This window comes from Sesamum indicum, linkage group LG3 (assembly GCF_000512975.1).
Source record: "Sesamum indicum cultivar Zhongzhi No. 13 linkage group LG3, S_indicum_v1.0, whole genome shotgun sequence".
Taxonomy (NCBI): domain Eukaryota; kingdom Viridiplantae; phylum Streptophyta; class Magnoliopsida; order Lamiales; family Pedaliaceae; genus Sesamum; species Sesamum indicum.
In genome coordinates this window covers 19,356,316-19,426,691 of record NC_026147.1, presented here as the reverse complement: position 1 = coordinate 19,426,691, position 70,376 = coordinate 19,356,316, and the positions used below count along the sequence as shown (strand labels likewise).

The following is a 70,376-nucleotide window of genomic DNA, read 5'->3' as shown; positions in this document are numbered from 1 at the left end:
ATTCAGCTTCCCTAAACTCTAAGTTCCGAATGAATTTGTGGGTCAACAAATCGACGATATCTTGCTGAGTCGAAATAAATAGGATAACACTATAGACTACACAGACGGTGGTGCTAGAACCCAAAATCAGGACGAAAGATTGATAACTACGCCTTTGATTCACCAAGCTCAGCATCCTTGAGCACGGTTATTTCCATTCCCTCCTTCAATAATCTGAATTCCTCTTCTGTCAAGCTGTGCTTCGCGTGGGGTATTATCTTAGAATTACCCTGTTTTTCGGCTTCCACAGCCCAACTATAAATTATCATGCCAACAACTGCGACGACCATTCCCATGATGTTCTTAAATGTCAGCTCGGAATCAAATAGCAGCCATCCCAACGTAAGGACACACACTGTTTTCATGTGACCCAAAACTTGGAAGGAAACGGCTGAAAAACGTCCAATGCAGAGGTACTGACTCACATTGCAGAACACAGCAAGAGAGCACGATAGGAGAATAAATAACTGCAAAAATTGCTATCTCATGTTAGATATACAGTCTACAGAGAAGTATTTATACAGGTAAAATGACCACTATCATACACCGCTGTAAAATGTAAATATGGTTGAGGCAACTTAATGGATACTTACTATGGCTCCACTACCAAACTGGTAGTCTAAAATCAATTTTCCAGAAAGGTAATAATCGATTATAGGACCCAGCACAAGGAGAGATCCAGCTTGAATAGGAGCAGTTCTACTCAACAATTCGAACGATCCAATAGAGTACTTCTTCTGCAAGGACCCTATTGACTGCATCCAAAAGACAAATCACCAATCATCAACCACAAAATAAATGTAGGAGACAAAAATATTCACTTTGTTACAAGGGTGGGCATCCAATTTTAGATGTGAAAAGAGGACCTAATATTTTAGGATGCTACTAGCCTTATTTTCAAACCTTCTTCGCCTTAGGAAAACATACTACGCACTGAAGTGCTCAATAAGGTATTATTAACGCGATACTTGAGCTGAACAGTTATGAGGAAAAGACTAAAGGACTTGCTAAGTATAAAAGTTTGGGCATGAAGCAGTGGCAACATAAAAAACTATATATTTCCCAACTAGCAGGCCTCACCCTCATATAACTGGGCTGTTCTGATATGTCGAGTCCTGGATTTGCATTTTTGGGAACTTAATGTTCACATGTAACAAATGAAAATACACTATGAAAACCAACAAAGCCCACAGGTACTACTTCTTGGTATTTTCTTTAAAATCTATTCTTGAAAATTCGACCTTGACATCATCTTAGAAAGGGAGTTATCACAGACAAAGTACATAAGTTTATGTGCTACCCAGTGTATCAGCATAAGGCATAAAAAACAAACCAAAACTTCATATTTTGTTCTCTGCACGGGATATGGACAGAGAGCAAAACAAAAATGGCTGAAAGATATTTTGACCTATCACAAATCTTTACTGCATAACAAGACATAATCGGCCATTTTACTGCGATTTTCCAAATCACCTGTAAAATATAAAGAATCAATGTTCACACCTAGATCCCAGCACAACTGCCTTAACAAAATTTGGAAACTGTATCATCATCGGAACACATCATAAGCCACTGAGAAGTGATAGACAAAATCAACACTATGCAGTTTATTGTTATCTTGAAAAGTGGAACATTACTGTATGAAGGACAAATGCTGTTTACTCACAATTTGCTGAAAAGATGTTGAGAGAACTGCAATACAAGCACATATAAATCCTTTGGCATTCACTTTGACGTCCGTCACAGTGCAAACACCAACACCTATAACCACAACCACAACAGACATTTTGACTTCATTCGTGTACTTCTTACTGTGAAGGATCCATTCCATTACACAGACCACCGGAATCATGCTCAATTTTGAGATCTACACCAAAAATACAACAAACAGTTAGTTGAATCCAGAAAAAGATAAAATTTACATAGATCTAACTGAAAAAGAAATCAACCAAGCTGAAATGATAGGATATTCATTTCCTCTAAGCTCCCTGCCCATCTAAACTAAAACACTAACAAGAACAGAAAAACAAATATTAATGATTTACCATAAATAAAACTCATCAAAACCTGAGTTGGTGGACCTACATATTATCATGCACAGACGTTTAAGAGATTGAATTAATGATATTCCCTTCATGTTTGAAGTCTAATATTCCTAGTATAATCAGCATGCAATGTGAACTTCACTTCACTAAGCATATTTGTCGAGAACAAGAAGTGAGTTAAAATTGGGAAAGACAAGCTGGTTTATGGTGAAACTGCTGTCTTACATTTGATGAAAAAATCCTTCAGAAGAATTGTCCTCATATTACCCCTAATCAACCAACATTCTTACTCAAGACTTTAATAATGTCAACAACATCTCATCCAAGGTTGTACTATCAATAAATGATATGGAGCAACTCAAATGCCAAGATATAACATCTTGCTTTTCCTAGTTCAGAAGAGTTACAACTGGTTTGATACACAGCCGCGGACTGAGTTGAAGCATATTCCATCACTCTAAAACCATGAAAATATACCATTACTAGATTAATAGAATTTTGGGCAAGTAATACCTATAACTACCATTTTAAAAATCCGGATGCACCAAAGCATAAACATATATGTGGAGCATATCGAAACATACTTGGTAAAATCCAACTGAATTCAACATGAGGCTGAAATTCATCCCTGCGATAGACATATTTGCTACAATTGAGAACCAGAGAAGTTCCCAAAAAGGCACGTGCTTTGCTGCGGAAAGGCCCGTCGCATTTGATATCATGCCAACAAGGGCAGTGACAGCAAAATGGAAACCAGTCAATGTTGTGGCTGCAGACAGAAAAACATGAAACAAATATCAAAATTGTAAAACGATCGAGGACAAGCATTTAGTTAAATAGATCGGAGTTGGATAAAGTAACATTCTTGATGAAACATATTGAAACAATTGACATTTAAGAACAGATCAGTAATCTGCAACAAATAAAGTAAATTCTTAAACCAACTGAAACTCTAAAATAGTCTTTCTTAATTCGAAGTGGGAAAAGGATGCATTCTCTTGAGAACAAATTAAACTCCGAGAAGCAGCAAAGCTTTTGCATCCCACATATCAACTTCAAATCCACACAGAATTATGAATCAAAAAAATCGAAACCGCAAACTGAGGCCTGATTAAAACCCATAAGATTTTGTTGCTGAAGTAGAAACAAAGTGCACATTGGCAAAATGAGCCTAATGGTGAATCAATGACGGTGCTTATCCATACTAAGAAGCTAAAATACATGTTGAGATCCACGAGCAGAGATCCCAGAGAAGGGCGCAGCACAAGAACACGCCCAATTAGACGATTTTTTTCAAGTAATTTGAGACGGGAACTAACCAAAACTGAAAGCATATCCACCGGAGGACATGAGTTGCTTATTAGCCATGATGATGCCGACAGAACTGATGACATTCATAGCCCACGCACCGACATCCGAAACTGCCGACGATTTCTTCTCTCCCTCCATTCTAATACCCCACCTCAACTATCCGCTACTTCACTAAGCCCAGAAAAAACAGCAACAGCTTCTTGCTGATCAATCACCAACAACTTGAGCAAAAGAACCCACCGAACAGATCCGCCCGTCACAACAAAATTGGGGGAGAGCGGAAACTGAAAGAATGGAAGTGCCCGGATGGAGATCTCACATTGAAATGATACTCATGTATGCTGCGCCGACTAAGAAACACCGATCCACACTCAAAACAAGAAAATCCCCAGAAACCCAAAACCCAATTACAGCGATCCAAGAATCAGTAACAAGAAGCGAGCAGATCTGAAATCTTGTTGAAATTATATATGTATGAGTAGTGGATGAAAACAACAATGTCCGGGCCTCGATTTCACGCTTTTTTTACTTGGCTTTCTCTGCCCAAGTTTTTGGCTTTACATAAATTACGCAGTCCCTACTGGCGCCCGGCTGCCTTCCTATCGCGTCCACTAAACGGCACCTTCCATACCTTTTCTACATCTACCTTAATGGTAAATGCTGTGTTCTTTATTGCAAAATTACTACTTAGTAATAAGATTTATTTGAGGAAGGTTTGTGTACATTGCACTTTACCTTTTTAAATTTCACTTTTCTAGACATATTGACCCCAAGTAATAATTTAATATTACACTTGGATTCAAGAATTTGAACTTATGAAAAAAATAATTAGAGGTATGATTTTATACGAATACAAATCAAAAGAATTTGAAATATGTGGTTATTTTACAAAATAAGTTTAAAATGAAATAGTTTTGAAAATCTTTTTTATATTGAATTATTCAAATAAGTTCAAATGATTTCTTGCAATGGATTTGAAAATTTTAGAGGAAATTATTTAAAAATTGTAAAAAAAAAAAGTTACAAAAATGGGACTCTTTTTTAAAAATTTGGAAATTTAAAACAGAATCGCTATTCATGATAGTCTGCCATTTAATTAAAAAATAAAAAAGATAAGTATCGCCTGCATTTGTATGGAGTTGTGTCAAAACTGTTGACACAGTCATAGTTTGTCAACGATTATGAGGCAGACTTTTGTCTACCCTCTAGCTCCCTCCATCTCCATCGCGCTGGTGTACAAAAAAATTCTACACTTTCTGTGAGAGGGAAAAACTCCTTAGTTCCAACGAAAAATTTCCATCTCAATGTTTTTTTTCTGTTATTGGTGAAAACGAATTGAAAATTTACAAAACCAATTGAAGATTTTCATAGTTGAAACTAATATGATAAGTTGCTTTTACTAAAAATTTTCAAATTATTTATGTATTTAGTTGTTTTTCTTATGACATTATAATTAGCTCAAATTATATATAAGTATATATATATATTATACTTTGTTGTGAAGATAGAACAGAGCAAAATAACATAGATATTCGCAATTGAAACTAGTATAGTAAGTTTTGGTTGTAGTATAAGCAACTTACTATACTAGTTTCGATTGTAAAAAATTGTGATTGATATTATAAATTTTTAACCTGTTTTCACCTATAATAAGGAAAAAAATCAAGATGGAAATTTTTTTTCCCTAAAAATGAGGGATTTTTTTTTTCCGCTAGAACTGAGAAAATTCTTTTTCCACATGAAGTGAAGAAAATATTTTGCACACAAGCACAATGAGGATGGAGGAGCTAGATGGGCAAACAAAAGTTTGCCCCATAACCGCTAAAATAGTCATCGATTTTTTAGATAACTGATGTTTGTTTTTAACGGTTCTAACACAATCCCCTGTATTTGCTTGTGGTAGCTTTTTTTTTTTTTTAATTAAATGGCAAAACCGCTATCATCATCCTAAAATTTTCAAGTTTCTAAAAGAGCCTCATTTTTGTAATATTTCTTTTTTTTATATATATTTTTTAAATAATTATCCCAAAATCCTAACTCCAAGTTCGGTAATTTGATCCTTTAGATTTGTTTAGATGGTTCCAATTCAAATGATTGCAAATTCTTATGGGATCTTTCGCACCGACAAATAAGACTAGATGTGGGCTAAAATCTAGGTTTAACCCTCATTCACATTAATGAACCGCAACCCACTTTGAATTTTGAGTGTCCGATACAATCATAGATGACCCAATTAACTTGTCAGATCTAGAGAGTGGGATAAATTATCTTGCTCATCCCATTTTTCCGCCATTAATTTTACCATTTTATCTCTAATTTCATATCTGAAATAAAAAATCAGCCCACATCTAAAATTGAGAAAAATCAAATATGCTCTAACAAAGATCAAAGAGGAAGCTCGAAAAGAAGAAAACAACAAGAAGAAAAAAAAAAACAAAAGAGACTAAATTCATTTCTCCGCACACTTATTTTCTTAACTTTTGCTCAAAAATTGTAAAAGAAGAAGTTCCTCCATTGGGTTGGTTGAGGGCGGGTGGTGACAATGGGATCGGTGCTGCGGAATTAGGCAAGGGCGCAATGGACGTTTCGGGAGAATAGGGCGGCGATGTGGTGATATGCGGCAAGGGCACCGACAATTTTATATTTAACTAATTTATTATTTTTCAATAAGTAAAATTATTTTAAATTTAAGTACTTTAATATAAATTTTAATTCAAAATAAATTATATAATACAAATAATATATTCAATTAATTTTTTTATTTTTTCAATAAGAAAATATCATTTTAGTTGTAGATAATTTAATATAATTTTTTTATCTAAAATAAATAAAAACATACATCCATAATTAAACTAATTTTTTATTTTTTCGATAAGTAGTATCATTTTAGATGTAGATATTTAACATAATTTTCTATTTAAAATGAATTATATACAAATTATACATTCATCTAACTCTTTATTTTTTCTATTAGTAATATTATTTTAAATTTAAATACTTTAACATAGTTTAGATCTCAAATGGATTGTTTAATACAAACAATACATTCAACTCATTTTTATTTTTGCAAAAGGTACTAGTATCATTTTAAATTTAGGTACTTTAACATAGTTTTTTTATTTAAAATAAATTATATGATTCAAATAATACATTCAACTAATTTTTTATTTTTTGGATTTCTTATATAGAATTGGATATATGCAAAATTATTTAAGAAGTTATATTTAATAACACAATATTTTAATAACTAGCTTTATATGAGTATAAAAACAAAAAAATCTATTACAAAAAATAATGGAGCGGATTCGGGGCGGTTTAGAAAAAAAACCCGAGATCTATTTCAAACCCATTCTAGACCCAATTGGGTTTCAATTTATTGGGTCTGGATCGATCAAAAAATGTACCACCAACCTCAAATGGGGTGTCAAATGATGCAAGAGAATAAGATCAAAAGAATTTTCTTTACAAAGTAGAGAATATTTAAAGCGCTCAGGACAAAATCGAGTCCTTTGTCGAAGGTGCTCGACAAATTACAACGTTTAATGCGGGATTTTATGCGCTAAACCTTCGAATTAAAGGTAAAAATATCCAAATAAGTTCCAATAATCCAAGTGGCAAATCCGTTTCAAATTCTCGCATCCAAAGTCATAATTCTAGTGTTTAATTCGTGATTACAAGCGTGAGGTCTTGAAAAATATTATAGAAATTCAAATATAAATACAAAGTAGATCTACAAAAATATTTTGTCTTTAACGCAATCAAATTTACAAATATTACTTTTAAAGATAAGAATTCGGGGAATAGAGATTGTGCACCTTTTAATATTCTTTTTAGTCTATGTATTTTATTTGTAATGATTTTCTTGTATTTTAATTTACAACGACAAAAATTATGTTCACACACATCCCTAAATCAATGTTTACAATATTGGATAAAAGTTGTGCAAATATCTTGTCCAATCATTTTATCTAATTGAATCATATCAACTACCTTTTTCAACTACAAAAGTAAACGACTCCTAGCTATACACGACTTGGAATTAGTATACGTGGCGCAATTAAATTCGTTGATTAAATAAAAAAATTAAAAAAAAAAGTTATGATATATTATTGAAAAAATGTGAGATAAAAAAAAAGGAGATGTGAAAGTGGATAAGAGGAATATATATATATATATATGAAGATTAATAAAATATTTTAAAATATCATAAAAAAGAATTAAAGACACCAAAAGGATATTATTCAACTATATAAAATTCATCAATTTTAATACAATGTTTATATGATGGAATTTTAATTTGACGGATTGATTTTAAATTTATTTGAAATTATTGGCAATATAAGATTATCCAAGTAAAATTTTATGATACAAAGAATTTCAAATTATTCGTCTTTCATTTTGAATTATATTTTATAAAATATTGATGAATTTTAAATAATCTTAACATAGAGCAGCTTAAAATCATTATTATTTATTTATATTTAAAATACATGATTCAAATCTAAATCATTCAATCCAAATATACGTTGAGGCTATCTTTGGATTGATCGAAGTATTTGAGGTTGGGGATTTTCAATCCACAAAGACAGTTTTTTTAGGTTATATTTAGATTGGTTGATTTTAATTTAATGTGTGAATTTGGACAAATAATTACATAAAAAAAATACAAAACACAGTTTAAAATTTGAAATCCGTTGAATTTAGAGTAGTTCAAACAAATAAAAAGAATTTGTTATTAGGGATTTGATATCAATATACAGAAGATTTGGAATTCTTACCTTCAAATTCGTGAATCCAAACACAGTGTAAAAGTATCTTATTCTCTTTTTTTTTATTTTCTATAAATAATATATTTTCCTACGACATTTTAAGCTATTTTTAAAATTAAAATCTCGTCATTTTAACCTCGATAGCCAAGCATAAATTTGAAATATTTAATAGCTTCATAATATTTGGTATTTAAAAAATATATATATAATTTAAAAAAGAAAGAAATTCATAATTTATTCTTAAAAATTTATTAATTATAAATTTATCAGCATTAACTTCTTATAAACTCCGTAATATTATTTATTAAAATTCTTTAAAAACTTATTTTTAAAATAAAATATGACTTTCAGTAAACTTAGTCAAACACCCTCATTAATACCTCAAATTGGTACGGAACAATTATTTTTCCAAAAGTCATGGTAACTTCTCTTAAAAGCAAAAATAAAAATAAAAAAGTCAATGATTTAAATACCTTGCACATTATTCAAAAAGTAGTAGTATTAAAAGATAAAAAGAGAGAGAAACTCATAGGAATAAAGTAAATAATAATTACACTTTTATTTTCTGAAATTGGGTACAATTATAAATAATTTTTTTCGTGGTTTGGAAAATTATATCTAGTATCCTTAAAATTTATTTTTATTTAACAAATAAGTTCCTCCGTTAGTCAAAATTCATCGAATTTGCTAATTTTAACAAAAAAAACTGAATTAAAGTTGATATTTACCCTCGATGTGAAATTATCCGTAAAATAAAGGATAAAATGCGTTTTGACCCCTGAACTATTAATCATGTAACATTTACCCCCTATAGTAATAAATGTAACACTTCCCCCCTACAATTAAATTTTTAGACAATATTGCCCTTATATATAGTTCAAATGATTTTTTTTAGAATTTTTGCATTTTAAGTTTAATTAAAATATTCTTAGTTGAAAATTTTATAGTTTATTTATAATAAAGTAAAATATAACTAATGAGTTAAATAGTTCGAATTTTTTTTTATAGACACAAAATTAAGTAAGAATTAGTTCAATAAATACATAAAAAAATTCATGAAAAGATTTTATTAATTTGATAATAAAATTAAGTTATTAACTCTTTGTTCTTTTAGATAAAAATGAGTAATTACATATCGATTTTTTTAACATATTTTTTAAAAAAAAATGATAAAATATATTTATTCATTTTTTTTCTAAACATATTTAACTTGGTCAAGCATATATATTTGCCAATTTATTTTAAAAAGTGTATATGAGTTATTGGTTATATTATAATTATTGTATATTTACTATATTATATTAATTTATACTCTATTTTTAATTTAAAATTTATACTTATTAAAAAATAATTTGATGATGACTTAAAATATAAAATACTAAAATATATTGAGTATAATATAATTATTGGAGACGTGAAGGATATTTTTATCCAATTAAAGAGGTAAATATTACATTTATTAGTTTAAGAAGATAAATATTACGAGACCACTAGTTCAAAACAACAAACTATATTTTATCTTAAAATTAACCGAGTAAAAGTAAGAGAGAGAAAGGTGAATGGTGAAATGACGATGATTCAATCGCAGTAAATCTCCCTTTTTATTTTGATGACAAATTGACAATTTTATATTTGTTAATAAAATTTTGACTTCGATTTCTCCGCCCCCCCACCGTGGCCTTACGCTACGTCGTTAACCCTCAAAGTCCATGTGTGATGTGGGGATCACATCGTTGAATAACCGTAAACGTCCTCGTACTTGGTGAAAAAATAATTAGGGGCACGCGTTCGTATTTTGGGATGAGGTATTTGAATGATAGGATTGAGTTGGATTAATAGAATTATGGGTACATCATATTCACGCCCTTTGTGTATAGCTTTAATTACATGAATATTTTATATATATTTTTTAAAATTATAAGTATGTTATTTTAGATTATAATTATATTTTTTATTAATTACGAAATTTTACATAAATACCATTAGATATATTATAGTAACACCCCTTTGAAGAGTGTATTTATAATTCTATAAAAATTAATACGTATTTGTGAACGGGGGAGGGGAAGTGAAAAGACGATCGGGAGAGAAAAAATAATAATTTTTCTTCAAGTTGTTTGATTTTGATTGGAAGAAGAATAAATTTCAAATACTTCTCATAGACAATAATATCAAGCTTGAATCATTGAAAGTAAACTTGAAACTAGCATGAATCGTTAGTTCAGTTCAGGTTAGTCCAGCCAAGTAAACATGTACTAGGGGCCGTTTACTTATTGTGGTTGAAAAAAATGATTGATAGCTCCTAATTGGGTAAAAATATAGGATACGATAATTTAATAATTTTATACAATCTTTATTGTAATGGATAATTTGATGGACTGAAAAATCTATAAAGTGAATTGTTGTTGTTTACATGGTATGATAAATTTTAGAATAAAAATACGAATTTTCAAACTATCCTTAACAATTATATTTATCAAAAAAAAAATAAAATTGTGTCTATAGAGGATGTTTTGATCAATTTATAATTTTTTTTAAATATCTTATGATGTAGTTAGAATTTATAAGTATTATAGAATATTTAATATTTTTTAAAAATAAGATATTAATATATATAAACTCAACCAGAAAACGGGCTAAATATAAATTATCTCCTATAATATAGAAAATGAGCAAATTATTCTTATATGAAAAAAAAAAAAAAACAAATTACCCCACTGAATAGGAAGGGCCGACCAACTAAGGGGGGAAGGGGAGGCGATAGGTGTAGAGAGATAATGCACAGAGATACTGGAAATAGCTAGTTTCTCCTGATTGGTTGGGCAGGTAGTTGCAGATTCTGGGAACAACTTTCTATGGGCCTTCAACAGGTAAATCCATGTGGGCTTTTGAATGGGCCTAAGCTGACTGGACCAATTAGGGCCCTCTTCTCATATTTTTTCTTGGGTTGATGGGCCTTATTGGGCTTTCTAAAGGTATCATATTCAAATTTGCTCCAAGTTCACAATCTTGCCTTGATGGTTTTACAGCTTGTTCGTTTGGGACGAAAAATGAGTGTATAAAAATAAAAAAATAGTATTTATTAAAGAGAATATATAGAGTTGAAGTAAAACTGAATGTATATAAATTACCTTCAGAATTCAATTTTGTTGCCATTTAAAATTGAGCTAAAAAGTGAATGTAAGGCCTAAAAGACAGACGATTATATATTTTATTTTTATTTACCCTGTTACCTATACATATTATTTTCATCCATTAGATAATTTTTGAGGAAAAGATAACCATATAAAAAATATTATTGTTTTTTATTAATAGGTTTTTAAATTTATTTTTTAGTAATTTAAAATTACTTTTTGTATAATATTAAGTTTTTTATTTTCTAATACAAAAGTGAAGAGAATTGGCTAATCAATAAAATTTCAAAAATTACTTTCCTTTTCAATTTATTTTTTCGTACCGAATAAGATGAAGTATTTAAAATTTACTATCATTCCAATCATATCAACTAATTTATAAAAAAAATATTATTATTTCCTCCCCTCGTCACCTTTTCACTTCCCATTTCCTTTTATTGAACCAAATATAAGCTCGAGTCGACTATGAGAAACTTATTATGCAAAATGTTCAAAGCTTTAAGATTTAAATATAAAATTTTGAAAATATCTTATATGGTGTTTTATATCTTATAGCATGCTTTCTGGTACTTGGTATGTCTTTAGAAAAAAAAATAAATTTATAAGATCTAAAAATAAGATACTATGAATTTATAATTTCTTTTAAAAAAATAATAATAAGGGTTCCCAACATATTTTTAAAATTTTAATAAATTAGTATTTTTTAAAAATTAATTACAAAATTGCCATTAACGATATATTATAAGTCCTATAATTTTATTTTATCCCTCCACTGGAAGAACTTCCTTTTTAAAATAATAAGATCTAACATTTTATAAACTCAAAAAATATTATATAAGATGTATGAGTTTATAAGCTCCGTAATAGGGTTTTCATGTCTTTTGTATTTGACTCGTCGTATTTATTATAAAATTTATGGTTTTTGAAATAAAATTAAAAAAAAGTATAAATTTACAAGATGTTTTAAATAAATTCGGCCAAACAACCTCTTAGTATATGGTAAACTAGGCTTGTTAATGGTTAGGTATTACCCTACCCATACCCAAAAATAACTTTGAGATCCATACCCATAACCTACCAAATGGCTAAAAGACCCTATCCTACCCTACACCCATGAAATTAAATGAGTCGGTATTGGTAGGATTTGAATGCTAAAATATCCAGGGGTATGGATAATGGCTTAATACCCTAAAATACCTATAGGTACTGATATTGTCTAAGCCCAAAGATGTTCATTTATTCATTATTTAAAATTATTGCATTGATTAATTTTTAGTAAATCAATGGACTAAATGTATTTAATATTTAAAAAAATTAAATAGTATGCAATCATTTAATTACATATTTTATTTATATTGATTACGTATTTTGACCAAATATGTTAGAGTTTTTTATGTTGATTCCGTAATTGCTCAAATTATGATTAAATTAAGCAAAATTTAACTTGATATTTAGGAAATAAAAAAAATATGAATTAACTTAATTTAGTTACATTTGACTAATACATGGAATAAATAAAATTTATTTGAATTCAAATGATTAAAAATTCATCAAATCAAAGCTGAAAGTAAATACAAATTCAAATGATACAGAAGAGATCTGGATGAAAGTTAGATGTATTATACTTAATGTATTTATTTTTACCAACTCTTATGTCTTTATTTTTGTTTTGAACTAGTCTCGATTTCATAATAAATTAATTGGTCCATTATCTGGATAAGTTTAAAATTCTTATTTAAAATTTTATTAATATCGAGCCGTTATTTGGATAAAATCAAGTTTATTATTTAAATCTCTAAATTTGTACCTATTGAAATTTAAGTAATTAGTTTTAGTTTATTGACCGACGGGTCATGAAAATCCACTAATAAGTTAATTTAGTAACATATATTGTTTGACTTGAATGTAAATTTAAAATTTGAAAACTTATAATCTTTTAACCATATTGTAAAAAAAAAAAAGAAAAAAAAAAGAAGATGGGTCCCAAATGGGTAAGATCCAAGCTCTACCCTATTCTTTTGGGTATAAATTAGGTAAAATTGTATGGGTCTTTTATAGAGTAGGGTATGGGTAGAATATAAAAAATTATCATGAATATTTATTGAATTTGAATCCGAATAAAACAATACCTATCCATTAACACGCCTATGATAGACTTTACATCATTTATTATTATAAGTGTGGTTGGTTGGAACCAATCTAATTTGAAATGAAGCTTCCCATCTTCCAATTTTACCTAATCCTTGTTGCTATAAAGGCTAAATGTCATTGTCTTAACAAATATTAGCTCAGAGGAGTACTAAACATTTGGTCAAAGTAGGGTGAGCCAACGGATGTTCAACTTCCACTAACCAAATTGTCAAAATTACAAAATTCATCTTTTCTCTCTCTCTCTCCCCCCCCCCCCCCCCCCTCTCTCTCTCTCTCTCTCTCTATCTCTCTCTCTCTCTCTCACACACATCAAGCTCTCTCTCTCTCATTTTGACGTAAGATCCCATAAAGTAGTATTATTTTATTTTCTTGTAAGGTTTAATACATTTACGTGTATATTCAAGTTCGAATATAATATTTCAGGTAGAAAATTTTAAATTCAAATTATTGAATTGTTCCTACTATGTACTATATGTGAGATTTTTTTAATGATCATAGATACACCACTGTGTTGAAAAGTTATCTTTCGAGAACAAGTGTAGGTTTTCTGACCTTACAAGAAAAGAAAATTGGATTGCATAACTTATTTGGTAGAGCAGGGATCTTGGGTATGTTTGCGATAGTTTCTGTTTTTTTTTGTGAAATTATGTTGTAGAGGAAGCTATAAGTTTATCTACAGTAAAAATTGAGTATGTTTGGAAACAAAATTGAAAAGTGAAAAACAAATGAAGTTAAGAGTATTTGTAATCAAAGTTTGATGTCTATACTATATATTAAAGAAAAGTACCTTTTTTATATCTTCAATTTTTTGTCTTTTTTTTTTTTTATACCCACCAACTTTTATATTTCCCCCACTATTTACAAATAGTAAAAAAATATTTTTTAAAATAGTTATTTATACTAACCAAAATGTATATGTGGAGTATAAAGTATGATTTTACCTTTTAAAAAAATATTATAATTTTTTATGAATTAAGTGAGTATAGTTTTTATAATTTTTCAGATTTTTTCAATCCACATTATCTGATTTTTTACAATTTTTTTGATTATTTAAAAAAGATTAAAAAGAACAAAGTTGGCATTTTCGGATTTCTATTCAATTTTTACATAATATAAACATCAAATTATAGATAATTTTTGAAGTAAAAAGTATTTATAATTATACCAAGAAAAGATCGTTGTGATTTATTTAGAAAGATTAAGGTTGATTTGGTCATTTTATCTCAATCGGTTGGTTGGTAGGGATTAACTTTGTCATTTGTGGTGCTCAGATTGGCGGTGCTTACATATATATTGACAAGTGACCCCCTCAACTTGACAAGAATCACAGCATAGCCCTCTTACCTACTACTACTATAGCTGTTGCTGCGATCCCCATTCCTTTCTTCCTCTGCCCATGGATATAAGAACACCAATGCCCATAGCCCAGATCTGATCCAACTTCAACTTCCCACAATTGATCACACCCATTGCACAAAAGGGAGCTCAGGTAGAAAAACAACTGTATTCACGCCACCCCATGTTCTCATTTCCCTTAGTTTTTTCAGTTTATATCAGCTTCTGTTGTGTGGATGTTCTTGGACAGTTGGATTTGTTTGAATTTTGAGCTGAATACTTGGGTATTTGAATTTTCTTTTTGATAAAGGGAGATGAAGGTTATCGAGAAGATCCGGGAGGCGACGGCTGCCAATGACAACCGGGTCGTGTTCTCTTTCGAGTTCTTCCCGCCCAAGACGGAGGATGGTGTTGACAACCTCTTCGAGAGAATGGAGCGGATGGTGGCGCACAATCCTACGTTCTGCGACATCACGTGGGGGGCTGGGGGGTCCACCGCGGATCTGACGCTGGAGATCGCCAACCGCATGCAGAATATGGTGTGCGTCGAGACTATGATGCATCTCACCTGCACCAACATGCCCATCGAGAAGATCGACCACGCCCTTGTGACAATCAAGTCTAATGGCATCCAGAATGTGCTCGCTCTCCGCGGTGACCCCCCTCACGGCCAGGACAAGTTCGTCCAGGTCGAGGGTGGTTTCGCCTGCGCTCTTGACCTCGTACGTATAGATTCAATTACATTTGCAGTTACATAGATGATGAAAGAATGAATCAATAAGTTCACATTTCGTGATCTGTGATATTGTTGCTGCTGTTGGTTAACAGGTCAAGCATATCCGTTCCAAATATGGAGACTACTTTGGCATTACTGTTGCCGGTTATCCAGGTTCGAGTTCTTTGTCTCTGTCTGGCTACAGAAGTGTATATATTATTGTTAATTCATTCTCGGTGCATAAAGTTTTACGTTGCAGTTGTTTCACTGTTAAGACTTATGGGTTTCTTTGCTTATTGCTAGCTGAGTCCCTGTTGGGTTACAGTTTGCTAAAGTTTTCTCTTGTTCCGGTACTAATTGTACTTGTCTATGATGCTTTTTATATGTGTTTGCTTCACATTTATTCTTGCTGTCAGTTGCATTGAATATCTCTGTGTCCTTTGTGGAATTATTAACCGTCCTGCTAGGATTCGATATTAATGGATCTTTTTATCATTTGTTTTCAGAGGGACATCCTGATGTTATTCAGGACGGTGGTGTGGCGCCGCCAGAGGCATATGAAAATGACCTTGCTTATCTGAAGAGAAAGGTCGTCTACTTCATCGAATTTAGTTCATCTAGAATTTTTCCTGTAATGGAAATGATTTGTCACGATTGTGTAAGTTCCATATGAAATGACATCAATTTGGGGCTGTTTCCTTTGTAGGTTGATGCTGGAGCTGATTTAATTGTAACTCAACTCTTCTATGACACTGATATCTTCCTCAAATTTGTTAATGACTGTCGTCAAATTGGAATAACCTGTCCCATCGTTCCTGGTATTATGCCCATTAATAATTTCAAGGGCTTCCTCCGCATGACTGGTTTCTGTAAAACTAAGGTTTGAGCAACACTGTCTTACTGTTTGTGGTATTTTTATGATTGTTTCATTCTTTTTCCTGATAAATATGTAATAGTAGTGGTTGCTATGTCCCGTTCATTTCTGGTTATGTAAGTCAAAGCTCCATTCCATTGTTTATAAGTATCTAATGTTTTATTGCAGATTCCACCAGAGATTATGGCTGCCTTGGAGGCTATCAAGGACAACGAAGAGGCTGTCAGGGCCTATGGAATTCACCTAGGAACAGAAATGTGCAAGAAAATTATGGCCAGTGGGATCAGAACTTTACATCTCTATACATTAAACATGGAGAAATCTGCATTGGCAATATTGATGGTTGGTTTTCCTAACTTAAGTTTTTTGGCTTCAGCACTCCCAATCTTTATGTCATTAGTTGAAATGAGAACAAGTTACTTATGTGGACTTGCAAAACAGAATCTTGGTCTGATTGAGGAGTCCAAAATTTCAAGGCCCTTGCCATGGAGACGTCCGGCGAATGTTTTCCGTGTAAAAGAAAATGTCCGTCCGATATTCTGGTAAGCAAATTTATCTTCAGATTTAGAATTTCAATTATTTTGGTTTTGCCTAAATTCTACTAAATAGACACCTTACTTATTTTGGTGAATTATGTTAGGGCTAATCGCCCTAAAAGCTATATCTCACGTACTGTTGGTTGGGACCAATACCCACATGGTCGATGGGGAGATTCTCGAAATGCATCATATGGAGCACTCGGTGATTATCAGGCATGCCTTCTAATGAACCCTAGTATTTTCCTGGCTGTCAATTATTGCAAAAAAGAATCTACTTTTCTTTGATTTTGCCTTTCTTCTTCAGTGGTGCAATAGACCATATCCTCACATTGACATCTTCTTGTTGTTCAGTGTCAATTTTGACAAATAAGAAGTCTGACTTTCAAAAAAGAAACGTTCGTTGAGATAGAGAATTAAGATGAGAAAACACTGAATTTTTTAGTCAGGTTTAGGTCTTATTCATTTTTTGTTTAATCTTTGCATAACCCTTTAGTTCTGTTAGCTATGACAAAAGCTTCCACCATGTTTGAACTCTGAAGTACAATAGTTCATGTCTGACACCATATATGAATTCTTCTAATTTCCAAACACGCCAAATATCTTGTTGGATATGTGTCATTATAGTGGCCATGTCTATAATGTGTTCCATATTGGCAAGTGAGCCAATTAAAAGTGAAAGGCTTGTAGTATGAATAATGAACTCGAGGACCTTTTTCTTTAGAATATGTTGTTTCGATATATAAAAGTCTATCACTTTATTCATAGGAAAATCTATAATGAACTGTTATGTTCAAGAAACATGAATATCACAAGAGATCAAACCTCGGCACTTGTCCTTCTGTGTCTGCTGACTAGCATTTAGCTTTAGCACATATAATTTTGTTAATTCAAACATAGAGTACTCTAGCCATGTCATATCTGAAAAAAGTTCAACAGAGCCCTTTGTCTGTATCTTTCAGGTCATGAAAGTGACAGCTTGAAAGATTGATCAATGAATGGTAATAGTGTCAATTTATTAATATTACCTACACAATTCACCAAAATTTTGGGACATTTGCAATTGGGAAAAATATAATGCTGAACATTTAGAAAATGGCACTTTAGATAATGCATATATTTGATTTCTTGCCTGTCAAAGGATTAATAAACCCACAGAATCATACGCTGATTTACCTTTCTTATCCTGTTGTGTCATTTAATTTGTGATGTTGCTTCATGCCTCGACTTCTGAAAAAATATCATTTAATTCACCGTTTGTGTGAATGTATCCTTATTCCCTTAAAGGAAAGGTGCAAAACTAAATGATTTAAATCCTGTAACTTCCTGGCAGTTCTTGAGACCACGTTCACGTGACAAGAAACTTCATGAGGAATGGGCTGTTCCTTTGAAAAACGTTGAAGATATTTATGAGGTATGCTTTTCTCTTACAGTTTATGCTAAGTTGAAAGATTATTTATGATCACAAATTCCAGTCCTTATGGAGTTTCCAATGCATCAGAACTTTATGAAATTCTGCCTTGGGAAACTTAGAACCAGTCCTTGGACTGAACTAGATGGGCTTCAACCAGAGACCAAAATCATTAGTGAACAGCTTGGTAATATTAACTTGAAAGGTTTTCTCACCATCAACAGCCAACCTGCTGTTAATGGAGCGAAGTCCGACTCTCCATCTGTTGGTAAGTGGAGAATTTTTACTGTGATTGGATGCTTTTGCAATTTCCGAAATTAATGTTATTTAACACGTACCTGTGAAGCCATGCACCTTATAAACATATTATTCTTCTTTCGTGGATTGTCATGGTGTGTGCATATTACCCGCAATCATATGCCAGTACATGTTTCATGTGCTTTTATTCTCCTTTATAAAGCAAGGAGTTGGTTGCTTGTTTCTCAACAAAATTAAGATGTTTTAACATGACTATGTTTTTATTCTGTGATATATAGCTGCCCAATGTACTTTCCTTAAGCTAATTGTCCGGGGACGTTAGGTGTAAGCATTTCCCCACCATCTTTTTTTGTTTTGTCATTACACAAACACAAGCATCATCATTCATGTTCTTCATGCACTATAACATGAAAAAAGGAACAAAAAACATCCATCCTTGCATTAAAGTGAGAGGTCATATGTGGATGTGTGACATGTACGAAGAAACAGCTACTTATTTCTTTGCCTCTGAATCTACAGGATGGGGAGGGCCAGGTGGGTATGTTTACCAGAAGGCTTACCTAGAATTCTTCTGTTCTCCGGAGAAGTTGAATGCTCTAGTTGATAAATGCAAAATCTTCCCATCTCTTACCTACATGGCCGTCAATAAAGAAGGAATTTGGAAATCTAATGTTAGCAACACCGATGTAAATGCGGTCACATGGGGAGTTTTCCCTGCAAATGAGATAATTCAACCTACCGTTGTTGATCCCCAGAGCTTTATGGTATGGAAGGACGAAGCATTTGAAATATGGTCTAGGGGATGGGCTAAACTCTACCCAGAAGATGATCCATCTAGAAAATTAATTGACGAGGTAGAAACTTTATATATATTGATGTCCCATTTCTTGGAAACATTTCAAGTATCCGTAGTTATATAGTCTTACGGTGTGGTGTATGTGCAGGTGCAGGGCAAGTATTACCTGGTCAGTTTAGTCGATAACGACTACGTCCATGGAGATTTGTTTGCTGTTTTTAAGGACATATGAAATGCTTTCATTGTTGTCTTGCTTTTCGATTTTGCTATTCTTGTTGTAATTTATTCAGCCATAATTTACTGCCATTTGGGATTTTGGAATTCCCTACTTATTATGCTCTAGCGGAACAAGATAAGAGTTGTCATTGTATTTGAATTATACAAAGCATGGGCAAAAATTCTTCAACGAATGTATGAATCGTGCTTTGTTTGGGCAACATGCTTTCCATTTTTTCATAGCCAATAGGTGTGTGTCTGTCTGAAAAGAAAATCGCTTGTATAGTTGATATTCTGACACTTGAGGTTTTATGTGTCAGCTGAAGCATGCTTTGGCAGTTAACAGTTGAAAAGGAGAAAAGCTATGTGTATAGTACATGCGACATACCAATGGGTTGGTTTCTGTTTTTCCAATACCGGAAAAAAGTACCTAACTGAATTAAGTGGTAGTAATGGTTTATGAGTATTTATGTAGTTTATAATGATCAGAAAATATAGTAAGTTATTGATTTGTATTTGGATGTAAAATATTTAATTATTTTTTTAGAAAATATCCTAAAATAAATCCAAGTGGGTGGGGGTAGAAAAGCTCGCGTGGGTCGCGTGTACTCTCTCTCAATTTAATATGTGAGGGACTGATCCCCACGCCTGTGCTTGTGCCACTCTCTTCATTCATCCTCTAAAATCTAACTAAATCAATTATTATTATTATTATTATTTAATAAAGTATTATAACACTCAACAAACCCCGTAACTTTTAATTCTTATTTTTTAAAAGTCCATTTCACCCTTACAAAAATTATTTTATGAAAATAAATAAATATATTTTTTTTTAAATTTCAAAATCTTTCTTTATTCGAGTTTTATCTAATTCTAGTGTCACTTGTTCATCGAGCTTTTTTATTTTTATAATCTCCAAGCTCACAATTCTTTAGTTTCAGTTGTTGGTCAAATTAAATAAAAAGAATTTGATGAATAAGTAAAATTAGAATTAAAAAAAAAGTTTGGACAAATGATGAGTTGGTATTTTAACAATAAAGAATAAGATGGGAAAATGTAAACTTTGTTTTATTCCATAAGCTAAAAAAACATTCAAGACTCTTCACCAATTACAATATTATAGAATTTATTTGAATAATTTTAAATTTTAAATTATTCAATTCTAAAGCTATTTTTTTATTCAAATATAAATATATTTTAAATTTATAAAAATTAAAGTATTTTGATGTTACTGTTTTGTCTCATTTTATGTAAATTATTATAATTAATATATTATTTTAAATTGTATTAATATATGAGATATTATTAAGAAACAAATGCGAAACCCCGCACAAGATGAACACTTTGTATCGCCTACCGCCGAATCGCTTTCGCGTAGCAGTTAAATAGAGAAAAAAAACAAGGGACCATCAACGCATTTAATACAAAAGATGGAGGGGTCTTTTGGTCATTCCATATCATTTGGTTGGTTGGTGGGATTTGGTGGTGATTGGATTTGTGGTGGGGTTAAATATGAATAGACAATTTAGTCCCTGATCGTTCACAGGAATACCCCTCGTATCTTACCTACTACTTTCCAAGTTCCTTTTCTTCTTCAATGCAAAGCTGATGGATATAAAAGTGCAGCAATGCTACGCCATAGATCTGAATCTACCTTCAACTTGCCCTAATTTCTGAGGGGAGGTGAATTATTTTATTGTCGGCATCCCCAAATTCCATTTTCCCTTTGTTTTTTTACTTTTTATCGAGGTTTCTAGTATATATATACAGATTCTTGGGCGATTGGGTTTGTTTGAATTCGACTGAATTCAGGGGTGGTTTGGTTTGGTTTCTTGGAGTAAAGGGAGATGAAGGTGATAGAGAAGATCCGGGAGGCTACGGCTGCCAACGACAGCCGGGCTGTGTTCTCTTTCGAGTTCTTCCCGCCCAAGACGGAGGATGGTGTCGACAACCTGTTCGAGAGAATGGAGCGGATGGTGGCGCACAACCCTTCCTTCTGCGATATCACATGGGGGGCTGGCGGGTCCACTGCGGATCTGACGCTGGAGATCGCCAACCGCATGCAGAACATGGTGTGCGTCGAGACTATGATGCACCTCACCTGCACCAACATGCCCGTCGAGAAGATCGACCACGCCCTTGAGACGATTAAGTCTAACGGCATTCAGAATGTGCTCGCTCTCCGCGGTGACCCCCCTCACGGCCAGGACAAGTTCGTCCAGGTCGAGGGTGGCTTTGCCTGCGCTCTAGACCTTGTATGTTTACATTGCAATTCTTATTATGATTAAACAGATGGATGAAAGAATGAATCAGTATATCCCGTTTTCCGGATCTGTGATATTGCTGCTGCTGCTGATTGTGTTGTTTGCAGGTCAAGCATATCCGTTCCAAATATGGAGACTACTTTGGGATTACTGTTGCTGGTTATCCAGGTGCCAATTCTTTGTTTGTTTGGCTGAACAAATGTATATATCCTTCTTGTTGTTCATTTTTGGCAGTTATTCCGCTGTTGAAACTTATGGGTTCTTGCTTAGTGATAGCTGAGTTTGCTATATATACTCATGTTTCAGTATCAATTGTACTTGTCTATGGTGCTACACACGTCTGTTTGCACCGTGTTAAATCTTATGTCAGTTTAACATTAGATATGTGTGTGTGCTCTGTGATATTGTTAACCATCTTGTTAGCTTTTGATCTTATTGGTGCCTTTCATCATTTATTCAGAGGGACATCCTGATGTTATTCAGGATGGAGTGGCACCTCCAGAGGCATATCAAAATGACCTCGCTTATCTCAAGAGAAAGGTCATCTATTTCTTCAGATGTAGTCTGTTAGTCATTTTACTATAATGAATTTGGGCTGTCATGATTGTACAAGTTTTCCCTTGAGTTAACACCAATCTGGCGGCTGTTTCCTCTGCAGGTTGATGCTGGTGCTGATTTAATTGTAACTCAACTCTTCTATGATACTGACATCTTCCTCAAATTTGTCAATGACTGTCGTCAAATTGGAATAACCGTTCCCATTGTTCCTGGCATCATGCCCATTAATAATTTCAAGGGCTTCCTCCGCATGACTGGTTTCTGCAAAACTAAGGTTTGAGCAAAGCGTGCCGTCTTAGATTGTTTTGTGAAAAAGTCATGTGGAGAACTATTTTGCATGTTTTGTTTTGGTAGTAGAATTTTCAGCTGAAGTCATAAAGCTTGCCTCTTTGCAAATATAAAACATTCAGGCATGAATGTTCAGAGTAAACTGCATCAAACTCATTTAGAACCTGTGCTGGTTATCTACTTTTCTTTTAGTTTCTTGCTTTCATCACTCCCCATTCTGCCAGTAATGATGTAAAATATTCTCGTGATATATATTCAGATGAAGCTAGAAGAGTCGTGGAACTGTCATCACCTTTTATCGAATAGTAGTGGCTGCGATGTCTCATTTGTTTCCGCTTATGCCATTCTAAGCTCCACTCAATTGTTAATATAACATCTAATGTTTTAATGTAGATTCCACCTGAGATTATGGCTGCACTGGAACCTATCAAGGATAATGAGGAGGCTGTCAGGGCCTATGGAATTCACCTAGGAACAGAAATGTGCAAGAAGATTATGGCCAGTGGAATCAGAACTTTACATCTCTACACATTAAACATGGAGAAATCTGCATTGGCAATATTGATGGTTGGTTTTCCTGACTTCAGTTTTTGTTGTTTCAGCACTCCAAATCTTTATGTGAACTAGGTGAAATGATAACATGATGCTTATATATACTTTCACATGCAGAATCTTGGGCTGGTCGAGGAGTCCAAAATTGCAAGGCCCTTGCCATGGAGACGTCCTGCAAATGTTTTCCGTGTAAAAGAAAATGTTCGTCCAATATTCTGGTAAGCAAAGTGTTTTTCATATTTAGAATTTTCAATCTTTTTGCCTCAATTCCATAAAATAGACACCTGATCTATTTTGGCAAATGATATCAGGGCTAATCGCCCTAAAAGCTATATCTCACGTACTGTTGGTTGGGACCAATACCCACATGGTCGATGGGGAGATTCTCGAAATGCATCATATGGAGCACTCAGTGATTATCAGGCATGTATTTTAATTTAACCTAGTTTTTCTTGATTGTCACTTTTTGCAAGAAAAATATACTTTTCTTTGCTTGACCTATGCTCTTTTGTTCCTTTATTCTTCCGTGGTGCAATAAACTTCCATATTCTCACATTGACATCTTCTTGTTGTTGAGCGGCTATTTTGAAAAGTGAATTGAGATGAGAAAATACTGATTTTTAATCAGGTTTAGGATTTATTAGTTTTTTTGTTTCTGTTCACAACTGCTAATGCTGTAAAATGCGAAAAAAGCTTCCACCATGTCTGAAGTATCATAGTTTGTGTTTGACCCATGCCTATTATCAACTATTAAGTTCAGGAAGCATGAGTATAACCAAAGATGAATTTGAATCTTAGCAATAATCGTTCTCTGTTTCTACTAATTGGCGTTTAAGCTTTAGCACGTTTAAGAGCATCAAAGTGGCAGCTTGAAAAATTGATCAGTGTGTGGCAATACTATTAACTTATTCATAATGACCTATATAATTGATAGAAAATGTGGGTAGCTACTAATTTTTCATTTGCAATTAGGGAAACATCAAATTCTGAAAAGTTCTGATATAAGGATTTGCCACTTAAAATATTTGCATATATTTTGAAATAAACCCACATAATTGTGTGCTGGATTTACCTTTCTCATTCTTGTTTGTCTTTCAAATCTCTGTGATCTTTCTTCATGCAATTTGGTGATTGTTGCTATCACCACTATGAAATTGGATCATTTGCTTCATAGTCTGTATAAATAATGTCCTTATTCCCTCAAAGGAGAGTTTCATATTAACGAGCTAGACCTTGTAACTTCTTGCCAGTTCTTGCGACCACGTTCACGTGACAAGAAACTTCATGAAGAATGGGCTGTTCCTTTGAAAAACGTAGAAGATATTTATGAGGTATGCTATTTCTCTTACAGCTTATGCTAACTTAGAAGATGTGGTGATCACAAATTCCAATCCTTATGGAGTTTTCAATAATGCATCAGAAATTTATGAAATTCTGCCTTGGGAAGCTTAGAACCAGTCCATGGACTGAACTAGATGGGCTTCAGCCAGAGACCAAAATCATTACTGAACAGCTTGGTAACATTAACTTGAAAGGTTTCCTCACTATCAACAGCCAACCAGCTGTTAATGGGGCGAAATCTGATTCTCCATCTGTTGGTAAGTGAATTATTTTTCTTTTCACTGTACTACATGCTTTTGCAATTTCTGGAATTAATAAAACGCCTTTACCTGCAAAGCTGTCCACTTATAGGCATAATGTTCTGGTTATAACTTTGGTTAGATCCTGCTGGTGTGTGCTTATTATCTGTATGGTTGTATGCCATTATGTGTACCATGTGTATCCATTTACCAAGGAAGATTTATTTCTTTTCATCTGAATCTGGTTTTACAGGATGGGGAGGGCCAGGTGGGTATGTTTACCAGAAGGCTTACCTAGAATTCTTCTGTTCTCCGGAGAAGTTGAATGCTCTAGTTGATAAATGCAAAATATTCCAATCTCTTACCTATATGGCCGTCAATAAAGAAGGAACTTGGAAGTCTAATATTAATAACACCGATGTGAATGCGGTCACATGGGGAGTTTTCCCTGCAAAGGAGATAATTCAACCTACCGTTGTCGATCCACAAAGCTTCATGGTATGGAAGGATGAAGCATTTGAAATATGGTCAAGGGGATGGGCTAAACTCTACCCAGAAGATGATCCATCCAGAAAATTACTTGAAGAGGTAACAAATCTACCTATGCTGATGTCCCGTTTCTTGGAAAGATTTGAAGTATCTGCAGTTGCATATATTTACTGTCTTGTGCTTATGCAGGTGCAGAGCAAGTATTACCTGGTCAGTTTAGTTGATAACGACTACGTCCATGGAGATCTGTTTGCTGTTTTCAAGGACATATGAAATGATTTCATCCACGTCTTGCTTTTCAATTCCTTATTCTTGTTGTAATGTAATCCAAAGGTTATGTATTATACTTTCCTGCCATGTAATAACGGTATCCCCCTTGGGATTTTGGCATTTCATAATTAAAATGTAAGCTAAGCATGAATTCTCGTTATGTTGGAACTTTATACGCCTAGGAATCTGTTTCTTCCAAGTGATTGCTACTGCATTAACCAAGATATCATGAGTTGTTTTAGCCAATTCACACTTTTCACTTATTTAAACTCTACCAAACCCTACCTTATGGCAGTCTGGCTGAAACTTCATAAGCACTCAAAATTACCATTTCTGCTTATCTAAAATAGATTAATAGAACCTAAATTCAAATAATCTTTTGCTCTGATTTAATTATCGACGGCTCTTGATAGATAGAATGCGAATCATTATTTTAAGGTTCTTGACTTCAATAACTAATACCTTATATAAATAAAGTTGAATATTTGGTCAGTTGTTTGTTGATTGCAAGTCCTGTCACAAGGCCCAAGTTAAACACCCAAGTCCAGTTCTGCATAGAAGATACCAACCACAGCTGAACTTATTTTTTGAATCTTTGAAGAAATAATACTCTTTCTAACCCCAAACAACAAAGCGTACGTTGTGGTAGAGAGGTGAAACTATGAAAAGTAAACAAACTTCTGTTCCTAATTTAACCCCAAGGGCACATTTCTATAGTAAAGATGAAAATGAAAGAAATCAGAAATCTGTGTGCTAACTTTTCTTCCATAAAATTCTTTCAACATACTTGTTTGTTGGTTTTAGCAGTAGCTTTTTTCCAGTTAAAATTTGAGTGAACATAAACTAATACCGGAGTTCGAGTAAACATAAACTAATACCCGAGTATGGGATTTGAAATACATCAGCCTTCACCTAATCACATGGGGAGGAAGAAGCAATTTGGCCTAACATAGCTTCAAGTGTATGCAAATCTCAAGCAAATTCCGCCCAAGTAATAGTAGTGAATCAGACATATTTGGCAATGAATCGCACAACAGGGAAGATGTGTGCACGCTCGTGTGTGTGTGTGTGTGTATTAATTCCAATTCTGAAAACAGCAAGCTGGTAAAATTTTGTTGGGAAAGTACAGACAAACGAATTGAAGGCCCTGCTCCTTCCAGGTGTACAGCAAAAATTACCACTTATACTGTAGGAAAAAGAAATATAAAAGAAAATTCAACGATTTCAGTTGATACCAACAAAGAGCTAGAAAAAAATATATATGTTGATTTTCATCAAAATACGAGATCAAACAACACGAAAACCATGAGGAATGAAGTAAAGTCAGTGGAGGAAACTGGTATAGTAGAAGATTTAATTAGCTCTAAGATCCTCCTGGAATCACAGCCCTTGTGCACATTCGGTTCTTCATCAGTAGTCATCTCCTCTTGATACCACTTCTTTGCAAGTTGGACGAAGTAAAATTGTATGCTCGAACTGAGATACATAGCTGCCCTTAACATCACAAAGAGGAGGGTATGGCTGCCAAAGTTTACACAACATAATATACATCAATTAGTAAAACTGTAAAGGAAATGAGTAGATAATATAGGCAAAAACTAAATTGCCATTCATGCTCACAGAAGATTCATGTGATTTACAACATTGACATCTGATGAAAATCCAATCTGAGTAACCAAGCACCAGTAGTGTCCCCTCATCATTATTTGTAACTTATGGGGAAAACATATATAAAAACACGCTAAGAAAACACCTAATCCATTTAAATCTTCAGAATTCAGAGAACATCTTCTGGTTGATGAAACGACAATAAGATCAAAGAACAGTGTCAAGTGCAAAAATATAAGAAATTTTCACTTACATGGTAATAGATCTATACTCTTCATGTCAGTCATAAATTATACAGCTACTATAAGAATTCAAGATCTACTGCCTGAATATTCTGTCTTGGGCATCACTAATTTAGCAAAACTAGATAACCCTGATGATTATGGAACAACAAGAAAGCTTTCATTGTGCTGAAATGTCAATCAGAAGTTTCAAGCCTTAATATGTTGGCTTTCATTCACCATTCTACCCTGAGACTGAAACTTTGACTTCTTTTGAAGTAAGATGATTTCTGGACCTCTACTCATGCCGGAAGCCAATTATTCTCTAGCATGAGCAAGTGAATTAAGCCGAAATTGTATGTCACAGTCAGAATGAGAAAGCCAGTGCCAATGGACACAATCCCTTGTCCTATACAGGGACAAAGGCTTATTCGTATTAATATTATTTTTATAAAAAAAAAAAAAAAGCGCAAGACCACCCCCACAATGGGGGGAATCGACAATTTACTGCGAGATGTCATCTCAGATGACAACTTGCAACTTTTCTTTTTTAATAAAATTATAGAATTCGTCATCTAGATGACAACTCGTATAATTTTTAAATTTAAAAAAAAAATGGCTGGAGTCATCATTTGAAATGACAACTCCAGGTCATTAAATGAGATACAACTTGGAGTCATTAATTTAAACAACTGTTAATGATATTAATATTAAACATAACAATAATATTTTTTTATTAAAAAATGTAATATATTATTAAAAATAATTAATTATTAAGCATTACTTAAGAATTAATTAGCATCAATTATTGCTTATAAATTAGTAAAAAAAATGTGAATTAGAGTCAGTAAATGAGGTAATGACTCCAAGATGTTACCTCATTTAACGACCTGGAATCGACATTTAAAATGCCGAGTCAAGCAGTTTTTTTTTAAGTATTAAAAATTATCAGAGAGTTGACGACTCGCAGACCCTTAGTCTTGCCTTTTCTTGTTTTATAATAATATCAATATAAATAAGCCCATAGGTAAGCGAAGCACCATGCTGGAGTTGCCCCATCACACCAACATGACAGCAGGAAATAAATAATATGACTTCACTTAATTCAGATCATTTGTTTCATTAAGTCAACATCTTTATCCAGCATAGCTACACTTCTAGAACTGCCTTGAGACCAAAGCCAGCTTATAGTTCACAGGCAGTGAACTATAAATCTTTGATACACTCATGTAATGACCTATCTACTTGTTTCACTTTCAACTTCAGGCCTCAATTTAAGAAAGGAAGGGAAGAAACATCCATTCTATTTCAAGCCAAGAATGCCTTAACGTAAGCTCAGTGCATTAATCCTGATTGACAGCCATGCATTTGAAAACAGTATCTAATCTTGAATTGTCATTTTTAGTTACAAGACAGCCTATCATGACATGAAATCAAGCCTGAGGAGTTGTCAGTTTCTCAATTCACTACTGATGTTTAGAATCTCAAGGCAACAATATATCTTTTTCCTTACTTTAGGAAACAACATCTGTTTTGTGCTTCTAAAACAATACACCACATAGACATACCTGAACAATGCCAGCATCACACAAATTCTTCAATGCCATCAAATATTTAGTTTCTCCAAGGCGATCGAGATAACGTCTGCAGAAAGCCAATGTAGAGAAATTTTTATTAATTGTTGCCAATAGTTGTTTCGCTCTGGGCAATCGCAGCGGGATGTGACCAACATCAAAATTCTTCATGTAATGGCTGCATTCTAGATCTTCTCTAACATATCCCTTCCCTGCACACCACAAGAGACAGGTAAATGTAACATGCATCCACCACAATAGATTCAAAAACTTCTCACTCAAGACTCAACAGAAAATGACATACCTGTCGATCCAAAAGTCTCGATTGCATAAAATTCACCCTCTTCCATTTTTGTTTGCTCGCCTCCTTTAACTATAGGAACAGATTTCCCCGCATGGATTTGATAGGGCCCGATACTATGCCCATTCAAATTTCTGATACTTTTAACTGTCAGAACAGCCAAACCATCCCGATCAATAGGATAACTTCAGCCAAAACGAGCGCATGAACAATAATAAAAAAGGCTACATCACTTCTAAGTACTTTTGACTAGATATTGCGTTATTTTGCAAGCTTCACATCTTTAACTGAGCAACTAAATTATCTATGTTTTGTTTCTTTCAAGCTCCAAGGAAATTATAACCAAGAAGCCCTTCAATTCTAGAAGTTGAAAAAGTAATTTTTTGTCTTATCTCCCACTACTGCAGGCTTATGGTCAAGCTTTCGAGTGAGAACAGGTGAAGAAAATGAGAAGACATCCTCCGCAACTGAACTTTATGAAATCCTGAATATCAGACAAGTTGCAGCATGATGATTCAATTTCATAGATGTCAACAAAATACCACCCCACGTCAACGGATCAAACAGATTGGCTTCACCAAATCAACTTTACATTCTAGCAGTGCCTCATTCCTCATATAGCAGTTAGCAGGTAAACATGCTGGCCGGAGTAAACAATAAGAAAGCAATGTATTCACCTAATTTAGTCCCTGATATTTGTTATTTGAAGTAAGAAAAGGTTGTGGCAACCAAACAAACTGGAACATCTGCTCCTCAAAAAAGTGATCTCAATCAAGTTGCGCATGTTGTCAGTGAAGTCTATACCTTGGAACACCTTGCCATTAATTTCAACCTCGTACGATTCCATCACCTCCTGGATTGCAGCACCAACATCACACAGGCGTACATCGATTCCAGCCTCCTGTTTTACAAAAACAACTTACGCTTAGCTCACTTCTTGTTACAAGAGATTTTACCAATGTAAGTTTACAATTCACTCTAAAATTGGTCATAAAATTTCATGCTTGTATAAACATGTCAGCAACTAACCTTAATTCCTGTATTCGTAGCCTCTCGTGAGGCCTCAAGCAGTGGATTGAACATGGGGTTGAACGCCACAGTAAATGCACAGTCCACAATATGCCCTGAAAATATAGTAGCAGCATCATAACCAAAATAGGAATACAAATTTAAAGAGCATAAATTGTCTTACAAAATCATCCCTCGACCTTAAACTAATGAAGATGCATTACCATCAATGTGAGTACCAAAGTCCAGTTTCATCACATCATCATACTGAAGCACAGTTTTATCGCCAGTATTTGGTGTCCAATGAGCAGCAACCCTGCAATAAGTACAGAAAGAAGGAAAAATTAAAAAAAAAAAATTATTGAAATGAAGAACATTCTTAAGCCTCAAAAACTAACACAGACAAACTAAACAAGATTAGAGTTCCCTATACCAGTTCAATGAGCATCCTGTAGGAAATGCAATGCCAGCTTGTAAACCATTTTCTGATATTAATTTACGAACTGTATTCTCCAAGGTCTCACAGAGGTCAGTCATCAGCATTCCAGGCTTCAAAATTTGCCTAATATACTTTCGAACCTATCAAGGAGGTGATTCAGAAGATGAAAAACTCTGATTTAGAACTAAAGATTGCTCATATTTCAATATGAGCACAAGAAACACTTGCATATGCTAAAAACTAAAGCTACCTGACGGTGGACTTCTGCTGCTTGGCGAACTGAATTATAAATTGGTTTTTCCAACCGCTCTAGTTCTCTTTTTTCCTCAGATGTAGTTCTCCACAAATTACTACAATGAATGATCATTTATAAAAACACCTCTTTTAGGTTTCCCACAATACCAAGCAAGAAGGAACTGTGTGAAAAATAAACACACACCTTCAATGTATTCAATGAAGAGCTCTGAATATCAGAACATAAATAGTATATGAATTTTAGTGATGATTGTAGCATATGAAAACGAAAAGGTGAGGCCAATCCAATTTAATAATGTTGATAGCACCCAGAGGAGAAGAGAAAAGAAAAGAAGAAAAGTAAAAAGGAGTTGTTCTCACTCTTGGTTAGTCTCCAGAAAAAGAAACGAAAAAGAATAAAACATTCATTGACTAGCGACAAACTTTCTCCACTGAGCCAAGAGTCATCTATTTAGATTCCTAGACATTTCAACTTTTCATATGCTATATATGCAATATTATTTTCTAAAAAGGTAATTCTTTTAATATCTTTCAAATTATGAAATGCATCCAGCATGTCTAACAGGGCCAAGCCACTGTGGGCCAGGGCTGTAGTTCCAAGTCCACAAAATCTTAGGACTCGGATCCTAGGCTTTGCCAAACCCGGCTGAACCAAACATACCCCCATCCCTCACTTTTTCCTTTTTCATCCTGACTGATAAAGAAATTAAATGATGTATGTGGTAAAACAACCACTGAAAGGTATATTTGATCTTAATCAGACATACTCATCCTTATACTGTTGAATTTCACCCTCTGGAAACTCGCCAGATGCAAAAAGCTCAGCTACAGGAATTGATGGCGGATCAGTCTGCTGAGGGGGTTCTTTTTTCTTCCTGCAAATTGGGAAAACAGTAGTTAAATATGAAATGATTTTAAAAGAACAATAAAAACATAACAAAGAAAAGGGGGAATATGTGAAAGGTTTTCATCTCACTTGCTTTTACTTTTCTTCTTCTTCTTCTTTGCTGCTTCTATAATGATGAACATGCAATCAATGTCAAGTATACACAAAACGGAAGTTAATACAAATCCTAGACAGAACTAGAAAAAAAATCCAAGAGCAGAAATGGTATGTACCACCCTTTAATCAATTTAATAGATGCAAATTAAAATAAGAGAATACAAATCACTCACCCTTGCAAAATCAAATAACATTCTCCTTCCGCCAAAAAAATTAAGTGTAGTTTTCAGTCCTATTTGTCCAAAAATGCTTGTCATCTACTATACAAATTACAAAACCTATATTTATGGAGAATGTAACTACTTTACCCTTCAATTCTAATTTTAAAAAAGGAGTCAAATCATTCTTGCCACAACACAATGCCGACAAATTTGGAAAAGATTTACAGGCGATCCAAGTCGAATTATTCTAATTAACAAGCTCTATCACAAGTCTATAATCTTTCCGAAGATATAAGTTTGAAAATACTCAAAAACAAATCATACAAAAAGGTCACATGATTGTCACAACACCAGACTTCAAAGGAAAAACACAACACACCTAGAAAACAAAAAACAAGTACAGACAGACCACCATTCAGAAAAAATAAATATCCAATGACCATTAGAATAAGGTTACCTTGGGGCTCATCCAAACTTAAGCCATCAACTTTACCCTCAACCTCTTCTTCTTGCACAACCTTACTGCTCGCTTCACTAGAAAGCTCCGGTCCTCCCACCTCCACACGAATATCAGTGGAAACCTCTTCCATCGTCGTACCAATCACCACTGCGCAAACAGCAAAAATATACACTACATATGGCCGTTCCTTTTACTGGCGAAAACAATTGACGCATGCAAAAAAAACGTGCATAAATACATAAAATAAAACTAGGGTTCATGTGACTTTAGGGTTTTGAGGAAACCTGAAACCATGAATCAGTTAAATTTACAGAAAACAAAAAATGGAAAAATCAAAAAAGACAAATTGTTTGAGGGAAGAGCATACAAACCTTACGAGCAGGAGCAGCTGATGGAGACTTCCAAGTTGGGGAGTTGCGACACGGAGAGCAGAGTGACGACACGGAGAGCGGAGTGGCGATTTCGTTCAGCTTTGAGTGTTTCCTCCGTTTCTTCTCTATTCTTTTATTTAAGTGTGAATTACACCGAAGACATTTATCGTCATTATAATATGATTATAATTATAAATACTAAAAGTTGCTCATTTAAAAATTATAACTTATATTACGAACTATTTGTAAAATTCTATATATTTAATTAAAATAATCACAAAATTTATAAATATATAGATGTATAAGTAAAGATACACACGCATCGAGTATATAATATAAGTTTTATTATATTTATTTAATTAAATAAAAAGAAAAACATAAATTAATATAATAAATTGACTTTGTTTGGATGTGTATTAAGATACATTATTAATTAAATTAATTAACTAAAAAGTATGATTATTGTGAAAAAGTTAGCTTAATTGAAAGTCATATTTTGCCAGCCAAAATAGTTATTATACGAGTCTCCCCTCATATTAATAGTATAAGTATACGTCCTGAACAAAAATAGAATAAAATATTGTTATATTTTAATGATAAAAGATCTCTTTTAAATTTTCTTTTAGAAAAATAAAAAATGATTCCTCGTCTCTTCCAAAATTTGAATTAGTAATTTATCTTTTATAAGAACAATATGCCACAGTTAAGTCACTTAATCAGGGCCAAGATATGTCCAAGGAATTCTTCCAACCTAAACGTAAACTTATATCATAAGACATTTTTTGTAATGAACAAAAAGGTAATAAAGGATGTAATTGTAATATTTTTAACAATTTCAATATTTCAATTAATAATAATTAGGAGTATTTGACTTAGATCACAGTCCTTCGTTGAATATATTTAATATTTATGGGGGTTATTCATAAATATCCTAAAAATAGTCCATTATTCTTAAAATCAATTAAAATTACAAAAAATAAATAAATAAAAATATGACAATACTCATGTGTTTTTTATTCTGATGGAGTATAATTGAATTCGACTCAACCTAGATACTCAAAATTAAGTTAAGTGATTATTGATCACTCGAAATCAAATGCCTAAAATCCTAACGTGAATCTATACACATTCAAATATTTTGAATCATTTATGTTTGGTAAGAGTAGTTATATTTATGATAGTCGATTTTAACTTTTTTGTTTTTAGCTTGGTATATGAACTCAAATTCAATATGATTAAAATGTTACAGGATTTAAATGAAGAGTGAAGTGGACAATTGTAACAAACGCTCTACCCCCTCGTTTATTGTCCAAGTTGAAATTGTAACAAATCATCACAGAAAAAGAATCAATTTATAAAACCTTAATGTGTGCTTATTCTACTAAATTATGTGTCATCCGAGTCCTTTGCGTTACCTTATACTAAAGTGAACATGTTAATAGCAACATTTTTAGTATATAATAATAAATTATATATCAAATACAAATCCTTTTGTTGAACAATTAAATTATGAATTTTTTGTAAAATATTTATATTTTTTTCTTTAAAAACAAGAAATTTCTCAAATTTTGTCATACTACTAATTTTCTTTTTTTAACTTAAAAACCTTTTGAATAGTGAAAATATCTCCATACATTATATTATGAAAGTTCTGCAATCCAACAATTTGTTTACAAGAACCCCTTTTTTTTTTTAAAGAACATAAATAGAATAATTCATAGAAATAGCAAATGCTATAAATACACTTAAATTTGTATTTAAAATGAATTAATCAATTTGATCCATCATATCTATTCCTAGCTTTATAAATATCTGAAGCGCATATTTTGTTTCATTCCAGTCCACAGGCAAAGAAGCCTGCAAAATCTAATTATGCGCCCTGCACATCACACGCAAATTATGCTCTATTAGACTTCACTTCATTAAGCACCATATCTAATACCTAGAGCCCTTGATAGAACATATGAGGATGAAATATGCAGATATTCTCCGCAGAGTTGTCAGCTCCATTCAACACTATAGGCAAGAAGGATTTTCAATTGTTCATTGATAATATATATAGCATAGAAGGATAAAAGTGGCATTAGAATCAGTAAAGCTAAGCTTCTAACACAAGCCCTCAAGACGATAGTTTCACCACCCCCACAACCATTTTTCTCGCATCCTTAAATCATACCCTTTTAACTTGAACAAAAGTTGAAATCAAGCTTGCGTTTTGATACTGCTATGAGCATACACATGATTTCAAACAAACATCAAAAAATAGTCTAAACAGTTGTTAAGTGACACCACCTGCAAAAAAACAAAGATACAGGTCCGATGTTATAAGGCGAGCTCTTTCAGTGCTTCTCCTAAAGACACTGGCGGGATAAAACGGGCAAGTGCAAGGACAAGCAACAATGGTATCTCATTCTTCAGCAGCACTGGCAGCACTTAAGTCCACATTAAGATCGAGAACCTGAGAAGTAACAGGAAAATATCACAATTATATTTCTGAAAATAATAACACTAAAATTTAGATGGGCATCTAATGGTGCTAAAAGAAGTATAAAAAATAATAGTAAACAATACAATCAGGGAAATTAAGATGGTAAATTGGTGGTTCTGAAAGAAATATTAGTTGTAATGGCGAGCAGTAGCCCCCTCATGAAACTTTCAGTGATGAATCATCCAATTGGTTCAAAGAAATAGGTCCTTCTCAAGTTAATAATGGTTTCCCTGAATTAACAATATCTTCGCCATCAAATCATCCATACAAATGTCCACAAAAGAGACCGCTCCTGGTTTTGGTCCCACAATGGAGCAGGAAGCAACGGACTAGTTTAAGGCTCCATTAATCCAGACAATATAGCCCGAATATCTATATCTGTAGCCACTTCCTCTAATACTACATTTCTCGCCTAACTGCTGTAAATTTGGCACACATGTGCCTTAAAATTCTATAAAGCCAAAAATTTAGTCACTACCGTTAATGACATGGTGCTGAGACATTTACACAACATAGACACTCTTCCTAGAAAGGTAGAAAAGTTAAGGAGACGCAGAAAAGGGCAAGTAACAGCTAGAAAAAAGATGGCCAGTAAACAAGCTGAAGCAAATAACTGGAGCCAAAACAGTAAAAAGAACTCCTGAATTTCTGGATAAGCTGGGTGCATCATTCCTAGTACCACAAGTCATTAATCATAAACCAACAAGAAGTTTCTAATGTAACACTATCACATGGAAGGATCAGATTAAAGACTTACAGTCTTAAAGATTTTAAAGTATTGAGAGGCAACACGCGGAAAGATATTTCACATCAGTAGTCAATTAGATAACACACATAATATTCGAACAAAGCCAAAATAGCCAACTATCTTCCAACTAATACTATCTGAAAGCATTGTTGTCAAAGAGAATGGGACATATGTGATCAAACAGCAACAAATAAAATTCCATTTTACAAGTTTATGTGCTGCTTGATTAGAAAAACATGGAATCTTCAGAGTCTCCATAATGGCCATTTACACCAAAATCTCATAAAACCCACACCAAGCAAGAAAGAAATAACTGGATAATTGCTGCCTCATAAATCTAATAATACGAATTTATTACTTTCAGTGTAGAAGCACTACAGCAAAAATTAAAAAATGCAAAATCCGACAGCAGAGTTACATCTCGAAATAAAGGAATGCAGTTCTCACCTTTCCAGTGATTGAGGTATACAGATTCAGCACATCCACGACGGTGGATTCAAAGTGAGTTGTGGCATCATAACTCTGTCATTAAGACTTGCATAAGAGCCTATCTAATAGGAAAGCATATATGGGATAAGAAATGTGAAAGAATATTAATTACAGAACTTACTGTTGATATAAAGCAATTGTCCTGACCAGGCTCATTGACTGGTTCATATCTGTCGTAAGTCTCAAAGAAAATCTCATCCACAGGACCAAGAAGGTCAATACCTGGCTTCAGTTCGGTCTCAGGGTTATCTGTTTCCGCTTCAGTCGAGACAAATGCAATAAATTTCCCCTTTGGAGCAACATTGTGAGAGTAAGAGCAGCAAAACAAATACCTGCAAAACCAATAAACTACATCAAATGTTAAGAAAATTTTGAGATGCGATCTTATGTTTAAGGTATTGCTGACAGGAGCAACACACATCACAACTGATAAGAGACATTACCCTGGCAAAAGCAAAATAAATGGAACAGTACAGTGAAGAAATAGAGTCAGTCATGAAACAACAACTAAATTCGCAGCTTGCTTCCAGATACCATTATCACCATTCCACTCTATACCTACCTTATTGCATCAATCCTACCTAAACTTCTCAACTCTTCTTGATAATGCAAGGATGCCAACTAGCTAGTTAAAATAAGTTTATTGGACACTTATCAAACAGTTGTTCAGATACATAATCTTATGATGTGAAGAAAATGGAGAAACCCATCTTTTTAAGAGCCTTTGCTCTCCCTCACCCTTTTCCCTCCTGTGGCGAATAGAAAAATATGGAGAAAGTGAGAACATTGTTACTGCAACCATCCAAGCCATTCTTTCTACATTTTCAATGTCAGGTATAAGCAGAGGGCCTCTGGCAGAAACATGAACCAGATTTTCCTAATTACCAAGGTCCGCCCTAAATACAATATATTTCAGGACACAAAAAATTTAATTAAAACCATGTAATCAAACTTACCATCAACAGCAAGAATAAGCATTTTCACAATTGAAATCTTAATATGCCACATAAAAACCAATTGCCTGATACTGATTTGACTTTAAATTGGTAATGTAGTCTACACAATCGCGGACTAGGCTGCTTCCTGCTTGATCACCTTTTTATCCCATAGAATAACTATTACATGCGGAACAGTTTTTACTGTTCCCATCTTCTGTATTGTCGCCCAAATTCAAAGTACAGTACCTATTTTGCAAGATCAGAGAGAAGTCACTCACATGTCTGATTTACGACCCAACTGCTTCTGAGGTAAAATAACTTGCACTGAGTGAGAATCGTTGGTGCTAGGAATTGGGTGGCTCATGATAGCAATAGCTCTAGCAACTTTACCAACCTTCTTAACCTGTAAAGCACCACATGTTATTGTTTACCATAAAAGCAAATGACTAATATAGGGAGAGACTTATAAAATAAAGATCTCAACTTTCCTGATCAGTATAATGTGCCTAGAGAAACAATAGCAATGGATACAATATCTATGACAGACAATATACATACATTGGGGTACAGAAAGACTTCTGAGTGCTTTTAAATATTGGACAAGTACATTAAGGATTTGTCACACTGTCACATTATGGAGTAGAATATGAAACATAATCCAATTCCATATTCAGAAAGAGAACTACCTTGTCGGGGAGGTAGGAAGGATCACATACAACTTTCTTGCACTTAGCTGTTTCCCCTTCCGATGTAACACCACAAGCCTTGCCGTCACCATCAAACTCTACCTGACATTTAACTAATCCATATCAGGGGCTTATTGCATTCTTTTACTTCAACAACCGGCAACAAAAATAGCAAGAACAGAACAGAAAACATGTCAGGATAACAAAAGAAAGCATACATAGACAGCTATTATAACTGATACCAAGAGCAACTACTTAGAATTGTTATTAATAATAACAGCCTAGTATAATGACTTACAAAAGATGAAATGAATAAAAGAAAGACAACAGAATGAGAAGAGAAAATAAGGGTAAATGTGTCCTATTTATTACCAAAGTAACTAGAGTCACTTCCCCTTTTGACTTGGGAGTGGTGACGCCCCCGAATTATAATCAAGAGTTCTAATGAAAAAAGTCCATCTCGTTATTCTGAGCCTAATCCTCTTTAGAAACACGTCGGACACTAGTGCATTCTTTTGCAAATGTTCTAGCACAAGAAACTGAAAGTACACACTTTATCTGGTACAAACTCAATTTGTTCGTATGGATGAGAATTATTTCTGCATATACACCAGATACAATTGAGAAAGGAAAAAAAGTGAGCATATCCGTAATATGTTATATCAAAGAGGAACCTTTATGCCTTTCTTTTTTTCCCTTTTTTTTGTGGGGGGTAGGAGGAGAGAGAGGAATGAACTTAATACCTTGCACTCGGGTTTGTTCAACATGTAGGTTCCACCATAGACAGCACTTAGACGAGCAAATGCCTGGTGTATGAATAGGACCACAACTTCAATCAGAACTGTAGTTTATTATTTAGTGGGTTTCTTTTATTTATTTATTTATTTTTTTTGGTGACAACAAGATACTGAAGGCCTTATGAATAAGTGAGTAAACAATTAAGCAAACATTTGATAATTAGAAGGCAGATGCATAGATGCTGAAGAAAGCACCAGACCTGGGGAAGCTCTCCAAGGCCATATAAAGGATAAATGTAAGGTGATCCTCCAGCAAAACGCAATAAGGACTCTGCATAGAGCTACAATCCAAAAGAAAATGTTTCAGTAAGGAACATCAGGAATCCCAAACACCATTGTCTCTTCCTAACAAGACGTACTGAAAGTAAACTGATGCTTGCGCAGAAAAAAGAAAAGTTTACCTTCATCCTTTTCACGGTATCCAATGCTGGTTCATCCAAGTAACGGTCATCTCTGTGAAGAGCTAATGCGTGACCAATAAAATCCACAGTATTGTCATCAAGACCATACTTTCTGTTGGATGTTCAAAATATTAGAACCGGGTAGCAGAGCAAGTTCAATTGGTTATGAGTCAACAATATAGGTAAACAAGAGCAACCAAAGTAATGTAGTTCTTCTTCGGTTGATATATATGGTTCAGCTAAACAGTATGTTATATTATCATCAATCCTTCTTAGCACGGATATCAAACTTCCTTGGGGGGCGGTCGCTCAAATTCCTTAGAAAGCAGAGATACTCATGCTGACAATTGACAAAATTACTTGGAAGGGGACACCCTATATACAGCCACAACTGTGGTGATATGCACATGGATTTGACACTATTTATACAGCCACAACTGAAGGTTCTGTTCTCATCCATTGCTCTGGATAAGCAAAAATATCAAAAGCAGCCACCACATATCCCGATCCATCTTAGTGAATCCTTTATTGACAAGTTTTCATTTACTGACACTGCAACTATTGTTCACAAGAGTATGTTCAAGATAGATCCAAGCATTAGTTCTTGAAAGTTGAAACCTAGATGCCTCTCATTCCAAATATTAATAATATATCAGATTTAATGGATTCTCTGAAACATATAAACAGAGAGGAAAATTATTTGAAATACAAAGAGGGCATACGCAATCAGCTGCCTTGTTGTAACTTTAGTCAAATCCATTCCTTCATGTGTTTTTGGTTCACTTTCATTGTAGTCTTGGACATAAATGAAAAATTTTCGGGCCCGTCGCTTTTCAAAGATGCCCATGAGAGGTGATTTCAGAGCCTCCATGTCAGTTGCAGGCACCTTGTGAACCTATTGCACAAAGTTTACCACAATATTCAGAGTGAATCAATATTTATTTGTCAACCAAGAAAACATGATGTTCAAAGAAAAAGGCAAAACATCAAAGCCAATGATAATACCTTTCCTTTGTTGTATACAAAGCTTCCATCAACAGCTTTGAAGTACAAGTACTTCGTAACATCAGTGTGAATGAGAACTCGCACAAGTTCACCATTTGCCATAATATACTGAGATGGGATTAAAGCAGTATTGTTACTAAACAACCATCAGGAGTGGAACCTTCTAAAGGACATCAAACAAGGTCTAAAATAAGTTAAATAACAAAACCTTAGGGATCATGTCGACATTATAATCTCTACTGGCACCTAAGTGAGCTGGAGGCTTATCACTTCCTCTAAACCTCTTCCACAGCTGAGCATAAAAGAGATATCCATCAAAACACAACATATACAAGGACTTGTTCAATATGAGTATTGGGGAGCTTAAGTCGCAGTTGATATCAGTCGCAAATAAAAGAAAGGAATACCTGGATAAGGTTGAGGGAAGTTGATTCACCACCATAATAATCATTGCGATCCATGTGTAGAACCTATTTCCAAAATGCATGACAAGGTCAAGCCAAAACAACTCTGAAGTAGAAATGTAACATCAGGGCAATGTCTAGAAAGAACAAAAGAAATAAAGGGAATCCTTTCCAATGCAGAATCCAAACAATTACATCACGCAGTGGCTGTTACAACAATTTTATACAAATATCAATCATAACTCTATTACTATGTTGACCCTGCTTGGTTTATGACAAATTAAGAGACTTCTTGGAGATGATAAAGAAACTAGTCATCAGACTTTTCAAGATATTAACGAGATAGTTAACTTATGAAGCATGATTGATATCACAATCACAAAAAGGAAGACAAGCATGCATAGACATAAGCAGATCACTTAAGACAGACATTTGTGATAGCAGGTTAGATATAAATTTGAAATGGTCGCAACACAAAATAATCTTGAACTGCACAATGGATGAAAGTGCAAAAGAAACAAGAATTCTGGACTGAGTATTACAATGACAAACAACCCATGGCAGCATAGACATAAGATACAGCCAGTGAGCATTATCCTTCATAGGCCCAAAACTGAAATATTCCCCTTGGACACAACTAAGAAACATGTATATCTATACCTTTTATATAATTGAAGAGCACACTTTTGGTTTCTCAATTTTTTGGTTTGTCACTTTATTTTAATTATTTTATTACCCTCCATCTCTCTCTCTCTCTTCTCAACTTCCACATCCCTATTTAAAATTTAAAAAAACGAAAACATCCACATTCCTTTTTCTTCTTTAATTTTTTTCAATAATTTTTCATGACTTTCTTATATTTTTTGTTTAATTTATCAATATATATTTTTAGAATTATAATGTTTTATTAAAATCTATACTTTATTATGCACACACATTTGAGTGTGTCACATCATCAACTAAAGACAAGCCTGACTTAGTATCATCATAAACCCCAAGATAATGCCAACTTGATAACAATTTCATACAAAATAAAGATGTTGCTTTACATCAAAATATTCCAATCAAAACTCACAAACATCAAACATGATCTGGTAAATAAATGATGAGTTTGACATCAAATGGGTCCTAGCTGATTCATGCAATCAAATGCGTAGAATCACTGAATAATTTGACGAAAAAAATAAACAAATCAGGATTCATTGCATACAAAAATGGGAAAATTCAAGATCACCCAGATCAAAAGAAAAAACAGCAAGCATTAGAACTAAATCGAGAAAAAAGAATAAAAGAGAAGACGAACAGAGGACCCATTCCAGCTAACCAAAAAACAGATGAATCAGAAGAATCCCATGCCATATCACCACAAACTCAAAAGGACATGAGAAACAAAAAATAAATCGCCGATCACAGAATACTTGAATTATCAACAGAACGAAAAAGAAAAGATCAACAATGAGGAAAACCTTAAGGCCATCGACGGATAGAAGACCGCTGAGGATGCACTCCTTGAGACCCGTCCCCAGCACTATAACATCGTACTCTTCATCCATCTTAATTGATGCCTCAACCGAAATTCACCAATCTAACAAAAACAAATAAATGATAAATATACCCACACAGATCAACCAGATCACCAAATGATTAGGGTTTTCTCCGGGAGAGTGAAGAATCCTTCTACGTGTGTCAATAAATGTGTCGAGCAATGTGTACAATGAGATTTGTCAGGCCTGTGTATGTATATATAGGCTGAAAACGCAGGACGAAATGAGAAATTGTGGAAATGGAAGATCATTGACAAAATTGCAATTTTAGTACCTTAATTTAGGGTCCCTTACAATTTCGACACCATAATTTTAAAATTAACTTCAAAATTATCACAACATAGCCTACTAACAAATTATTGCTAGTGAATTATGAAGTCCAAACATTTATAAATACTACCAATTTTTTACTATTTCAATAATAACTAATTAGATTTTTGGATAATTACTAATAATTGCGATAACCATTAAGTTCTGTAACAAATTTATCTTAATAACTAATCGGATTTTTTTAAATAAATAATACGAATATAAATTTGTCAAATCCCATGTGGCGTAATTGGAGCTCATTAAGATCGTCCGCGTCTATAAAATATGGAGCTTATGTGGTAGCTCCCATGTTTACATTTTACTATATAGATTTTTTTTATTTAATATATAATATATATTGCATGTACGAAATTATGTTCTTTATTTTATTTGATATAATATCTGGACGGACTAATTTGATTTTGAAAAAATAATATAGATAAAGGATTTAAAATAGCTTCATATTAATTTCAAAATGGGAGTTGAACGATTTGAATTTGTTTTAAATTGAAATTATCCATACAAATGGGAAAATATTATCATTAGGGATTTGAAAAAATATTTATTTTTAAATACATTGATCCAAATATAATGTAATGAATAATTCTATACATGTCTCGTAAATATATTATAATTGAAATATAAGATGCAATAAGATTTAAAAATAAGAAATCCATTACAAATAGACTATACTCTTCTAGTTTTTAGTTTTTAATTTTTAATTTTTGAAATAATAATTAAAGTGAAAATATTTTTGTTTAAATATATTATTGCAGAAATATGTTGATTTGATACCATAATTCAATATAAAATACAATATAATTAATTAACCCAAATATGTTATCATTTCACACGATAATTTATATAAAATTAAAGATCCATTTTCTACTGAAAATTGAAAATAAAGACACAAACAAACAAGCTAATGACACAAATTAAATGTACCCGACTACAACATACTTACAGGTAAATTACAACAAGTTTCGTTATGATTTGATATAACTATGATTACTCTATTTTATTTACCAAATTATCAATACATTTTGATGAAATTATATAATTATTTAACGGGTCAGAAATTATTAATTTTGATATTTCCGCCTCTTTATTTAAATTGAAAAATTATAAAAAAATAAAACAAAGTGAATGGTAATATTTAAAAAATTATAAAAAGATTGTGAATATAGTCTATAAAAAAAATTCAAAATACCTAAAAAAAACAGCTAAATCTTATAATTTATAATACACAATGAAATTTTGGTTAGTTCATAAAAAATATAATAAAAAAATAATAGAAATTAACGAGTCGGATTAGTGGATGAGCAAGTATATTAATTTTTCTAAACAACGAGAGAAAAATTATAATTATATCAAATATGAGGGGCTGGTTGTAATTTATCATTTTAATATAGCTTTTATATTGTTTTGCTCAATAATATAAATAGGCCTTTAATAAGGAACCAAAAGAAAAAGAAAACTGACTTTGGTTCTCCATCTACAAACTTTGCAAAGGCCGGCCTGACGGCGGGAAGCTGCCCAGAGAGAGAGAGAGAGAGAGAGATGAAATTCTGCGTCAAGGCATGGAGCAAGGGCGGAGGCCGGGCGGGCGTAATGCAGGTGGGAGGCTGTGCGATTGAAACTCCAGCTCTCCTACTGACTACCCGCAAGGGCCTGCCCAACTTCATCCCTCCCGACCTTCTCTCTTCTCTTCCTGACCCCGACTCTCGCCTCCTCCAATTCAGTCCTCTTCACTTGTACCTCCTCCTAACCATGTTTATTTTTATTGGTTGTTTTAGATTTGGTTGGGTGTTCAAGCTTTGAATATTGCTCTGTTGAGGTTTTTATGTTGCAGACTAGATGTTTGTGATTATGCCTAGCTGAGGCGTTATGGCGAGCAATTTTGTTACTTCGTACTGATTATTTTCCATTTTTGTGTTGGCTTTTTCAGTTCAGAAGGTATCTCGCTGAAAACGATATCCGAATTGGGGGGGCTGCACCAAATGCTTGGTTTGAAAGAACACGTGTTTGCTGCTGTCCCTCGGGATTCCATTATATCACTGCCGGAGTATCAGAGCGCTAACAAGATGGGAGCTTCTTTTGAGACTCCTTGTGGGCGCCTCCTGGTGAAACTATTTTTCCTATCTTATTGCAGTGTCATAAGTGGTGTAATGGTATGTGTAAATTGACCTTTTGATTTGAGTTATAACAGATAAAACCAGCACAGTACATGGAAATGATATCTTCCATGAAGCCCAACATGTGGGCCACGCTGGCAGACGAAGTTCCAGCATGGGTTTCTGAGAAGAGGAACAGAGCATCGGTTGATCGTACTGTCCGATGGCTTGATGAGTGCATAACGTCAAATGTTGTTACCAATGTACTCGCCACTTTCTTTCTTTATACATTTCTCCTTTCTTTTCTGATAGAAATTGTTTTCTCTGGATCTGGATTATGTTTCATTTCCAATAGAAAACCCCAAAAATGATGAGAAGTCCATACACGCAATCAGTTTAGTAACTCAACATTTAACTATGGTTATATTTACGTCCGCTCATACTTTTCTTGATTGAATCATAAGCTAGTTATGTTAACAATATCATGCCAAAATGTTGAATAAGGCACAACGTGAGTTTGGAGAATACATACCTCTTTTTAATGGTGAGGAAAATTTGATTTTCCCTAATTGAAGCTAATATACCACGATAACCTTAAACAAAACAGGGAATTCTTTAACATTGACCAACATCTTTTTAAATTATATATTACTGGGCAGTCTCCAGTTTCAAAATCTGTCTATACACGCCGGTCCGGTGGATGCACCAAGTTTAATTATTACTTTTTTATCTTCTTTTCCAAGCAGTAAGCAATTTGTACAAACCACTATTGGATGTGGTTTGTTTGATCTGAAATATTCAATGGTTCATGTTATTAAGTATGTCAGAAATTTTCAGTCTGGTGCCACATGCATTTTGTACGCTGCTAGTTACCAAGAAACAAAACCATCAAAACTATTCTGTGTCCCCATTAAAATATTAGTGGGTAATGAAGGAAATTTTGCATAAGGTCTTAACTGTTATATACTTTTCATTCATACAAGTATATGGGAATAGAAATGATACGCCATTTTTCCAAATCTAGCCTTCCATGTGCTCGTGCTACATTCCGCCTCTCTCCAGCCCCTCTCTTTGTAAGATTTTCGTCATGTCTACACTTCAAAAGGCTATGAGAGTGGTTCATGGGCGCATGGGGAAGTGGAAAACATTGACTAGGGCTCCTCTGCAATTAAGGAACTGATACATATTCCATGATATTGGTGAAATCTTTGGTTGTACTTGACTACTTGTGCCTCATGAGTTGTTTAGAAGCTTATTTTTGCATATACTAATTGCTAACGTGTAGACAGGTGGAGCTGTATTTGGATCCATTGTAGGAGGCTCTAAGATTGAGGAGCGGAAACGCTGTGCACAGGAAGTTGCTAAGCGAAATGTGTCAGGTGTTATAGCTATTACTTTTTGGGTCTTCTGACAAATTGAATATGGTGCCAATTTGTGAATTAGTTTCTCGCATAATTCGAGGTTCAAATGTTTGAAGCTACTTTCAGTTTAATTTCCATAGTAAGAGAATTTGTCAACTGAATTGCAAATAGGATGTGCTAGCAAATGTGAGGAAATGAAAGTATTTGGTCAGTTAATGTGAAAGTGAACCTATTTCTGGGATTGTTGATGTGATAGTTTTTGGTTTACACACTCCCAAAGCTTGGAAGAAATGCATTTTGAAAATGGACTTTTTTCAAATGAAAATGGGGGTCAGGGTGAACAAGGGTAGAATAACTTTCTGTGTATTTGAATTCCGTCATGTGTATTTCAAAAGATTTTCAGGATAAGCCACTTGAGATTAACTTAATATAAAAATATCTCACCTTTTGGTTTCTGAAGATATCAAAACTAGATAAGTATTGAAAATTGGGATCAATGTTGCTTTATCATCTTTATTTTTAATTTGTTTTGGGGGGCGGGGGTGGGGTGGGGGCATATGTCACATTTGGATTGTACATAGCGCAATAAATATATAATATGTATCTTAATGGATTCTAAGTACCATTTTGTGTCTAAAAACAGCATTTTCTTTATCCATCCTCAAGACTGATTGTGTTATGCAGGTTTCTGTATTGGTGGCTTTGGCCTTGGAGAGAGTATGGACGAACGCCCTGCTCTTCTCAACGCTATTACTGTAAGACTTATAATTTTTCAGTAGAAAGTCATTAGTCCCGTGGTGATATCTTCTTTGCATTACTGTTGTACGATTTAAAAGAAAGGCATTGCTTCACAAGAGAAGCGGTTTATGACATCTGTGAACCTCCGAGATTATGTATAGGATAAAAAGTCCATGTCATCAATAAATTTCCTCAAAGTCACGTATCATGTAAAAAATTAGGTGTTCCAGATTTTTGAGATCGAGAATTTCAAGAGAAAAATGGTGTAATTTGTAAAGGAAGCATTAAATTGGCAACTTCCATATTTAAGGCGTAGTATAGATTCAACTTTGCTCATGCATATATTTGTTCTTTTTGGTCTTTAGTTTCATTACTATCTCTTAATTCACTCTTATAATTTGATGCAATCTGGTTAAACTACTTCAAAAATCTATATGCATAGCCTTTTTCATCTTTGGTTCGTCTTGGGATTTCAAAAAAATATTAATATTTGTATATCCATGTATTAGTCTAGTGAAACTTCCTTGTTAAGCCTGTTCTATAGATGATGCTGTGCATTAGTACATTGAAAGTTACATGTATTATTGCAGGGAACTATAACGACTCTCTCTTCAACAGGGTTGTATATGTTAACTAGAGTTGCAAAGTTACACTTGGCTAAAAACATGGCTGCATCAGTAAATATTTGTTCTTTGGGTTTAGCAAGTTCCTACGGCAAAAATCCATGACATAACTTGAGGAATGGATGAATTGCATCCTTCGGTGGTTTACATATTAGATTTTAAATATATGTCTAGAAGGCAAAACCAAAAAACTGTTCATACATTGTTTCTGATATTAAAAGTGAAGTTAACTAGCAGTAAGACTGCACGAAAAGCAATTCCAAGCCCAGAAGCATTGTGTTTTAAGTGGTTCACAGAGTAACTGTTAAAGATGATTTTATTCGAAACTATTCTGATGAAGATTTGTAGAGGAACAGCCCTTGAAGAAAGTAAGGTTCTCTGGTTGACCATATTGCTTTGATGCAGGGTAGTATGACAGCCTAGTGATAAAGGGAAAAGTAAAATCTGCTAAGATATTCATATTGATCCTAATTGATAATTGATTTACTTCAAATGATGCTATTGTTATTTTAGTGACATTCTACTCTTATTAATGCATTTGTTTATCTGTATAAGTTGGCATATTCTTATGAGCTTAGTTATTTCTTTTCTTGTGACTTCAGGAAAGTTTACCAGAGGAAAAGCCACGCCAAATATGTGGTCTTGGACTTCCAGGTATTCACTAGTCTTATATTTACCATTTGTTTGCCTCTTTCCTTGAATCTCTCCATCTCAAAGTTTTGCAGCTTGAGTAGGTCCACAGGTTTGTATTTGATCCAACATATAAGACCAATGTTGTGTTTGATCCACCATATGGACTCTTACGCACCTGCTCTTTTGGTTATGATGAAATAATTTTTTGCATGGACCCACCTTTTCTAGTTTTTAGACCTTGACTGTCATTTTACAGCATTGATCTTCATCTGCTTAGCTATTCTGCAGAGGAAGTCTTGCAAGGTGTTGCTGCCGGCGTTGACCTATTTGACTCCACGTATGTATCGAAGCTTAGCAACACTATTACATCTCTCCTCTGCTCCCCCAAATTATGTTTTTATTTTATTTTATATATATGAATAATAATTTTGATATTAGTAATAATTCTCATCATCATTATTATTATATTTTAAGCAAAACTCTGAAATGATACAATGTTTCACAGATATATTTACCATCTCACACTAGGAGGCTTCGCACTTACATTTCCTTTGGATGATATTACAAAATGTTGTTCTGGTGATCAACTATGTGATGATGGTACAGATGGCACAAAGATCAATTTAAAAGCAACTGTTTACAGGTTAGTTTCTTTAATATCCTGTCTAAGTCTGAGCTGTCCTCACTATAGTTGACACGTGCTGCATGCTGAAACAAGTATTGCTACATCAAAGTCTACTTTGTTCTGAAACAAACATTTGGTGATATTATCTTATTTGCGTACGGTCCGTTGCCTCTTAATATACTATGAGGTCTGTACAATTATGGAACTTTATACGAGTGCTCAACTGTGGTGCAGGAAACAAGAACCTAACCTTTTATCTGGTTTAGAGTCCCACTAGATGAGTTTATTAGAAAGAGGCTTTCTCGAGGAGTGTCCCCAGTTATTGCTTTGTCCTGCTAGATTTTCCTGTTATTACTTATTCATCTACAGTATTCTTGTTGAAATTGATTGTTACCATTTAAAGATGCTTTTCATATTTCTTCTAATTTGTTTTTACAGGAAAGACACATCGCCAATTAAAGAGGGATGCAAGTGCTACACATGTCAGAATCACACAAAGGCGTACATAAACCACTTGTTTAACGTACACGAGATGTTGGCACAGATTCTATTAGAAATGTAAGTACTGACTCCTTGCCCACTGCAGTTGCATTATTTGCTGGTAATGTATTCCTAACATGATGTCTCTTCCATATATCCAGTCATAACACTCACCACTATCTGGGATTCTTCCATGTGGTAAGAGAAACAATAAAGAGAGGAACATTTCAGGAATTTCGCCAAAATTTTGTAGAAAGTAGGCGTGACCATATATTTGCTGTTGCTTTGGGTGCATGATTTTCACTGTTTGGATGCTGCTAATGCCTCCTTCCCTCCTGACAAAAGGAGGATAAAAGGCATATGGATTGACTGCTCAGTTGTTGTAATGTTGCACCAAGACAGTCTGCTGCCAAATGAATGATAAGTTGTAGTAGACAAGTCATGATTAGTTTGTCAGAGACTAGTAGTTGTAATTTATTCCAACCTGATTTCATTTTTGGATTGTACTAAGAATCAATTCTCTTTAGCCATTTAACTTTGTCAAAATGACAAAAGAGGTTGTATCTCCCGTGATTATGTCAAAAACAAGTCTTGCAACACTTACTTGGCAAGAATTTTGATATGTTATCTTATTGCTTCATAACTTTTACATTAATTGAAGACTGTTTTGCATTTGTTTAATTATATTTTATTTTATATTGATATCATATTCTCCATCATAGTGTGGTGCACACCAATTCAGGAAATCAGCTTCTGATAGTAAATTTTTTTCTGAAGATTTATTGCTGTATCAATAATCTTCAGTCTTTTCCATTTAGAGAGATTTTTCTTTTCTATATTCAATTGAGTATAAGTGTTTGACTAAATCATTTCTTATGTGACAACTGCAAGGACAATTGTAAGTCAAGAAATGCAAATAGGAAAACAATAAACTCCAACAGAGGACATCTTTTTTCTAGTCCGGTGATTTGATTCAGCTATATAATCCCATGCTGGCATTTCATTACATTTACTCATTTGTAATTGTACTTTAACTGCCACTTTCCAAGATATTATCAAGAGTATGTTGACTAGTAAAATATAACGATTCATGAGAAGAATGGCACTTGAAACTTTATTTAAAATCTTCGGCATGTGATTGTTTGTAAATTCAATCAGTCAGCAAAATTTTTATGATTCAACCACAACTGAAGGTATGCATATTTTTCCCAACACAAACCTGTCAACTAGGCAACTTCACAGGCAAAATTGATCACTCACAGGCCACAACTCATGGTTCACAAGCCCAGCCCAAGCTGACTTCATATCTCTCCTTTCTTTTATCTTTTCCATTTTTGTACGTGATTCAACACACCATGCCTGTTATGAAACACAAAAAAGATACTAAAGGGAATTCGCACCTCCAACGAGTGGTAAGCATTACTCAAGCCTCACTAAGACAACATTTAGCAGAAACTGCAAACAAAATTTATGAGAATTTAATCAAACACGCTGGGATACTTCCTCCCATCGTCTCTGGAACTATATGAAGACCTATTAGATATTACATGGCATGTATATATATAGGCTGTGAGCAAGGGGAAGCACACATAAAGCATGATTATCTTTGCTGGTTCCCTTGACAGCCACCACTGGAGCAGTATGCACACGAGTCTCACTGCTGGTTGAAGTGTGCATGCAGCCTTACATAAGTCTTCATTGACTCCGACTCCATTCAGTAACCATTTCTGTGAATTCCCTTCACTCTTAGTTATAACTTACCAGCTACTTAATTGTTTTTGGATCTTTGAATTGCAAGAGGACCTTCCACCTTTGTCCTTGTAAGCGTTTCTAGAAGTTATAACCTTCCTCCTACCACGGGCTGCTTGGATGGCTCGTTGTCTTTGTTTACTCAGACGCTTTACGAGTTCAGGGTCATCATTAGTCTGCTCATCTTCTTCAGAATCATGGGCACGGTTTACCTGTGTCTCATCCCCAGCATTATTCTCATGCTCAAGCCGGCTGTTTTCGTGGGGCTTATGTCCTTTTCCGCTATGTTCCTTTGAAGTATCTTGATCCATAATATATTGAAGGTTGTCCAAATTACCTTCAGGCAAATCATCTTCTCCCTGCAAATCCAACTTTTTCTTTCAAGAGAGAAAGATACAATTCTGAACATAGAAAATCGAAAACAAACCCGTGGAAAAAATTGTAAAGTAATTGATAACGACAGAATTAAGTCTGTAAGAGTGTTACACTTCTGTCATGAATCTGTAATAAATTTCTGAATTACACCTTTGGGGTTTGAATTTTTCGAATATAAAATGAAATTTGGTCCTATAAATAAACTCATCCAGCCTTGTTCTGAATGACACCACTGCCTAAGTTTGTGGCAGCTTGGGTGCTATTCATGCATTTTTTTGTGCTGTAGGTAGAATGTCTAACAAATAACCAAATAGCTTAGCATACAGGTGACCATAAGAAATAAGTAGATGCCAGCTGCAGATGACTAACTGTTAAAGAACACAAGGAGGGAAGCCTTTTGCCCAACCTACAAAAATTCTTTTCCTTTTCCTTGTAGATATTGTTAAGTTGAACTTTATTATGATCATCATCCTTAAGTATCATATTCACGGTTACTTTCCTTCTCTTTCTCACCTTCTCATTAGGACCAGAACCTCATATAGTTGAAAGGTACAATAGTTGACATCATGAGCTTGAGCTCTATAAGAGGATGATTATGGGTGGCGCTTAGTTACAGTTTTCAAAATTATAAAGTTCATTATTTCTGAAGCATCATTTCAATCCTGTCACGCATCAAGCAGAAAACAATATAAAGAGATGTGTACAATCTACAAATTTCAACTACGCCATGTAAAATGACAGTCTTTGAGGAAAAATGTATAAATGTTTACCTCTCTAACCAAACTCAAGGACTCAAAATTTTTTATACTGTCATCATTTGTCTGATCAACAATTGCTTGTTCATCTTCAGTTTCTTCAGAATCAGATCCCGGATCTTCCTCGGCATCCCCATCAACAAACTGCATGATAAAGATCAAAATAGAAGCCATTTCAGCAGCCAAAAACGGCATGCTTTAGCACCAAATTCCATGAAGCATGCCAATACTACCAGTGACAATTATACGACTCCAATTGAAAATGGTAGAGTTTGCGTAGTCACCAAAGAGCAAATATGGTTTATGGCATAGAATCACTACTAATAGAAAAGCTGCAAACAACCATAATTGGCTACAGAAATATATCATTTATATGAAAAGGTGAAACCTTAAATTTCAAATATCATACCTCAGGATTTTTTGACAGAAAATTTAACCTATTGTCTTAACAAAAAACTACAAGTAGAAATCGAATACCAATGATGACAATAGAAATGAAAATCTGAAATTAGCTGAGATAAGACTCAGTAAATATAGGGTGATACTAGTTCTAATCAATATAATTACTGAAGAAATGCCATGTGAAGTATATAGGTCAGAAATACCCAGAAGAAAATAATTTTCAATCATCCCCATCATAATAAATGGGTTGTCTCTGAAGTGGCTTGAAGGACCAAAGCTGGTTGAATGAAGCAGAAAAGAGCATGCAGAGTTCCAGCATTGACCTTGAACTTAGAACCGAAACCTATAGGACAACTATTAGACTAGCTAAGTTCTTCGAGCCTTATATGTTAAGCTATTCAGGGGAAAACATTCACATTGTAATTTAGATTAAGAAATCAAACAAAAGTACTAAAAGGAAAAAGGATACAGGAAGCAATGATATAGGTAAGTTAGCTGATTTAAACAGTATATCCCTTGCAATGGACTGCACATCTTCCATAAAGGTCTACTGAAGCACCATTTATTATTGATAAATCTCAGGAAGAAGGGCAACTGTATTGCATCAAACAAGATAGTTATAGGACAAGCAAGCCTTTAAGCTTTAACTTATGCAATGACTCTATACAGCAGCGTGGGAGATATTATAATAATGGATACTGTAGTCCGAAACATTGAAATTTAAATTGTATAGGATAAACATGTATTTTTGTTGCTACTTTATAGCAAAAAGCATTCTCTTAAGAGACACTTGACAGAGGAAAGACTAAAGTTGTACCTTCTCCATATCATCTTGATCCTTTCTAGTGAAACCACTTGCTTCAAGTTCCTTGTCCAGGAAACCAGAAGCTTTCTTTATGTCCGAGAACTGAGGCCTGCAATCTTCATCAGATTCGACTTCTGAATTGTCTTGTTCAACTTCATTTTCATCAGAATTGATGTTGAACCTAATTGAAATACCAAAATGATTTAGGACCATAATCATATTATGTACAGGGATGGAACTTGCATTTCATAATGAGGAATATATAAAGACCATGTTTGGATTCTAAGACGAATTTAACTCCAATTGTTTGAATACGATATATTTCTTTCTTCTCCTTTCTCTTCCTTTCTACTCCTATCTGTAAGCAAGAACTACATTGTACAAGATCAGAGAGAATATTATCCTTCTTAACCGAATACTTAACTCAGGGTTCACAAGGTGCAACCACTTGCAACAATATATTCAACATAATTACCAACTTATTAGGAATTAAAAATGTTTCTCTAAACCAAATTAATTTGTCAACCATATTGGTTGCACTAAGAAATATGATTCACAGCATAGCAACAAAAATCAAACAAGTCATTGCCTTTCGCCTGAGAAGATGGAAAGACCACAAAGACAAGCTTGATTAATAAGGTAGACCAAATTCTTTGCATTTCAGTCATCATTGGATGCTTACATGCATTACTGGATTCTATCAATTTAGAATGCACAACTATGATGGTGTTTGGATCAGCTTATAAGTTTTTCAAACTATCTTATAACATCTATCAAATCAGAATGCACAACTAAGATGGTGTTTGGGTCAGCTTATAAGCTTTTTAAATTATCTTATAACATATTTGAAGCTTATAAGATATTACAAAGTGTTTGGTAAACTTTTTTAGAAAAAGAGTTTATAAGTTGGTATCTTATCTTACCCAAACACTTCAAGAACTTGCTTTCAAAATAAAATTGGACATCTTATAAATCTTATAAGATGTATAAGCTTATAAGATCTTTTAGATAATCTTAGCCAAACACACTTTAAATGTTGGTGGGTCACAATGCCATTGAGCCAATACAACACATTTAACTGGTCATGCTTCTAAAAAGTTGCCAAATAACATGAGATAAAAATTGTACTATCTGAACAAAAAGAAAAGAGAAAATACTCATTTACTCATTTTTTCATGTTACCACTCAAGCATTGGTTTTGAAATAATCCACTAACCTCTTTCTAAAGAACTTAAAGATGCACTCAACATCACGATCAAAGTACCTGAAAATGAGGAAATTAGTTTCAGATATAGATAAAATGCCCATAAGAATGCACCGCAATCTTAGCATAAACAACTAGCATAAAAGGGTAGTGTGGATGGTGAGCATATCATACATCTTGGCGTTTCGATGAGAAACTGAAACCATTTGTGGAAAATCAATCATTGTAACCTTCTCATCGTCATCAATCTAGAAAAAGGAAAATAGGTAAAAGGAAATTAGATTCCATAATGCATGAAAAATTGTGTAAAACTGATGCCTTGAGAACAACAGAAAAAGTCTTAGCCAACAGAGAGGAGCATGTCTTAAGATACTGTAACAGTTCCAAAAAGCCAGGCAGACTGAGTATGATGAATCAACTACAATAAAATTCAAAAGAACAAAGGAATGTGCTATGAAAGTGCTTCAGTAGTGTACCATGATATTAAATTCATTGAAATCGCAGTGAATAAGTCCATGCTCTGCCAGGCGAACAATAAGACCAAGGATTGTTTCAAAGACTGTGTCTGGGTTTTGCAACTGCTTAACCTGCACACTGTATGAAGCAGGATCTTACATGCTGTGTGAATCCAAGCATCATGAAGACCTCAGTAGAAATGATTGGACAAGAGAAAACAAGTAGTTGTCATTCATTTTATTTCTCCCTTGGAGAGGTTGGTTTGGAAGGAGAAATCACAGAGAGACACATCACGCACCTAAGCAAATTAAGAATAAATGCTCCACACAACAAGTTCACATACGACACAGTCAATTCTACTTGGATAACCAGCAAAAACAAGAAACAATAATGATATTTTGTGATTCATGGGATGACATCTTCACCAGTTCTGTATCATCCCTACTGCCGAGCCACACTTAGCCATCTGAATGCATCAAACAGTCACTATGCAAGTGATTAGGTCCTAAAATAATATTAATTCACACCGCTGCAGTTGCCTGTCCTCATTCAAGAGTCAATTTCAGCCCCACTATATTTTGGTTTCAGGATTGTTTCAGATTATGCTCAAGCAATCACTAGTTCCAGTTTCGGAGACCACTACTCCAGAAAGCTACTGTCAACATCATTACAGATCTAGAGTATCTATAAAGCCTCTATCATCCACATCTTTCCGGAACAAACTTCACTACGCTAGTACTTTATCAGTCAACATCCACAGCAACTTGGTACAAGATCATATAATCCTTTAAGGTAATTTACAAAGTACAAACCAGCGCTCATGAATATTATTTCAAAATCAGAATTACCCTCTCAAGATTCTCATTCTCCTAGCTTATAGACCACGATTAGCAAATATAAAAAGGTATTTGTTCTTTGAAATGGTAATTTAGTAGCATCCATCACAATAATTCACTCGCCATACATCTATGTGGTCATTTTTTACTTAGAATGCGATGGAGTTACTATATACATGACAACAAAAACCTTCATTATATGGTAGCATACACAAGGCATTCGGTGCTTAACACTTACAGCGGATAACCTTGGATGAGTGACATGATGACACAATGCCGATTGCAATCCACGGCATGTGGAACAGGAAAACCGTGTTCATCCAAAGCCTGCCCAGGAGAAGCCAACCAAAATAAGACTAATTTGATGCAAGCAATAGCACTTTTTTTCTTACTTCCAACAATGCAAATAAGTTTCAACTAAAAGAATATCATTTGATGCAAGCAATAGCACTTTTTTTCTTACTTCCAACAATGCAAATAAGTTTCAACTAAAAGAATATCTAGAGTAATCAAACCTTCATAAATGCAAACTCCTTGAGAGCAGCAAGCCGTGACAAGTACAGCCAATTATAGCTACTACGGTGCCTCAAATAATCACGTTTAGACTTGACTGCCCTGAAAGATACCCTACCAAGCCTATGTAGCTTCATGGCAAGAACTGTGCCATCTTCCGTGGCAACCTCGAAAATATCTTGAAAACAGGATCATAAATAAGAATGATTTCCAGACTGAAAAAAATATATAAGAAAACATCAAAAAGGATGCAAGGCAATGATACCAGATTCCTTTCCCACACCAATTTGACGTCCAACCGCAGCAAAAACTCCACGGTTAACCAATGTCTTAATTGCAAGAAAGTCATAGCCCAAGTATGTTAGCCGGAAACCATCATCTACACCAAGTGTATGCTACATTCAGATTTATTCGAAGTATATAAACAGCAACCAAAAGAAAAGCTCAACTCAAAATCTGGGAATTATCAAGGAAATTTATTCATACATCTTTAGGAAAGGAATTAATTACGTGATCAAGAAATCACATTTTGAAACAAAGGACTTCCACCAAATTAATAAGAAAAAGTGCCCATTAAGCAATAACATATATGGTACTATTCTCAACAAAGATAGCAGCAAAAGTAACCTCCAACAGTTGCTTACAAACTACAAAGAACAGAGTAAGAGTTGAGAACTAACATTTGGAAGAATCATGATGCAAGAGCTTGTGCTTAAGCAAATTCTTCAAAACTTTATAGGTGCCACCATGCCTACATGTGAACGCATACAGAAGCTCGGCATATTTAACACAAGACTAAACTTAATCAGAAAACTAACGAAGTTAATAAATGAGAAATCAAATATGAACCAACCAATAACTCACCTGAGGGATGCAATTCTGTCAATCAACTCCGCCGGTACAATTTCATGCTAAACCCACCAATCACATTAAAAAAGAAACATATTTTATTTTCTTAGCAGTAAACAAAATCATGGTAGTAGATATTCTACTAGGAAAAACTGGGGAAAAAAAACACTTGTAGGAGAAAAGACACAAACATTCCGCATGCCCATCTCGACGGCGGTAAGAACCCTGAAATCATCTTTGGAGAGGTATCTCAGCGCGTCCACATCCAACTTCATCTTTTCTTTTCAATTTCACTTTCACAAAGCAACTAAACGCTATTCAGAGAAAATCAAGGAGAAGTCGACCTCAACGAACAACAGTGGGCCGAAGAATGCAGCGACACAACGGTGGCGGAGGCTGCGGGTAGAGAAGGGAGTGTGGTTGAGCGATATGCTTCTTTCTTTTAGTTTATATATATATATATTGAGGCTAATATCAAACATTATTGGGTTGAGATGGAAAACGGGCTTTGTGGTGTTATTATAATAACATTATGGATAGTTAGTTAAGAAAAATTGTTTAAAAAATGTTTAAAAAAAAAAAAAACATTACAGAAGTAGGTGTATTTGGAGAGTTTTAAAATTCTAGGTCTGAACGCGGTGCCGCAAAATTTAAATTAAAAAAAAAATTAAGAATTTTAGTTGAAATTAAAAAAAAAATATATTGTGAAAAATTTAATAATTCGAATCTTGGTGAAAATATTGACGAAAATGAGTAAACTTGGTCACGTTGGAATCGTCTGGATGAGATGATTCAAGCAGTGATGGTTTTAGACTGTGATTCCTGACGGCGGAGAAACGATCACAAATAATTTCAGCGCAAACGTTAACGGTGGAAACTGCAAATTTTCAAATCTCAAACAAATACTTGATGAAATTGAGCAAGACTAGTCTCGTTGGAATCGTCTGGACGAGAGGATCGAACGATAGTGGTCTCAATCCATGATTCATCCTGACAACGGAGAAATGGTGGCAAACAACTTCAATGCGAACATTGGCAGCGGAAAAACTTCAAATTTTCAAAATCTCAATAAATACTTGATGAAATTAAGCAAGGCTGATCTCTTTGGAATCATTTGGACGAGACGATTCGAACAGTGGTGGTTTCAGACTGTGATTCGTTCTGACGGTGGAGAAATGGCGGCAAACAACTTTTGCGCGAATTTCCGACGAAAAAATCTTCAAATTTTCATATCTCAACAAATACTTCATAAAATTTGAAATTGTTTGAGGAAAAATGTTCGTCTCATCAAGGGGAGTCGAATGATATATTTGACGATTAACAACTCAAAGTGACGATGCCGGAATTTTAAAAAGAAGTTGGCAGCGATTTATCACCAAACAAAGTAATATTGTTTTTTTAAAAATTTAGTCACCGCAGTTTAAAAAAACGGTGACTTGAACAAATTTATTTTTTTCTTTTAAAGTTAGTGGTACCGGTTTTGACATCGCGGTGCCACTCAAAATTTTAACAACTTCAATTCCACTTTATTTTTTTAATTATTCTTTTTACATTTTAAAAATAATTTCTCCTTAGTTAATATATAAGTATTTTATAATTTAAAAAATTAAATTTAGAATTCTTAATTTTAATTTTGTTCAATAAACAGATTGTGTTTTATTTTTTTTTACAATCTAATATTATTAGTAAAATTTAGGGTAATTACAACCACCCTTTTAAAATTTGATAAAATTATAAATATATTTTTATTATTTAAAAATTTATAAATACTCTCATAATTTATCATCCGTCTAATAACGATCCCATTTCGTTATATTTTCATCTAATTTAAGAATAACTGACCAAAATGCCCTTTTGAATCATAAATTATAATTTTATATATATTTTATAATTTTTTTAAATATTTTTATGAACTAATACTAAAAATTATTAATTTTACCCACCCTCAATTTTTTTTATATTTATTCTAATTTTTTTTTTAAAAAAAATCCAACAAAGATAAAATAATAATGTCAACTTCACCGTCTAGAAACTTCATAATTATTTTTCATTTGAGGAGAGGGGTACTTGTAATTTTTCAACAATAAAGAGGTATTCTTAATTTCCAGTCATAACTACATTGGCATCAAATTCATTAGGAACACTCTAAGAGCAACACACACCTAAGTTTTCCAGCTTTTTACCAGATAAAACCTCCAACACAAACTTTTACCACATCAAATATATTACAAATACTCAAAAGATCAAGAACTCTACTTGATTAACTATTCCAATTGCCAAAATTTGGACATGATTCAATGCCTTCGAAACGAGACATGTACTGAATAAGAGAAATTTTATGCTACTCATTTGAGCTGCCTAGGCGAGTCTACCAGCCATTGGACGTGTGAATGATGATGTCATAAAATGAAAAAATAACATCATCGTGTATCATCCCGGCGCAGTGGGAGTGGATATAAACTGATCCAGATATCCCAAAATTGTGGGCAAGTTCTATATCTAAGCATTCATCTAAGAACAAAAAATTGTAAGGCGGAGGAAGGAGGCAAATGAACGAGCCAGATTTCTGCAGCATCTATTCACGCGTTGTAATAGAGTGCTGACAAAAATATTAACAAGTCGCCTAGAAGAAGACCCACGATGTCAAAGACGAACTTTGGGGCAAATAATCCCCAGACCTGCATTGAATATTATGGAGGAATATTGTATTTTAGTAGCCAAACGGTATATGAATGTATTGATTCAAATGCAAGTAAAACGCTTAGGAGGATACCATCAAATGCCGCCTGTGAATTGTGACGCATAACATTGTGAATGTGACTGGTACGGCTGTGATGAATCCATAAATCAGATACACCTGAAAGACAATAGGAGATCTGTAATTTACGGCTCAGGACGCAGTAGAGAAGTTAGAAGTGAGAGTTGTTGGAAAGAAACGTACTTGACATAATCTCATTGAAAATACTTGTTTGTTCTGTCTTTGCGGATAACAGAATGCAACGAGGAGGGGAAGTCCGAATATAGGAAGAATGTGAGAGAAACCAAATGTGTCGATTGCCAGAAGGATTGCTTGACGAAAAAGGTTGAATTCATCAAATCTGAGATGGATAAGAATAGTAAGCTGATATGCAATGTCATGTTTCTTTGGCCTTGAAAGAGAAAGGCGAAGCAAGGGCCATTAGGCCCTCAAACCACAAATAAAGTGAAATAGGATGTTCTCACCCAATAAATGCGGCTGCATATCTGAGGCCATCAAAAGCACACCTGCATAAAGTAACTGGTAATTGAAAGCATCATCATAGAAAAAGAGGAAAACAGGAAAAAAAGCAAAAAACCAGTGATAGCTCATAAACCAACAGTACTAGCTTAGTCATTTCCTGAATTTACAAGATAGCTACAGCTACTAGAGCCTCCAAGAACAAATCAACGATCACAAAGAAGATCTATGACTTAAACAATGTGCTCAGACCTTGAAAATGGTGCAAAGCATCTTACCAATGACCTGTACTGAAGAACATGCAGACAGCCAGAAGGCTCCATTGGGTCACAGGAAGTACATAAGAGAGTGAAGATCTAGAAGACTCACTGCGAGTATCCTGTTCCAAGGCCATTAACCTAGTTAAGCACCAACCTACAGAGAAACAATCAAAGACAAACATATTGGTAACTGAAACAACAGAGACCTAAAATTGCCGGTCGTTATTTTTCAAGAAGAAATTATAGAGCGAAAACCCATCAAATACGGAAAAACATAAGAAATCAATGAAGGAAATGTAAAGAAAAGCTAAGGATCAAGGTTGGCTCAATTTTATTTGCAATAACAAGAAAAAATTACAAGGCAGAGCAAGCACCTCCAATTGATGATGCTAATGCAACCAAGGGACCTTGTTTTCCAGACAGAATAATGATCGTTGAACTCCAGGCAGATAACAAGGCCAACACTTTAGCAACCGTACATTCTTCCAAATTCTGAGCTCTCTCCCTAACAACCAGTTGACTTATTGCCAATAACGACAGTTGTAGAAGTCCAGCAGCATAGGTTACTCGAGGAATTATGTTTCCTTTTATCCCCTCAAGAAACGGGGGCAGACTAAACAGGCTACTATCTGAGGCCCAATGTAAAGGTATGAGCATATAATTACATAAAGTTACTGCAACCACATACTTCAAAATTCCCTGAGAGGAACAAGAAGCAGTGCTCTTGTACAGCAGACATGCAACCATAATAAGAGCTGATATAGGCAGGACTTCAGCAACATACATCCAGAGCTGAGAGTCATTGTCAATGCCCAGTGTCCTTGAAGGATCAACTTTCAAGAATAATGAATTCACAGCCTGCTTCAATTGCCCAAGTTCAATACTGATTCTGAGCATAGGAACCAAAAGACAAAGCCCAAGCGCCTGCAGGTTCCAACAAAAATTTTAGCAAATAGCTAATTGCTGCTGCTAGTTTCTATCAGCATCCACAACGAACACATCGGAAATTCAATATATTCATGAGCGATAGAAATCGCAAATGTCAAAGTACTCATAACAGAAACCTACTTCGAGTAACATTATCTTCTTTGCTATTGCACAACGTAGTTGATATATTGCAATTGTTGCCAAAAGAAAACTAGCCACTCGCCCTTCTTCTACTGCATCCCATAGTAATATGCATGAGGACAAACACCAAATAAATGAAAAAAAAGGATTAAAGATGTGTTCGTTAAGCCATGAAAGACAGTATCAGAATCAGATGGAGGACTTACAAATAAAACTGTTAGAAAGGAAACTGCAGGCACGTATCAGAACCAGAATACAAGCAAAAGTAACCCCAAAGAATTCCCTAGAATAGCGAGACAAACAAGATTGAAGTCCACATTGCTTGTCCAACCTCCTGATAAGAAATAGATGCAGATAGAGTGAACTTAACATAATGAAGAAGCCTAAACCCATCAGCTTCAAATTAAACTCAGTCCAGTTGGATCGCGCTAGAGCAGCAACACTTCCCAAAAATTTAGAGTACGCATCAAGTTGCTGTTTGACGACAGGTAAGGGTGCAAACGCCTTGTGACTTTTGTCCAGTGAAAAATTCTTTGAAGTGCTTGACCAAAGCTCCTGTGCTTCAGCATACAGCTTTGATACGTGCAGCAAGTCTTTCTCTGAAAATCCAATTAATGACAAAGATGAATAGACATCAATGTATTTCTTCACCTGCATAAGTAAATCCTGAGTTATAGAAAAAGGTGCAAGAACTTCAGATCTTCATAGTGGCTGAAGTTTATCTCCAAAACCATAGAACCAGCTCACAACTCCAGTTACAAGATATCTTAATTCTGAATCTACTTCTTGAAGGAGAATTGTAAATGTACTACTACTCAAACAAAAATGTCACAATCACATCCCCGTACAAAGAGCCTCCAAAGTCCATTTCCCAAGGATATGAAAAGCTCAGAAAGTACCAGAACCTTTCTTGGAAATGAAAATGGAAAAATCGTGCTTACTTGACTATGTTATTCCGATCACACAAGTAACTGCGAAATTTGCTCAAAGGGGGCGAAATATAAAATAGATGGGAAGACAAACTAAAAGATCACATGTTTACTCATCAAACAATAGCAAAACAAAGAGAATAAATGATCCCAAAAGCAGGTCGAAGATGATAAGGAAAACTTAATGGAAACTAGATACTATACCAGGTGGGATTGCCACCACATCACCTTCTACAATTATATTCATTTGTAACCCAGTTTTGCCTCTAAACCAAATTAATAGTTTTCTCATCGTCACTTCTGCCTCCAAATTCACAAGTTGAGATGGCTAATTACATAGGGCTAGTGAGTATGAAATGGGGGAAATTATTTAAAAAATGCAGGGAAAAAAAAATTAAGAAAATGGGGTTTTCTGAAAATGTTTAGAAAAGTAAGTGGCACCGCAGTGCCACAATTTATATTTTTTTAAAAAAAAAATTTATATGCCACCGCGGTGAACTGACCACGGTGGCTGCTTTTATTTATAAAAAAAAAATATTTAATTCGTGAATTGCAATTCACATTGTGAATTCCAATTACAATTAATATTTGTGAATTGGGCCAATTTGGCCCAATTCACAAATTATATATATATTTTTTTATAAATTAATTATATTTAATTAATTTTTAAAACTGTATCAATTTTAAAAATACAATGAAACATACAAATGTACTAGTGTTTCTTTTTCTATACAATTCTAAAAAAATACAATTCAAAATTTAAAATGCAAGTAATTCTTGTGATACTATAAATGTATAAATTATTATCTTATAAAAAAAATGAGCAATTTATTATTTTTTTTATTTTTTAGAATACAACAATTCATGAAACAATTTATTTTATATTTAAAATATATTATTTTTTAAATATAAAATAAATTACTTTATTTATTATTATATTTTAAAAAAAAAATAAAATTAAATTGCTAATTTTTTATATAAGATAATTTATAGTATCACAAGAATTACTTGTATTTTTTTCTAAATTTTGAATTCTGACCTCGAGTTTCGATCGAAGGATTCCAACACTGTCGCAAAACTTATCAGTATGGTTCATTGTATTTTTTTAGAATTGTATAGAAAAATATACACTATTAAATTTCTATGTTTCATTGTATTTTAAAAATTAATATAATTTTAAAAATTAATTAAATATAATTAATTTATTAAAAAAAATAATAAATTTGTGAATTGGGCCTATTTCACAAATATTAATTGTAATTGGAATTCACAATGTGAATTGCAATTCACAAATTAAATATATGTATATATTTTTTTTTTAAAGAAACTTTGTCACCGCGGTCAGTCATACAAATGTTTTTTTTTTAAAAATATAAATTGTGGCACTGTGGTGCCACTTACTTTTCTAAATATTTTCAAAAAACCCCATTTTCTTAATTTTTTTTTCCTGCATTTTTTAAATAATTTCCCCTATGAAATGCTACTCGTATCACTAAATACTATTGTAATACATGAACTAAATTATATGACAAGCACTAAGGATACAAGAATCATCATAATCAAATTAACTCAATGCACTTAGAGATGAATGGAACATATCACCGTATCAACGACAGATCTGAAGTCAATCTTTGGTGATAAATGAAAACATGCTCAAAATTGTTCTTCAATATAGAGGGGATCTGTTCCTGATACGGTGATAATGTTGCATTCAAGACTATGTGTCTAAGAGCTAGTACATATCATATTAGAACAGCATGAGACAGGTATAATAACTTTTTTGACAGAAATGAATTGAAATTGTTAATGCACTATTAACTACCACCTCATCTAAAAGCTTGAGTTGTAGAGTGGACACAAATTTTATTTATTTAGGTGATGTCTTCAACAGGCACTCTCATCCTAGCTGAATTCTTTTCCTTAAGCTAAGTGCATGTACTTTTTTAATGAATGGATGGTAGCAAGACCTGAACTCCTTTCTGAATACCGTTACCAACTATGAGTCCAATTGTGCTAACTAGCATTGATGTGCCATAGGACTGCACAAAGAGGCGCATGCTTTTTGTGGGCAAAAAATGGCAATTCTTGTTAACAAATTCTTCTTGATGTGATATAATAATCACTTAGCTCATAGCAACTTAATTACTGTCAGATACTTCTATGCTTAAATGAAACATATTTTACCAGTCCTTACAGTAATTGAATGACAACTATGCTTCACTTGGTGAAATTTCAAATGTTAATTTTGGGTTGTTATAAAACCTAATTACTTTAAGTCTGTGTGGACCAACTCCGTACCCAATTCAATTTGATTTTGCAGGTTCTTCTTTTTCAAATAAAACAATGTCCTAATGAGACAACTAAAACACAAAGAATGAAAAGCTGTATGCAACATTATCAAACTCTTAATAAGGAGAACATTTTTATTCTTACTGCATAGGCACCATGATGATTTATCATTTTATTGGAGAACAGAATCAACAAGTACCGCGGGAAGCAGAAACTTCATTATGTGGTGCGCATAAGCTAGAGGAGAACATGGTGCTATTCTCTTGTTATGGAAGAAAAAAAAAAAGATATTATCTTAATCAGAAAATGCCAGGCCTTTATACCAAAAAGAGGTAAAAATATAAGGAAACAAGAAAAGATGTACCTGCCAAGAATTAATACAGAGGACATTGACATAGTATTGCATCCAATTTTCAACTTCCAATGGACTGCTATCATCACCAGTGGTTGACTTTTCCTGATTCAATGTTCCACCAGCTAAGGAAAAGAGTTGAGAATTAACACGCCCAATACTGAAAATAGATGAGCATCATTAGAATTTCTTCACCCAAAAGACAAAATAAAAAAAATACAAAGCACAACAGTGCTCTAGAGAGCCAGTGGCATGCAGTTTTTTCCCATGAAGGATCTTTGCACGGAGGAAAAAAATGTGAAGCCCAATTTACAGAACGGATAGCCAAGAATTTTCTTAGATCAGAGTAGTCGAGAAGCATCAAGCAATGAACACCACAGAAACCAAGTGCGGCAAACTCAATTGATCATTACAGATTTGTGAAATGCCTCATCATAGTCCAGTTGTCTTGCATTATTGGCATTAATCACAAGCCATCCTCAATGCTCATCATGAGCATAAACTCATGCAATAAGCAATTGTCTTTTTTTTTTCTTTTCTTTTTATGTTAGGCTATTGTATTAGATTAACATTTTAAAAATAAATGTTGGTGAGAAACTGTAGGATCTCCATGATAACTATCAACAACATATAGGTAGGAGATGGAAAGGAAGAAGTACATGAACAAAAAGATGTCACTTTCTCCAATCTCAAAAATAATCTTTCCTTCTCCTGTTTCCATCAACTGGATGCAGAGCAGAAGGGAACACCACATTGGGAATGGGAGAAGATGGTATGACTTGGATGTTAGGCTCAGAATATGCACAAGTAGAGCAGCATTTATCAAATCTCTGAGTTATGTGCTTATATTTGAGAGTGGAAGTGGATTTAGAAGGGACAATAACTAGTGTGCAATGCCTAGTTTATTATCAATTATACAGACTGTATGAACTAAGTAGGCAAATTTGACCCAAAAGGGATTGATATGACCTGAGAAGTCGAAATCTTTGATCTTTAAAGACTCAAGAAATATTTTCTTCTTTTACACTCCCTTTTCCATCAAAGGGGAAACAACAAAGACTGCCAAATGAGATTCTAGACACCACCTTCCAACCATGTTTGGCTTCAAAGTACTTTTAGATCAATAGTTTTTCCAATACCGACTTCCAACCATGTTTTGCTTGAAAAATAATTTTAGACCAACAGTTTTTCCAATTGAAACTGACATGGACGGTTCTTTTTTATATAATCCACCATCCAAGTTATGTTGTTGTAATTTGTTACCCCCAGTTCTGGCAGTAGCATATCAGAATCTGAAAATTTGTTCCAGTTCTTGAACCACCCACATACTGGACTTAGTGTTCTAAACACAATTGTCTTGCATAACTTAATTTTCAATTTTATCCCAGGATCAACCTTACATCATGCATCCCTATTCTTCTATTCCGTGGTTCAACTGTTGGCATATATATTTTACTCAACTGGTAGCCAAAGAGAAGCTCCTTTACAGTGTAATTTTTACAGCTGATAGGTAGCCAACTCCAACAGCAATAAATGAAAGCTAAGCACTTTAGTGTTACAGTAATTCTTGACTAAAATACCTAAAAGTTAGTCAAATACCAATAACTACATTAGTTTGACACTCTGGGTACGTGTTCGGACCATAGGGCATGATAAAATGCTTATTAATATATATTCTTTTATTGAAATGAGTACTGGTATCGAGATAACAAAAACATGTTTCATCTCCACGAATATCTAGATATATTATTTTATGGAAATGAGTACCGGTTTCTCCTTCCCTATTCTCATATTTAAGTAGATTATAAGACCATCCTCATTTAGCTTATTACTTTCATGAATGGGATGTTGTCTCCGAGGTCAGAATCCCTTTTCCTACAAATCCCATGGTGCTTTTGCACAAGTTCACATAATATGGCTTAAGTGATCTGTTTCTGACCATGATGCTCAAAAGCGCAATATGGCTTGGAGTCTTGGACCTTCAGAAGTTGAACCTTTGATCTAAAATAAACAAGTTTCCTTCGACAAACATTTAGCTAAAGATGTTTATATGAAAGAAAAATCTATCTTCTCGTATATTTTTTGTTTCTTATTATAATTAAAGCAAAATATATACTCTAACAATTTCATTTCTCGACAAAGCAGTTCGGATGGTTCCTGAAAGTGAAAGATGATATGTTTTCCTCAAAAGGCTACACAAGCATGTCATTCTTTTAAAAAGAAAATGGGGGAAAATATCAGGGAAGAAGAATAAGATAAAGAAAAAGCCTTCAAAGGGTTCTTGTACTATGTACCTCCCAAAGGGAAAGGGAAGACCAAGCAGGGCGGACACAGTGGCAGCGAAATCAAGCTGCGAAGATAGGCTGGATTGAGTGGATTTCCAGAAAATCTCATGTTTAGAAAATCTAGAGCATCCAGTGGTGAGTCAAATTAACAGACCTGTGGAATAGAGTTAATGCAAATCCTCCTCCCATGCTGTGCATAACAACAGATCATATAGATAAGAAGGATGCCATATACTTGATGATAAGATGTTCACAAACATTGGTAATCAATATAGAACAAAGGCAAAAACATATTGTGCATCCAAAACATCTTATTGTAAGAGTTTGAAGAAAAGAATGACCAATGGACGTATTGACATCTATCATGATATTTGACTAGGATGTTTGGACCGACTTAATTAGAGAAAAGCATGTGAACGAAAGACCAACTTTTTATGCACTATATTTTTGTAGAAACAGAAAAACCCTAAAAAAGTGTAGACAGTGGCTAACATATTGTGTTGAAACTCATAAAATATCAGTGAGGTGAGATAACGTTCATACATCCTCTTCTTTTCTGTTCGACTGGTTGGTCAAGAATAATATTGGAGATGAAAGTTCTTTTCTTATTTTCTGAAACTGGGCAAGTGTTTCCTCCTTTAAGAGAGCAAAGAATCAAAAGGCCACCTTTATCTCGTTCAAAGAGAAAAACCACAGGGACATGGAGTTAAGTGGAGGGTTGTGTAGAACAATGATCTACGGGAACGTAGTATTTTTCTCCTTTTTGGTCTTATGTAGCTTTTTTGGTACTTCAAACTATTCCCGACACCCAAATTTTTTTTTCATAAGCTGATTACATGCATTCTATCAGTGTTGTGATATGATCAGTGGGCATACCATATCCAACTTGCAAGACGAGCTATCAGCTGCAGCAGGTGGTGGGAGCGGAGGCTTCTTTAAACTCAATGCAAAAATTGCTGTTTCCACCTACATAACATGCTTGTTGGTAAAAGTTGTTACAGCTATAATATATTCCTGGAAGAACTAAAGAGAGGCGGTACCTCCTCCGCAGCACCTCCCCCATGATCCCCATTGATGGTTTGCCCATGATCTCCCATAACAAGAAGCATTGTATTTTCATGTAAACCCCCAGGTCCACTTTGGCTCTCAAGCACTGAGACAACTTTCTGGAGTATTAGAAAAGTGACATGTCATTATAATAAAAGAAGAAAGAATTTTGCATACAAGGACTGTTTTACACAAAAATTCAGAATACATAAGGAGCATGCCTTATCCAAAATGATAGAGTAAAATCAGAAAAGGGGAAGCTGTTATTGGCATTTCTCCCACGGATCTAGTTGCTACTCTGTATTGGCAGAAGATTAAGTACCTCTATAATTTCATTGTACTGCTCCAATTTTTGTATCATTGGGGTAGAGTCGACACCAAATATATGGCCAGCATGATCCTGTGTCATATATACAAAATAAAAAACAAAAATTTTCCTGTTGCAACATATGCAATCAAATGCTGAGATTACAAGTTATTACATAAAAATGCTTTGGTATAATACATATACATACATATATATATATGCATGCCAAACAAGGTCTGGAAATAATGTCGGTCGGAAAAAGTGAATAGAGACAACAAAAGGTGGCACATCCTAAAACCTAATCAATCCACCTAATTGAGAAAGAAGAAAATATAAGTGCCATAAATGGAATTCAGTTGAACATGGTCTCCAACAGTTGAAGTGCCTCAGAAGTAAGCACCCAATGATATCAGGAGCAAATTCATACCAATTAACTAAGCCCCTGAATTCTACAAAATTCTGTTACTGCTACTGGCTTGATTTTTAACATACAGTAAAAACTGAATGTCCTCCACTCAAATCAAATTTTACAAGTTTGGCATTGGAAGTTTAGCTCATTTTTTTCTCAAACGAAACCATTTATAAAGATCAGGAGCCATTTTTCATGTACATACGGCCCTAAATGTTCTGGAACAGATGATAACTGGAGCTTTGACTTTGAGAGCAAATGTCTCTAGGACTGCTTTGCTTATCTTTGAATATCTTTACTAGTTTACCCTTCCAATTTGCAGATGCAGTACCCACTTCTACTTTTGGTACCCTTGAAGGTTTCTGACTCTCTCCTATATTTGGTTGGGCAAACTTCTATGACCGGTGGAAGCTGTTGAGGTGAGTTAAAAGGAACACATCCCTGCGTCCCAATAGTTCAATTGGAAATAGAACGGCAATATATTTATCCAAATCACAAACATGTTTTCTGCTTCATGAAGTAAAAGTACATGGTCTAAATAGCAAAAGGATGTCCTCATCAACTATGCTTTTAACAGCACCGACACTAGAAGAATGTTTAGCATGTGTTTTGGCCACTGGAATTCAGCAAGCAAATACTAATATCGATTTCTCCATTGCAAAGTCCAAAAATGGATGGTGGGACTTAGACGTGTTTCAAATCATGAATTTGATCAAAATCAGTACATCCAGAAAAATGTTGACTAGAGAAGCAGAAACATTTCTATTACTGATATGCACAATAGTGATCTTGATGTCATCAGAAACTCGGAGTGACGACTGAGATTGAAGAAATACAAGATATTTCTACAAGTTAACAGTTGAATATTATTTAGAGGGGTTATATGGAATCAAC

The 70,376-nt window shown here is 34.0% G+C and overlaps 8 protein-coding genes across 10 annotated transcripts in view; 3 read left to right on the top strand and 5 right to left on the bottom strand.

Moving 5' to 3' along the window:
- Positions 1-4,048, bottom strand: LOC105158844 (UDP-galactose transporter 2; the record flags this gene model as incomplete). The annotated part of the gene is given in 5 exon segments (XM_011075735.2): positions 1-506; positions 633-794; positions 1,706-1,906; positions 2,669-2,853; positions 3,404-4,048. Coding segments are annotated over 5 exon segments (1,038 nt in total). The 5' UTR covers positions 3,534-4,048.
- Positions 14,781-19,811, top strand: LOC105158843 (probable methylenetetrahydrofolate reductase). The gene is made up of 12 exons (XM_011075734.2): positions 14,781-14,938; positions 15,095-15,506; positions 15,613-15,673; positions 16,006-16,088; positions 16,206-16,379; positions 16,542-16,715; positions 16,815-16,915; positions 17,014-17,125; positions 18,243-18,323; positions 18,411-18,588; positions 19,098-19,432; positions 19,523-19,811. The coding sequence occupies exons 2-12, from the start codon at positions 15,099-15,101 to the stop codon at positions 19,604-19,606; spliced, it is 1,791 nt and encodes a 596-aa protein (XP_011074036.1). The 5' UTR covers positions 14,781-14,938; positions 15,095-15,098; the 3' UTR covers positions 19,607-19,811.
- LOC105158842 (probable methylenetetrahydrofolate reductase) lies at positions 21,132-25,790 on the top strand. The gene is made up of 12 exons (XM_011075732.2): positions 21,132-21,273; positions 21,361-21,845; positions 21,962-22,022; positions 22,315-22,394; positions 22,513-22,686; positions 23,094-23,267; positions 23,370-23,470; positions 23,564-23,675; positions 24,503-24,583; positions 24,673-24,850; positions 25,086-25,420; positions 25,511-25,790. The coding sequence occupies exons 2-12, from the start codon at positions 21,438-21,440 to the stop codon at positions 25,592-25,594; spliced, it is 1,788 nt and encodes a 595-aa protein (XP_011074034.1). The 5' UTR covers positions 21,132-21,273; positions 21,361-21,437; the 3' UTR covers positions 25,595-25,790.
- LOC105158841 (methionine aminopeptidase 2B) lies at positions 26,694-33,140 on the bottom strand. The gene is made up of 12 exons (XM_011075730.2): positions 32,993-33,140; positions 32,619-32,768; positions 31,974-32,010; positions 31,765-31,872; positions 30,993-31,092; positions 30,737-30,882; positions 30,528-30,619; positions 30,325-30,419; positions 30,100-30,196; positions 29,299-29,442; positions 28,989-29,206; positions 26,694-27,112 (listed from the first exon to the last, which is right to left on the bottom strand). The coding sequence occupies exons 2-12, from the start codon at positions 32,749-32,751 to the stop codon at positions 27,002-27,004; spliced, it is 1,281 nt and encodes a 426-aa protein (XP_011074032.1). The 5' UTR covers positions 32,752-32,768; positions 32,993-33,140; the 3' UTR covers positions 26,694-27,001.
- LOC105158839 (guanosine nucleotide diphosphate dissociation inhibitor 2) lies at positions 35,014-42,671 on the bottom strand. Its single transcript, XM_011075729.2, has 13 exons — positions 42,415-42,671; positions 40,952-41,014; positions 40,753-40,836; positions 40,545-40,652; positions 40,262-40,434; positions 39,540-39,651; positions 39,339-39,419; positions 39,085-39,147; positions 38,342-38,443; positions 37,934-38,058; positions 36,839-37,049; positions 36,676-36,750; positions 35,014-35,450 (listed from the first exon to the last, which is right to left on the bottom strand). The coding sequence occupies exons 1-13, from the start codon at positions 42,499-42,501 to the stop codon at positions 35,400-35,402; spliced, it is 1,335 nt and encodes a 444-aa protein (XP_011074031.1). The 5' UTR covers positions 42,502-42,671; the 3' UTR covers positions 35,014-35,399.
- LOC105158838 (queuine tRNA-ribosyltransferase accessory subunit 2-like) lies at positions 44,270-50,024 on the top strand. Its single transcript, XM_011075728.2, has 10 exons — positions 44,270-44,555; positions 44,750-44,924; positions 45,011-45,178; positions 46,201-46,294; positions 46,961-47,031; positions 48,240-48,291; positions 48,559-48,607; positions 48,776-48,913; positions 49,334-49,453; positions 49,537-50,024. The coding sequence occupies exons 1-10, from the start codon at positions 44,362-44,364 to the stop codon at positions 49,670-49,672; spliced, it is 1,197 nt and encodes a 398-aa protein (XP_011074030.1). The 5' UTR covers positions 44,270-44,361; the 3' UTR covers positions 49,673-50,024.
- Positions 50,773-57,762, bottom strand: LOC105158837 (serine/threonine-protein kinase rio2-like). The gene is made up of 12 exons (XM_011075727.2): positions 57,511-57,762; positions 57,335-57,381; positions 57,151-57,221; positions 56,736-56,849; positions 56,473-56,648; positions 56,196-56,284; positions 55,142-55,259; positions 54,840-54,913; positions 54,678-54,725; positions 53,474-53,642; positions 52,270-52,398; positions 50,773-51,483 (listed from the first exon to the last, which is right to left on the bottom strand). Exons 1-12 carry the CDS (start codon positions 57,592-57,594, stop codon positions 51,133-51,135), a joined length of 1,470 nt encoding a protein of 489 aa, XP_011074029.1. The 5' UTR covers positions 57,595-57,762; the 3' UTR covers positions 50,773-51,132.
- LOC105158836 (GPI ethanolamine phosphate transferase 3) overlaps positions 59,563-70,376 on the bottom strand; it is a 17,143-nt gene continuing 6,329 nt past the window's right edge. For 2 of the 3 annotated variants that reach the window (XM_011075723.2, XM_011075724.2), the window contains exons 9-22: positions 69,089-69,166; positions 68,760-68,885; positions 68,596-68,685; positions 67,874-67,909; positions 67,729-67,784; positions 65,447-65,594; positions 62,071-62,515; positions 61,865-61,956; positions 61,171-61,720; positions 60,815-60,950; positions 60,542-60,583; positions 60,261-60,417; positions 60,093-60,176; positions 59,563-59,997 (exon numbers count right to left, since the gene is read on the bottom strand). In XM_011075723.2, coding sequence (XP_011074025.1) covers positions 59,899-59,997; positions 60,093-60,176; positions 60,261-60,417; positions 60,542-60,583; positions 60,815-60,950; positions 61,171-61,720; positions 61,865-61,956; positions 62,071-62,515; positions 65,447-65,594; positions 67,729-67,784; positions 67,874-67,909; positions 68,596-68,685; positions 68,760-68,885; positions 69,089-69,166 — 2,139 coding nt within the window. In that variant the 3' untranslated portion in view covers positions 59,563-59,898. Of the gene's footprint in view, positions 59,998-60,092; positions 60,177-60,260; positions 60,418-60,541; positions 60,584-60,814; positions 60,951-61,170; positions 61,721-61,864; positions 61,957-62,070; positions 62,516-65,446; positions 65,595-67,728; positions 67,785-67,873; positions 67,910-68,595; positions 68,686-68,759; positions 68,886-69,088; positions 69,167-70,376 lie in introns of those variants that run through there. The other variant, XR_002286826.1, reaches the window with a different exon arrangement.

Coding starts and splice junctions, on each gene's coding strand:
- LOC105158843 (XM_011075734.2), top strand. CDS start 15,099: ATGAAGGTTATCGAGAAGATCCGGGAGGCGACGGCTGCCAATGACAAC. Junction 15,507..15,612: donor TCGCCTGCGCTCTTGACCTC/GTACGTATAGAT, acceptor GTTGGTTAACAG/GTCAAGCATATCCGTTCCAA. Junction 19,433..19,522: donor CTAGAAAATTAATTGACGAG/GTAGAAACTTTA, acceptor GTGTATGTGCAG/GTGCAGGGCAAGTATTACCT.
- LOC105158842 (XM_011075732.2), top strand. CDS start 21,438: ATGAAGGTGATAGAGAAGATCCGGGAGGCTACGGCTGCCAACGACAGC. Junction 23,268..23,369: donor CTGCATTGGCAATATTGATG/GTTGGTTTTCCT, acceptor TTTCACATGCAG/AATCTTGGGCTGGTCGAGGA. Junction 23,676..24,502: donor GAGCACTCAGTGATTATCAG/GCATGTATTTTA, acceptor ACTTCTTGCCAG/TTCTTGCGACCACGTTCACG.
- LOC105158841 (XM_011075730.2), bottom strand. CDS start 32,751: ATGGAAGAGGTTTCCACTGATATTCGTGTGGAGGTGGGAGGACCGGAG. Junction 31,873..31,973: donor AAGAAGAAAAGTAAAAGCAA/GTGAGATGAAAA, acceptor CCCAATTTGCAG/GAAGAAAAAAGAACCCCCTC. Junction 30,420..30,527: donor CTTTGGTACTCACATTGATG/GTAATGCATCTT, acceptor CTATATTTTCAG/GGCATATTGTGGACTGTGCA.
- LOC105158839 (XM_011075729.2), bottom strand. CDS start 42,501: ATGGATGAAGAGTACGATGTTATAGTGCTGGGGACGGGTCTCAAGGAG. Junction 39,420..39,539: donor ATACCGTGAAAAGGATGAAG/GTAAACTTTTCT, acceptor TTTGGATTGTAG/CTCTATGCAGAGTCCTTATT. Junction 39,148..39,338: donor GCCTTGGAGAGCTTCCCCAG/GTCTGGTGCTTT, acceptor TTCATACACCAG/GCATTTGCTCGTCTAAGTGC.
- LOC105158838 (XM_011075728.2), top strand. CDS start 44,362: ATGAAATTCTGCGTCAAGGCATGGAGCAAGGGCGGAGGCCGGGCGGGC. Junction 45,179..46,200: donor CGTCAAATGTTGTTACCAAT/GTACTCGCCACT, acceptor GCTAACGTGTAG/ACAGGTGGAGCTGTATTTGG. Junction 48,608..48,775: donor GTTGACCTATTTGACTCCAC/GTATGTATCGAA, acceptor AATGTTTCACAG/ATATATTTACCATCTCACAC.
- LOC105158837 (XM_011075727.2), bottom strand. CDS start 57,594: ATGAAGTTGGATGTGGACGCGCTGAGATACCTCTCCAAAGATGATTTC. Junction 57,222..57,334: donor GACAGAATTGCATCCCTCAG/GTGAGTTATTGG, acceptor GTTCACATGTAG/GCATGGTGGCACCTATAAAG. Junction 56,649..56,735: donor TGGTGTGGGAAAGGAATCTG/GTATCATTGCCT, acceptor CCTGTTTTCAAG/ATATTTTCGAGGTTGCCACG.